This window comes from Camarhynchus parvulus, chromosome 1 (assembly GCF_901933205.1).
Source record: "Camarhynchus parvulus chromosome 1, STF_HiC, whole genome shotgun sequence".
Lineage (NCBI taxonomy): Eukaryota > Metazoa > Chordata > Aves > Passeriformes > Thraupidae > Camarhynchus > Camarhynchus parvulus.
In genome coordinates this window covers 92,957,390-93,029,270 of record NC_044571.1, presented here as the reverse complement: position 1 = coordinate 93,029,270, position 71,881 = coordinate 92,957,390, and the positions used below count along the sequence as shown (strand labels likewise).

At 44.6% G+C, this 71,881-nt stretch overlaps 1 protein-coding gene across 1 annotated transcript; it reads left to right on the top strand.

Moving 5' to 3' along the window:
• Positions 1–11,724: 11,724 nt before the first annotated feature.
• GAP43 (growth associated protein 43) lies at positions 11,725–69,950 on the top strand. Its single transcript, XM_030944724.1, has 3 exons — positions 11,725–12,016; positions 42,033–42,660; positions 63,992–69,950. The coding sequence occupies exons 1-3, from the start codon at positions 11,987–11,989 to the stop codon at positions 64,078–64,080; spliced, it is 747 nt and encodes a 248-aa protein (XP_030800584.1). The 5' UTR covers positions 11,725–11,986; the 3' UTR covers positions 64,081–69,950.
• Positions 69,951–71,881: the final 1,931 nt, after the last annotated feature.

The window sequence follows — 71,881 nt, the reverse complement described above, 5'->3', positions numbered from 1 at the left end:
GTTTGCTGCTGGAGAGGGCACTGACGAATCAGTTAGCTGCCCTTTATAATAAGCACAACTGCTTCCCAGACTGCTCTTTTCTACTGCCTTGTCTGCCAGTCATCTCTGTGCCACATGCTCCTTATTCAAAGGGCACCTGTTGAATAACCATGAAGCAAAGTGACAGAGCAAGGGCAATAAAAAAGGTGAAGCACAAATGCACAGTGCAGTTTTAACCACTATATTTCTATGGTCTTGCTGTAGGGACGTAGGGATTCTGCTGAATGACTGTGCTGATGCTTGAATGAGGAATGATAAGCCTATAATTTACTTGCATGGCTGTGTGACTGCTTCCTGCTGAGTAGGAAAGCCTAAATGGGTGTTTTGAGCCCTAACAGTGCTGCAGCTCAGAGCAGTTCTTTGCTACCACAGGCATCACACACATCCTTGTCTGAATGAGCCCTACACCACAGGTTTGGCTTAAATATTGCTGCCCAGCAACAGCTGGGAAGTCCAGAAATTGCAGAAGGAATATGTTTGCAGACAGCTCCTGTGGGAGTAGCTTCTGGTGGGTCTGAAATGCTATTCATTGATCTGGAAACCCATCCATGGAGTAACTTATATTAAAAGTGCACTACATTAGCAAAGAAACCTACCAACATACTGGTGATTCTGCTGACTCAGAATGTCAGTCTGTCCCTGTCATGAGGAAACTTCAACTCACTATCTCATCCCACCCATGTCTGACAACAAGACAGCAGTCACAAAGATAGCTCACCCTCCAAGAGTTTCATAAATATCATCTCTGGGTAGATGGCAGAGAAAGATTCAAATTAGTGAAGGAGAGGCAGGGAAAATCAAGTATTACTCACTCTCTTTAGTAGCTTGAGAATGACCATGTTTGAGTGGACCAAAGGTCTGTCTAGTTCACTTTATTCAGGAGCCAAAATTAGGGACCGAGAGAAGCAATAAAATAAACAGCAAAGATGCTTCTCCCAGACACTCTTCCAGCCTGTAAGAGTTTTCAGCTCTGATACTTTCTGAGGTAGAGAATGTCTGAAGAACCATAGCAAGTTCTGTTTCTTCCCTTATGGATAGGCCAAAATAAGTTATTCAGGGTCATAGGAGTCAAATGAGGGAACCATAGAGGTGATGGCTGTGTCAGGAAGAGTTTATGAAAAGTACAGTAGAGGGGAAATATTAAGAACATGGGGTAGATTGGGGGATACTGTGTACCATGGGGTCACAGAATAAGAGTTTTTCCACATATGACTTCAAAAGAATCTGATTTCAGATATTTCAAAAAGTGTCTTCATCACATGCAGTAATGTTAATTACCTTAACTGTGGATATGTTTGGCAGACCAATAACAAAGATGAACTATGATGTATTTCAAAGGAACCTAAAGATCAGTGAGGATTTTGTTTCTTCCTTTAGGAATGTGGTAATTGAGAAACTGAAGTAAACTTATCAAGGTCCAAAGCATGTTAGGAGCAGTAAATACATTGCTGCTTTGAAAAACAGATATGGAACGATTTGAAATTGTAAAAGAAAGGAGTGCTTTGTAAACACTGCAGTGAAAGTATATAGCTTTTAAATAATATGAACTCAGGGCTAAGCCTTAGAAAAATAGATAATGCTGTTGCCAGAGCATAAAGGCGCATACATTGAGAAAAAGATGTTGTTCCTCAGCTTTATGCATGTTCCTGTTAAATAATTCTTTCCTGAAGTCTATGAAAATATCTATTTGTTTCAGGAGATAATGTTGATTTACTTTAAGCTTTACTTAAGAGCAATTGAACACCAGGACCAGGGGAAAACAGCAGAGTCTATCAGGTCTTTGACTGGAGTGACTGAGGAGAGAACAAGGTGTGACTGAAGTCAGTGATAGTGTAACTGAGTTGGGTTCATTTGGAAGTTGCAAAAAATTTGAAAAACTGAAAGTAAGTGGTTCTGCATCCAAATTTTAAATCCACTTATAAACTAATATTTATCAAGGCATATTTTGGACAGTCTGAGGACTTCTAACTTTGATACTTCTATGGATTTACCTCCTAGGAAGAAGGATCTTAGAACAACAGAATTCATAGCAGATCCAAAAATTTCCAATGAATCAAAACAAGCAAACAAAAGACCCAAACCACGGCAAGCAAAAAAACACACAATAAAGCAAACAAAACCCCCATGGGTTTATGATTGGAATGCTTGAATAGACTTTTCAGAAACGCATGATTGCATTGGGTATAATAAAGAATTTTAAATCTTCAGTATCATTAATGAATTTTGCTTTTGAGGGTTGAAAAGCAGAGTGTGACTACCAAGCAGAATTTCTGTCCACTTAATAGCATTTCAGGAGAGGGTAAACAGATTTATCATCTCTTATGCCTTTTAATAATGTCTTTGTAGAAACTGTCTTGAAATTCTCAGTATTAGGTGAAATTACATGTCCAGCACAAACAACTTTGATATGTAGATTATCTCACTGCTACAAGAAAGACAGAAAGTATTGTACAATAGAATGTTGGAGTAAGTGACAGTAAGATAGGATTTAAGATCAGTTTTAAGTCAATGAAGATAAAACAAATGCTTCCTAAATTTGTTGTGTGAAGAGGAATAGGGCTTTAATGCTGTCCATGACATAATTTTTCAAAGTACAGAATCATCCTTTAGTTTTCCTGGGGTGTGACGTCTGTGTACTTACACAGACAGGATCTGTTGATGTCCTGGGAAATAACGAGACTAATTTTGGGCCAGTGAGGTTGCACTGCGTGTGAAGAAGATCTAATAGGAGCCTGCAGGAGTTTGACAAAATGATAAAAAGGGAGATCCAGCAAAGTCCCATTTTCAGTGGGCACAGTATGATCAAAATTAAGTCAGACAGAGTAGCTCAGCATCCTTTGGGAGGCCGTTTTGACTTCTTGGATGACTAAACATACAAAGGAGGCAGGTTTTGCCAAAGATCTAAGAATTAATAACCTTCACTGGCTTTCAAGCAACAATACTAAATGAGCTCTGTGTTTCAGCAGCTTTCCTCTCCCTGTTGGGCTGTTTTAGCCTATTAGTTCCCAAGGGTTACAGGAAATGCTGGAAGACCTTGAGGGCATCACCATGCCTCAAGCCATGACTTGGTAACCACTGAGCTTAATGCAAGAATGAAAATGGCCGTGCTGTGCTGCCACTTTAACATTTTAACATTCCTTGTTAATCGCTGACAGCTAAGCAGGGAAGGGCCTGGCCTGTGTCATGTGCAACATGGAGATTATCTGACACTGTGAGGTTGTTACATTTTTGTGTTTCATGTTGCCTGAGGACTGAGTGTTTTGTTTTCTCTGATTTATTTTGCTTTTAAGCTTTTAGCCTTAAGAAGGAAATTAATGACATATAAAGTTTTAGGCAGAACTCAGTGCTGTTCTTGAAAAGAATCATAGAATGGTTTCCAGAAGGGATCTTAAAGGTCATCTACTTCCAAATCGCTGACATGGGCAGAGACATCTTCTACTAGACCAGGTTGCTCCAAGCTCCATCCAACCTGGCATTCCAGGGATGGGGCATCCACCAGTTCTTCGGCCAGTGTCTTCCAGTGCCTCATCAGCCACACATTAAGAATTTCTTCTTAGTACCCAATGTAAACCTACTCACAGTTTGAAGCCATTCCCACTTGTCCTGTCATTACATGCCCTTGTTAAAAGTCCCTCTCCATCTTTCTTGCAGGCTCCCTTCTGGTACTGGAAGGCCACAACTATGTCACCATGAAGCCCTCTCTTCTCCTGGCTGAACAATCCCAATTCTCTCAGCCTGCCTTTTAGGAGAGGTGCTCCATCCCTCCAGCCATCTTGGTGACCCTCTCTGGGCTCATTCCAACAGGTCAATGTCCCTCCTGTGCTGCGGACCTCAGAGCTGGGTGCAGTACTGCAGGCGGGATCTCACAGAGCAGAGTAGAGGGGCAGAATCCCCTTCCTTGCCCTCCTGTCCATGCTCCTTTTGATGTAGCCCAGGCAATGGCAGTGTTATTTTTGAACTGTGACTAATTTTAAGAAAGTTGGACATATATAATTTGCTTTTCTAACCTTAGAAAGACCTAACACAGATCCTTGACTTGAAAAGAACTCTAAAATGAGAAAGCTCAGAATTACACTTCCTGCAGCAGATAAAATTGTATTCTCTTGTAGGTATTCTTAACAATAGAACCTTTCAATATATGATGATATGATACAGATAAGATTGTCAAACTCTCCATCATTTACTAAGGAACATTGTTCATATTTGAGCTTAGCTTTCATAACAAACAGAGAATGAACTTCTTTTTCCTCCTCTCTAGCTGAATAAATTAGGGCAACATGGAAGTATTACCCTCCAAATTTTATAGCATATGTTATTAAAGTAAGTTCAAACTTGACCCCACTGAGATGAACACACATGAGAAGACCATCTAGGTCAGCATGCTTGTCCTCTCTGATGTAGGTGGTAAACTAATGCCTTTTTCCTCCTTTCTCCCTCGAGCTGAAGGAGATCTTTCCCCCTCCACTGAGCCCTGCATCTGCTGTGTCATTACCAGAGCAGGCATAAAGGTCTCTCTGTGCTTGACTGTGAGTCCTCATCACCTCCCTTGCTGCTTCCTGCTGCCTTCTGCAGGCTCAGAAACCCTCTCTGGCCTCTACTTGGGTCACGTTGTGCCAGCTACTGGACAGAGGGGACAGACAGCTCTGGGTGGCAACTACACCAGAGACAACCTGAGTGAATTGTGCATGCAGGTTGTAGGGCACAGAAAGGGGTGCAGCAGGTGGGAACCAAGACTGGCAGCCTGTCACATGCTTCTCTAGTATGTCACAGTGCCAGGCATGCAGGGGATATGGCACTTTGTTATATAGAACAGTTATGTCTCTTAGCGAGTGGGACTGCTTTGAGAAATTAGGCTGCCCCTCTCCAGAAAGTTTTGTTTTCTCCTTGCCACCAGAATTGATTGGGGAGGAAGCTAATCCCCCAGACTTACACAGAAAATCCACCATTATGCTTGGAGCAACTCCTAAACCTCCAGAAAATCCCAGTCCAGAAACAGAGTTTGGTATCCTGTAGAGCTGAGCTAAAATAGGCCCCTTTGCTGTAATGTAGTTTCCATGGATGGGGCAGCAGATTTGGATTCCTGCCTGCACAGACCTGGACTCTTAATAAAATTCCATCTGTGTTTCCTGCCCTCTGGGGTGAGTTCCTTTGGCTAACAGTGAGGTCTTGGAAAAGAAATAATAATTGCTCTACCAGGGCACTCTTAAGAAGATGATTGGGTATGGTGTGGATCTGATAATGTGGAACTCTTTCAATTGTAACAAAATTTTAGCTGTGGTGAGACTGAACTATGACCCATTCTCTGTCCATGCCCTGTGCTCTGTGTTTTAGACTGGGGAGCTCTTCCACTTCAATCAGATGCAGTGAGTTTTGTGCTGAGGATCCTACTGCAAGGGAACAATCCTCTGCATATACCATGTCTGCCTGGCAGACTGAGGGATCTGGACTTTCCTCTTTCCTCTCAGTGGGTATCCTGTGACTTAAGTAAATGAAGTCAAGGCAAGGAGACAGCCTTTTTAGGTCCTTAAAAGCAAGGGGATGTTGACAGTTTTCCTGCTCTTTTAATTCTTGGAAGATCTTTGCTGTTCTAACTCCCCCATGTACAGCTGTGGGTAAGTGAAAGGGTCCTGTCAGCTTAGTCCATTACTTCTTCAATACAAATACTTCTACATCCATTAACGGTCTGTGTTTTGGTGTTTGCTTTTATCTTCTATCATCAGTCCTGATCAATGTGTGGCCTGGTCACCACGTGTCTGTGAGTGAAGCATGACCATGGTTAGAAATGTTTAATCCCTTGCCTGAAAGGCAGTTTTGGCCTGTTGGGTGTCCTTCATCTCTGGAAACTTCACTCCACAGCTGACACTGAAGTGCCAGTTAAGACCATAGGAAGGTCTTCAGTTGTTTTCCCTCTCCTTCATTTCCTGTCCGCGTCCAGGGTACCCCATGTACCTTCCCTCATGCAGGCCGTTTCAGCTCAAGTCAGCTGAAGTCTGGAGAGAAGAAGGAGTCTGGTCAGATGAGGGGACAGCACAAAAGGAGGACGGACCTGTCTCTGCCCATTCTTCCTCCCAGTGCTGAAGCATCCAGGTCATCATCCCCATCCTGGCATCAATGAGGGACATTGTGAGCATGAGCAGAGCAGGACCAGGTGGTGCAAAGCAGGCTCAGGAAATTGTGCCTCACACCACAGTACTGTCAGGTCATCATACTGGTATCACTGGGCAGCTCCCCTGTTCAGCATTGCAGCGCCAGGGGAATGGCATTAGAGGAAGAGGAGAGAAGAGGAAGCCAGGAGGGGTATAGAACAGACCTGAGGGTGGACTTTCCTTCTCCAATCATGTGCAGTCAGTGTGTGGGTCTCACACCTCAGCCCCACCACTCTCTGCAGCATGGAACAGCACAGCCATCCCCATTGGCACCGTGAGGTGTGAGCCTGGGTACTGACAGCCACTTGTCATGGCACTGCAGGACAGAGTGAAGGGTGGGGCCAGCCTGAGAAGCAGGGTAAATTGGCCCATGCCGAGCTCCTGCTTGACACTGATTCTTGTTCAAAGCTTACTTTTCAGAGCCCGTGCTACAGCAGGAGAGACTGTGTACAACACAGCACATACTGAAGGGTCCCTGGAGAATAAGAAAGGGACTTCCCGGGTCATCCTGTCTCACATTTGGTTTGGCTTGTAAAGTATCACATTCCCCCATGGCAAACTACAGCTACACTGAGAATAATAGCTGATAGCTTGACTGCTTTCTGTGATGACATTTTTCTTTTTGACAGACAAGCAGATTAGACTTCATTTTATTGAAGAGTTACAGTTTCAGCACTAAGCTGTGCGGGGAGTTAACTGTTATGTTTGAATTTTTGATGATTCTGAAGCTCAATAATAATTAACATTGACCCAGGGGTTGTTCAGATCATTCTTTGTGCATGTTAAAATTATTCTCCCCTTGGTTTTACCCAGGTATTCGAGTTTGTATACACCACACAATTTATAGAAAACATTTTTTTTCTAAAATGCTGAAAACAGGGAAATTATTGAGCCCATTTCTTATTATGTGGGATATTGTAAAGTCAGGTGTCTTCAGTGCTGTGAGCCCAGCTGTGCAGGCATGGGAAGAAAAATGGAAATCACAGGGAATAAAGGCAGAGCACCTGTGCACATCCCTGTGACTAGCTTGATGGCAACAGGTGCTCATGTCACGTGAGCTCAGTATCGTCCAGGATAAGTAACCCAGCAGTCATTAAAGACACTGCATGAATTAGAGCATTCCTGGCATTTTCTGAAGCCTTTCCTGCAAGAGTAAGTGGCATTGTGGCTTTGAAAATCATGGCTTTAAAACCTCTTATTTCGGTCTTAGGTCAAAATAAACTAGACTCTCCTTTTGAATATTAATAGTTCAGGATTAAGTGAAATCCAAGGTAAATTGACATAAGTGATCCTTGTACTGAAAAATGGGTACTCCTCCAAGGAGATTCATGACTATGTCTAAATCATTTAGAAAAGGAGTTTGGTTGTAGTGTTGCACTGCACTGGTTTTTGTCACTAAGACATAGATGACTGCAAGTGAGGACAAATGAGACCAGACCTGCAAAGCTACTGAGGAGACTGAAATTACAAGTGGTCCCAGAGTGGGATTTTCAGGAATGCCTATTCAAATGAGGATACAAAAAAATCTTTATGAAATTGGCTTTTTTCCCGCCAGCATGAAAGTTGGCTAACAAAAGGCAAGGCTACCACTATATGTGGAAGATATGAATAGAGAGAAAACCCAGTCTATCTCCCAATGAAAGCAAGTCGCTCACTTCAGAGCTGTTTTTACTGAAGCTTTAAATATCCCTAGTAACGGGACTTTCACAGTACTTCTCTCAAAGAGACGCCTCTTCAGTTTAGTATGGTTACCACTGGGACAGCTCTTATAGGCAAACTGTTTTCTTCTTGGTTTCATATTTAGTTTTGTTTGGCCAGGGAATTAACCTGATTACAGTCCCAGGAGCAGGTTGGAACTATGCGCTTCTTCAAAATGAAACTGAATCTGATGTCTTGCTATTGAACCAAAATTAGTGGCTGGACAGAAGATCCTTTTCTTTCAATCTATATGGACCTCAAGCTCCTGGGATAACCTTGCAGCAGAACTGATCAGGCACTGAACAGGCTTTAAAAGCACAGTTTTATGTTTCTTACTCGACCCACCTTATTTTGTAATAACCACTAATATGTCTTGCTGCTTTGAAATGATCTTTACCCTTTTAAATTAAAGATATGACTTTGAATTAAAGGAGTCATCATAATAATTACTTTATATGAGCCACACGCCCCTTCATGGTGAAGCAACATGCAGCATACACCAAACAGTGGACTATATATCACTCCAAATGATTCCCTTCTAGAGGCTTGTAACTTTTGAAAATATCACACTTCTCCACCTCCTTAGCTGTCATTCAGTGAAGTGTCACAGATGAAGCTTTTAAAATCTACGGTCGTTGTTCACCCCCTTCTTCTAGCTGACTTCCCTGGGCCCCCATTCATGTTATTCTTTGGAACTGCTCTTCATTTTAGTTGTGTAGATTCAAAAGCCAAGGTCAAAGGGGCCTTTCAGGGCACATCCACACTGCGTGATGCAGTGTTATCCTGGACTCTGAAGGAGTGGTGAATGAGCCAGAGCTGGCAGTGCCCTGAAGAGACAAAGGTGTCATTTGGATGAAAGCATCCCATCTTCAACTGGGCACTTAAAGAGATGGAGATTCACCTGTTCTTCTTCCCTTAATTTTTGCTTCTGATTTTCATTAACTCCCTGGCTGAAGTTTGTGCCTTTATTTCCCCCTCATTCTCTTTGGCCTTTTCATTGCTGTGGACTTGTCCTCTCTTCCAGCTGTGTTATAAGATAATTTGCTTTACAGTTTGAAGTGAAAACAGCCAAAATGGCAGGGCAATGGATATCCATGGCTGGGATATGATTGTCAGAACCATATGATTTGCTGAAGAATTTCAGGTCCAACTTTTAAATCTACTTAAAGGGTTCTGATTTGAAAGACAGTGGTGTTAGGAACTGACATGCCCTGAAAATTCAGGTTTCAATGTATTGCTTTTCTCTGTAATGAGATTAATTCAGAGGAAACATGGATATAAGCCTATAGAGGACTGGCTACTCACCACTAAGTCTGTATGTTTGGGGAACACATTGAAGAGGTTTTGTCTGTGTGCCAAAAGTTACTTGTGATAAACTGGAGCATACAGTGCTTGTGGGGCTGGGCATGAAGAGAGCTGGCTCTGCCTTTGGCTGTGACTGATGGGGGTGAGCACAGGAAAATGGCCTGACCCTCCCTGACTGCACCAGCGCAGTTCTGCTGCCAGCCTGCTCCCCCTCGAGGTGGGTGTCTGAGAAAGGTGGGGGCTGGGAAGGCTTTCCTCGTCAGGGCTCCCTAGCACAGGGAGGTTCCCTAAAAAGGCCTTGTCAGTGGGAAGAAAATGAAGCTTCTACAACACTTCTGAAGCGTGATTTGTCTGACCTAGTTTAGGCTCCTGCTTTAGGATGGTCTGAGTCACACCCTCAAAGTTCCCGTTTCTCTTCATTGTCACTGAAGGAAGACCCGGCTGAAGCTCTCAGACACGTTTGACCAGGGGATTCCCATCTCCAAAGGGCATGGGGAACAGCCATGTGGGTTGGCAAATGCGCACAAGGTCATGACACCCTCTCTTCGTCATGGAGATGAGCCCCCAGCAACTCCAGGGGCCGAGGCAGAGGCTCCTAAGTCCCCCAGGTGTAATTCAAAATGCCATTGAACTGCTTCTCAGTGCCTTGGCATGGTATCATCAGCTGAGATGTACGTCACAGAGATCTCTTCCTCAAATATGTCCACTGCTTTCTACTACTCCACTTCTTACCTCTCTTCTTTTATGATTGCACAGTTTGCCTTCTTTTTCTCTGCATTTTCTGAAGCTGAATCTGATTTTCGTTACTTAATCCTTTGGTCTACTTCTGTGTCAGCTGGTACTTGCAACTCTTCCCAGTTTAGTATCTTCTCTGAATATCATTACCATATCATTATTTTCTTTTTCTAGTCTGTAACCCAGGACTAATGCTGATACCTTCTTGACCCCAAAATACACTTTCTTAAATTGCATACAGATGTAGATAGCTAGTTAGATTTTCTTTGAAATGCTGTTTGCTTTTCTTAAAATAAATGGTGTACTGGGAACTGCAATGATATCATAGCAACAGGATATGATTATGTAGGAGTCTGTACTGAGGGGTATTCCAGAAACTATATCTATATACGTATGCATTTATTTGTATAGGCATGCACACATGCATGAATATTTGCATTAATAATGTATTTAGATGTAATTAAAGAGCAAAGACCTTAGTAATAACCTAAGACAATTTTCTTCTCTTTTGCAGGCAGTTTTATATTAAAAGTAAATTAGAAGTAACTCCATGCTGTGGCAGAGGAGCTGATGTAGTGACATTAGTGCTAAATAGAGAATAGCATCTGACAGTGCCTCCCAGACTAAGTAAGTGAAATAACTAAAATATGAATTTTGGTCTATGAAATCCTAAAAATCCAGCAATTAAAAAAAATATTATTTGACATGCCCAACATTGTCACACTTTGGTTTAACTGTTGTCTGGGATATTTTTTCCCCAATGACAGATACAGCTATCCAGCTCATGTATATTCTGAGAAAACACGGCACTATAACTTTCCAGACGTGCTTGGGAGCGAGTGCATGTGCGCATTAATGTTTGCTGGGGCTCCTGCATCGCCATGATCTCCTGTGCATGCAGACCCATGCACTCCTGCTGCCACACGTGCATGGGGGGTGCCTCCGTGTGTGAACACGCACAGCTGCCTCGCAATAGTTCACAGCAATTTGCAGGCAGAGATCAATAGGTGTAGAAATTACTTCAGCATGGAAATTAATTGAGATCTATACGGAAGGAAAAGGGATGATTTCTGTGGGTTTGGAAGCTATTCTGTTTGGGGGAAAAAAATAAATGTATTGCAGGAGTATCGTTTTCTGTGCCTGTGGAAGGTCTGTGGGTTGGAGTGAGGGAACAGGGAGAAAGTTGTCCCATTCAGTGGTGCAGGACATCACTATTCAGGGTTTGTGCCTGCACACAGGGAGAAGGCAGCACGTGCATATATGTTTGCGAGTGTGCTGGAGAGAGGGATTTTTAACAGCCATTTTAACATATTTACCAGCTCCCGTTTAGCTCGCAGCTCCCACCTACGGTACGGTACATCACCTGTGCACGGCACATACTGCCTGCCGTGGCAGTACCTCCATTCCCTCTTCTCCCCTCCGTGCCCATCCCACGCCACCCCACCCAAGCAAAGATTTATGCTTTCTTCACTCATAAATCCCCTTCCTGGCCGTGGCCAGGGGGCTTCGGCTGCTGCGGTGGGAGTAGGGCAGGGGGCTCCGCAGCCGCCCGGTGCCCTGCTCGCCCGGTGCCTCCCAGACACACCCAGCCCACCCCACCCCTGCGCAGCCCGCAGTGTCCCCTCTCCCCTGTCGCCTCTGTACAGTGGGAAAGTCGTTGGGTAATTGGGTCCAGATTGAAGATTTTAATTATTCATGAGGCTGGCGAGGGACTTGGGGGGGTGGGGGTGGCTGCCGGGGTGGGGGTGGGGTGGGGAGGTGACGAGTCAGGGAGAGCTGGCGAACAATTCTGGGAAGGGTAGGGAGGGAGGCAGGGAGAGGCAGCGTGTGCATGTGTGATGAGCAGTAGCTGTGGACCTTCCAGTTGCTGCTAACTGCCCTGGTGTGTGTGTGCGCGCGTGTGCTCGTGTGTGTATGTGTGTGTGAGCGAGAGAGAGAGGGAGAGAGAGAGGGAGGGAGGGAGGGAGGGAGTGGAGAGGGTGGGGGGGAGAGATAAGAGAGAGAAGAGGAAAAGGAGAGAGGAGAAGGAAGGAAGAAGAAGGAAGGAAGGGGACAATACGATCATGCTGTGCTGTATGAGAAGAACAAAACAGGTAGAGCTTAAGATTTTTATGTTTCTTTCTGTTGAGAAGCCTCCCAGGCTGCTGGATGTCCGTATGTCCGCGGGGTGCGTGTCTGCCTGAGTGTGTGAGGGGCTGGGGTAGGGGTTGGGGTAAGGGGGGAGGAAATTTCAGCTGCTTTCAGCAGACGTCTATTTTGCAATTCTTTAGCATCTTGCGACTGAAGGTTCTTTTCACACCCTGCAACGTGACTGTTTTGCCTTTCCGGGGCTGGTGATGTGGGGAAGGGGGGTGGCCTACATCCACATTTAGGGGAGCTACCAGAATCCCCCCTCTATTATTTTTTTTTTTCTTTAATAGGGGCAGTTATATTGCCTAGGGTTTTCTGTCTGTGGTTCTGAGGGTGTGGATGGGGGGGGGGGGAAGTGGAGGGGAGTGTTGCGGCTGGCAGGAAACGTGATGAGATCTGGCTCTACCTTGGAGATAAAGGAAGCAATTCTTCATCTTATGCCAAAAAGGAACGGATGCCCAGTGAGCCTTGATCCCTGGTCAGAACGCTCTCAATTGCTCCTGTTTCTGATGAATTGGAGATGCTTTATGTGCCTGTGCTGTGAAGTGGCGCGGAGGACAGGTGTATTCATTTTTTTGTGTTGCAACAATCTGAGCAAGAATTAACCTGAAGGAATTTTTTTTTAGCCTATGCTACAGTGAAAAATCCAATTAAATAATAACAAAAGCATTAGCCTAAGGATGGGGAGAGTCACCCTCTTTGCAATACCCTTCATAGTACAACCAGTTAGACAACTGTGCACCAGCCGGGAAAGACACAGAGGACCACGCCTCTGTTAGCTCTGAACTCGGGTGGGATAAGAGAAGCTTACGGTGTGAACCTGTTGGAAACCCACTCATTTTCTGTCCTGGTACCACCTGGCTTTTCCTATAAGGGAATTGAGATGATGAGAAGGTTTGGGTGGTGGCTTGTTTCAGTGTCAAAATTGTTGTGTCCAAAATGATAATGAAATTAGGAAAAAAAAGCTACTTAGATCATTTCCCCGTCACCCTTCCCCCTTTTCTTTTGTGTGAAAGCCCAAACCTGCTCCTGATTAAGAAATCCTTCTTGGCTGAACCTCTTAGACTTCCTCGGGAGGATGCTGGATTTATGCAGTTGGAACTTTGAGGCAGGAACTGACCCTAGATATCTTTGCAAGGCATTTTAGAAACTTCCAAGAATTACGGATTTGTAGGTAGCGACAAGGAGCTTTAGTCCTTGTTCTGAGCACAAAACTCAACTCAGACACAGCACCATACTGGTTTCTTTCTTTATATATGCGTAAATTTCAGCGTCTTTTACAGCATAGCACTGCAATATTCTGTTCACACGCTGATGTGAGTAACTACAGTTCCTGTGAACAGCACAGTGTTGCAAGAAGATTCAGGTTAAAGTGTGTTTCTGAATGGAGATGTGTGTTAGCAAACGAGGGAGAAATTTGTAGAATAATGGGGAGGGGCAAGTGATTGGGATAGAAAGAGACCCTGCGTCATCCTGTGTTTTTTCCTCATGCAGGTTTTTCAATGCTCTGAAATTAATTATATGCTCACTAAAATCTGGGAGGAGGGGGTGAAGGCTGGGGAGGGGGAACACGTTGCAGTCAGCCAGCAGAGCACGTTCTGACGGCAAATACGGGATGAAAAGAGCAGAGGAGGAGAAGGAAGGCAGACAGGGAGGCAAAGTGACAGAGCAGTGGGCGGAGGTGCACGGCAAATTTTAAAATAAAGTAGGAGCCCTGGGGTTCCTTGGAGTCAGAAGAGAGCTACGGGGGAATAGGGATCATTCTGCCCGTACCATCGCAGGTTGGGCATTGAAGCTCCCGAATGACGTTCCGATGTATCTGTTCTTTACACCTCTCCGGGCTTACTCGTGTCTTTTTGTGTTCCGTGGCGCTCGGGAATGCGCGGCATGCAGGTGGCCCCTGGCACGCAGCCCTCGGTGCCCGCTCCCGCCCGGACGCACCGCGGGCACACTCCCCTGCCTGTGCGCGTGCCCGCGACGCTCGGCCCCGCTGGGCGAGCGCTCCCCGCGCTCCGGGCACACGCGCGGGCTCGCCGTGCGCTCCGTCCCCACGCTCCAGGCCCCAGCCTCCCCCCGCAGCCACGCCGCCCCACCGCGCCTGCCCGAGCCCGTTCGTGGGTAGGGGTGGGCTCCCAGCCCAGCTGCTGCTCCTCTACCTGAACGCACACCGCAATTGCCAAACTGGCAATACAGCGGCTCGCTCGGGAAAGCTGATGATGCACGAGAGAAAGCTCTGATTGGGAGGAGAAAAAGACCTCGGTTTTCAGCATGTGCTCTTCCTCTGTCCCCACCCAGACCTTTCACTGAGAGAAAAAGATGGAATGGGTTCTTCAGCACTGGCAGGAGTTTCCTTCCCAAAATAAAGGCAGCTCTCCTCAAATTATTTTTCAGGGGAAGTCCCTGGTGTCCCGCCTTTTTGGCAGCTAAGGAGCAAAATGTTGAAATTACAGGCTTGGGCGTGGAAGAAATCTCTTCACATTTGTGTCTAGGTGTGCCTGTATGTGTCTGTCCTCCCACCCCTCAGAGACAAATATATTCACACGCTCATACCTTGCAGATTATTCTTTCTTGTGGGTGTGATGCCAGTGTGAAGAGTGAAGTATTTGACTGACTGACTGCCTGTGCCCGCCCATGAGAGATGTAGATATCTAAGTGTTGTCATTTCTGCTTACAGTTGACTGTACCTCTGAATCTGAGCCCACAAAATTATCAGCTGAGAGGTAGCATAACTGAAAATCTGGGTTGAGCTGTGTCTGAAAACCTGAATTCAACCTTTCCTGCCAGCAAGAGATGCAGTCAGTAACACACAGGGCTGGGCAGTGAGATAGGTGGCTAGAAATGCAAGTGTTGCATGCGCTGCGTAGTAGAACAGATGGACATTATTGGGGGTATGTGCTCACTATTGCATTGCATGAGTGATTAAACAATAACCCGCAAGCAGGTTTCCCACTTGTGGGTGAGATGAGTCCCATTCATCACCAGCCATAGACGACGGCTTCCCTCCTGTTCCATCCTCTCCTCCTCACCCCAGCGCCGGAGAGCCAGCGGCTGCAAAGGTTTAAACCTGCCACACCCATCAAATCAAAGGAGGGAGAGGGGAGAAGAGGCAGTCTGCATTTCTTCCCCCTTCCACACGAGCAGCATGAATAAACAGGGCTGTACCTCTAAAGATGCAGTTTAATGCCATTGTAGAAGGGAAAAGCATTAGGGAACAGTTCCAGCAATTACAGCCAGCCGGTGAGGTGGCTTGTCATTCCAGGAACTGCAGAGGTGTACAAGAAGGAGGAAATGGAGAAAAAGAGAGAGGAAGATGCCTGCAGAGTGAAGGTTTTCTTGCTTCAGGGTATTAAAATGTCTCAGGCTTCATTTAGGGTAACTTAATTATACTGCACGATCCAGATGCTTCAATACTTGCAAGGCGTGGTCTTACCTTAAAACACCACTGTGGACAGTGGAAAATGGGTATTTTAAAGGAAAGGTGTTTATCCACACCCCTCCTCCCATCGCTTGCCTCCCACCACTTGTGGTGTAAATCACCACAGAATGCTGACTTCAGGGCAGAGGCACTTCATCTGCACCTAGGGAGAGTCTAGCCAATGCCTCTGCCTTTCTGAGAGACACTGAGCAGCTTCTGTGCTTCTTCCAGTAAACAGTTGTTCCATGGAAGTTTAATTACTGTCCTCACTATTTCTTTTCCTGGGGCAATACCTCTGGGATTTCTACTGAGAAGGGTGTCTCCAGAGAAACAGCCCTCCCATCACCCTCTCCTCCTCTGCCTTTGCTGACTATTAGAGACATTGATTTCTCCTAGATCATATAATGTAACTGTTCTTAATGGCACAGACAAGGCCCCTTCTAGGGAACTAATTGCAGGCAGAGATTCCAGTGGGAGAAGGACAGCGATAGTGCTTAGTGGGAAAGAAATCAGTCTGTGGATCCAAATTGTCTTTGGCCACTTGCTCCTGAATTGAAGGCCCAGCAAAAACCAGTCAGGCAGGACCTGTTGGTATGCAGAGGCATCCTTGCCTAGAGAGCTGCGCTGAATCTTCTTGTGACCATGCCAGGCTGGGGACACGTGTGCAGCTCAAGGAACCAACATGTATTATCTGAGGACTTGTCCTGGCCTAATGCTGAGGCTGCCTGAATGATCTCAGAGCTGCTCCTGCCGTCGGATAAGGAATTGAGCTGTAGCTCCAGGCTCTGTCCATGCTATGCTGAAAGGATGGGCACTGCTTGGGGATGGAGATGAGAGGGACTTCTCCTTTGGTCATGTGGCTTTGACTGACTAGAAGGAGAAAGTGCAAAGAGTTTTCACCTCAAATCCACTCTCCTTGCAGGCCAGCTGTACTGGACCCTGAGATTACCTCAGCTGGTTAGAGCATGGTGCTATTAACACCAAGGTTGTGGAATCAATACCTGAGTGGGATATTCACTTAAGTGCTGGACTTGATGATCCTTGTGGATCCCTTTGAACTCAGAATATTATCTGATTTGGATTTTGTGATGCCACCCCAGGATCCTCCTGCACAGATGTTATATTTCCCTCTCCCCATTTCCCAGAGAGCAGGAATTTCTCACTGCGAGGAGCTGCCAAGTGGCAATGCCTTCTGTGCTGGTGGGAAGGAGAATGAGGCCCACTGGCTTTTGAAAGATGAAAGTAGGCTGATAGTCTTGCATGATGCAAATGAAGGATGTGTATTCCTGCTTGGATTTGCTATGCTTGTGCTGTGAGGCATGTGGTCCTCATAGTGACTCATGTGCTTCATGTGCTGTCCGTGGCAGAGGACATGGGGCAGAACTGGGTTCTGCCTAATCTCTACCAAGCAGACAGGTATCTGCTGAGGGATTGGTCTATTACCAGGTAAAACAGCAGCTATAGCCTGAAGGTTGCTTTTGCTTTTGGCTGAGATAATTTGAAGCAAAACCACCAGAATCACAGAATATTCTGAGTTGGAAGGGACCCACAAAGATCACTGAGTCCAGCTTTTAAGTGAAGGGTCCATATGGGATGAAACCCACAGCCGTGGTGTTATAGCACCATGCTCTATAAGCTGAGATCTCTGCATGGTTGTGGAAGGCTGGTGGTGCATTGCTGACTGCCATTTGCTCAGTGCATGCACTGCTGGCCCATGCATCCTTCCTTCTGTACAACCTCCCGTTGTCCTCTTCCTGAACGTAAATGACTTGTGATTCCTTTCTTGCTTTGGGCTTCCTCCTTACACTGGTATGGGTCTTTTTGAATTTGAGAACGAACAAAAGCTCTGATGACAGTGCTCTAAAGACACCTGAGGATGAGAAACCTTTTGATGGCAGCTCTGTTTTGATGCCCTTTGGAAGTCACTGTTTGATGCCCCTGTTTGCTGTGAGTCTCACAGGTCTCAGGGTAGATTTGGCAGCAGTCCTTACCTGTCTGCATCTAAGTTTTGAAATCCCAGTGTTTAGTGTTGTAAAGAAACAACCATAGCCCAGTAGCTCTACACAGAGGGATATTGGGCTGATAAGAGGAGGTTGGTCATCCAGAAAGGTATGGTGGAGGGTGCAAATGTTTGCTGGTAGAATATCTTGCTGTGTGAGTACCAGAGCAGGTACCCTGATGAAACAACTTTCAACAGCTGAAGTCCAAAATCAAAGTCAGGAATCCATCCACACTCATTTAATCTATAATTCCAAGATCCTCCTGAGCACACCAGGAGGTGACATGTAACCTCAGAGCTCTGATGGCCTCAAGTGGAGAAGGTGTTTATGTTTCCTTTGGGCTCTTTCTATCACCTGCTGAGTGCATGTGTAAAACTCAATGGCTTTTCATGGTTGTGAGCACCACAGGGCAGTATAGAGGAATTGGTTTAGGGAGAGCTGGCTTCTCTTTCTGGCAGTGCTATTAACCTGCTTTCTGACTGATCTAAGCATACATTCTCTGACTATTATGGCCATCCCTGCAAGATGCTTCTTTAATTGGGAAACTAAACAATTAGAGTGGAAAAAAGAAAAAAAAAAAAAAAAAAAAAAAAAGGGAAGCCCTGAACTGAGAGATGCTTTAGATAGGCAAATATCTCCTTTATCCATCCTCAGTCACTCCTGGAGTGCTAGGATGTTTATTAGCCTCTTGAGCTCCTTCAACACAAACCATTGATTTTCTTCTCAGACCAAGGCTTTATTACAATGGACCAGAGCCTGAGAGCAGGGCTAAAAACTTAGTTTTCTCCCTGCTATTCACCAGAGTGGTAGCTCCTCCCCAAACACCCCAGTAATCCAGCCCACAATATGTGTATGGGGTGAAGGAATAGTGTAATGAAAATAGTGATTTGTTTTTAATACAGCAAAAGGAATTTGTGCTTTTGGAGTTACACTGCTCCTGCTGTCTCCGCCTGTTACTCATTCTGTCTCCTCTCCCCATCTGTTCTGCTCCTTGCCTTCCCCCTGCTCCCTTGACCACACAGTACTCCTGCTGGCAGCATCAGCCATTACCACCAGGGTCTGGCTCCCTTCACCTTTCCTGGCACTGGTATTTGAAGGAGAACTGGGTTCCTTCTCTGTGCTCCAGTTGCTTTTGTATCTGCTCCAGTTCTCCACGTGGGCAGAGTTGCAGCTGACACAAATGAGCATCCCTAGACAGAGACAGCAAGTGGTGCATCTTCGCTTCTCACCTTCCTCTTGGCTCAGGTAAAAGGTTGCCCAGCCACAGCAGCAGCTGGGAAGGGTGTGGCTGCAACAGGAGCAATGCATGCAGTACAAACTGGTGTCAGCATTCCTGTTTTCCTGATGGTTCATGCTCCTTCCAGGCTTGTCCCTTGGCTTCTAATGCCACTGTTGGGTGGCAGGCTGTGCTACAGCTGTCTTGTTGGCCCAAGACAGGATGTCCTGAACCTGCCAACCAGGGACGGTTGGCATTTATGCCTCAAAAGGGGAGCCAGGATGTACTTACAGTCTCTTAAATTATGGCCAATAAATGTCAGTCCCGTTCATTACTCATCTTGCAGCTGAAGTTTCTTGAATTAATTCCAGCCATAATCACAGTATATCTCTATTTATAGAAGCTGGGACATCTCACAATATTTAGGCATTCTCTCTGGAGGATACACCTTTCTGTAAGAGCCGGTAATTAGTAAAGCTAAAGGGCTCCAAAAGAATATCACTTACTTGGTTTGAATGCCCCTAAAATTCAGGGGTGCAGGGGAGTGTGTTTTGATCTGAACCCCACTCTAAAGCTAGTTTTATTCCACCCTTCCCATAATTGCCTAGAAGTGCTACTGTGCTTTCAGGAACTTCAGGTTTTTTATGAATTGGCCTGATTGCTAATAATTGGTAATGTACAGAATAATATACAGCTCCGATCATTCTTATAACTGTTAAGACTTATCAATTAGCATTCAGTTCATCAGACTATTGAGTGGAGTCTAATCCATTTATTTTATTAAGAGCATCCAATGACCTTATAAATCTGCAATGTTAAGTACTCTAGGGTGTGCATGTTGGGCACCATGGTACTATGCTATGCTCTTTTGCAGAAGAGGCCAGTCATTTGTATTAATTCAGATTGAAACCAGCAGGATGCAAACCACAATGGTTTTGAGCTGACCATTGTTCACATTGTGTCATTTCACCTTCTGTCTGCCCATAGCTTTAGGAGTAAAGCATTCAGTGGTGGATTTATAAATAATTTAACAAAAAGTCATCTAGGTTCGGAAGGATAGACATAAAGAAACAGGTGTCAGTTGCTGATTTGCTGACAGTAAAATTGCAGCCCTTTGGTTTCAAGTAAGAGTGAAATCTACTGCTGGAAATCACCCACTGAGCAAGGAGGGCATCACCTGCTTGGCTGTGCCTGAGACGAGTGGTGAAGCTGGGAGGCAGTACTGGAATGATGGGGAACTGAGGCAGAGGGGCTTTTAGAAGCTGGACCAAAAGTTTACCCCCTGCAGGAACACTTCACTGTGTTCCTTAGAACTGTGAACTTTCACTTCACCTAGTCCTAACATTTTAATTCTTAGCTTGATATGTTCGAGAAGTCAGACTGGCAGCTTGCAACAACCTGGATTGCACAGGTTGAGATGATTCTGTCAGAATGGAGACTTTGCCTGATAAAAGATGTAATGCTGTGGTTTTAACCCTTCCTATTTACATTTCCTGTGGAAAACCCAAGAGAATTTCAAGTCCTAGATAGAATTCTTAGGACGGACAACTGCAGCAGAAAATTGATGCTTAATGTTGACTATTAAAATTGATAGGTATGCAACCAGTCCTGCCTAAAGCACAGCACTGGCAAATGGCCTTTCCCTTGTCTCCTAAATTCCACTCAGAATACCAGCTAGAAGAGATGAAACCCTAAGGAAAGGACAAATGGAGCAAGGAAAGAAAATATCTCCTTCCAAAATAATGGAAGAACTGAAGCCAGCTGAAATCTCCATGAAGTAAACAGAAGTTGGATAAGTTCCAGAGAAAAGTTAGCAAAGTTAAGATGTGAAACAATACTTGAAGCTGACTATTATATGGTAAAACTGGATATGCAGCAAAAAGAACCCTCCATTATGATCCCAGTGTACAAGATTTTTTAGATGAAGGAAAAAAAAGATGACAAATTAGTGAAAAACGACCCGAATGGCTCATAGGAACTCTTACAATTAGTTCTTCCTTATATTCATTGTGTTCTTGCTTTGAGTGGTATGATTCCACAAATCAGGAAGAGATACCATGAGACAATGCCTTATCTTGTAGAATTTAATTACTTTTTAATCAGGGTGTGACTGCCAAGAGGAGTCTGAAATGCCTCACAGTATTTTACCATTGTTCTGAACTGAGAAATAACGGATTGTTCTAAACTGAAGTACATTCTTAGAGGTGTCTGTCACAGGCTGTAGAACTTCAGAGCTTCCTTCCTTTCTAAATGTGGAGGTGTCTAAAGCTCTCACACAATTATACTTAAAACTGTAAAGTCCCCATAACATTCATAAGCTGTTTACTGGCATGCCTAGATGATCCTTTTATAACCCATAATCAACTCAATACACAGACAAAATAATAATTGAGCCAGAGCAAGAGGGTGAAATAATATCATCCTGACTCTCTCTGTTTATGGTGCTCTTGGAGAGGAGAGGAGAGCTGTGATTGAAGCTTTACATCCAGCATTGTCAATAAGGCCAAAGCATTTTATGCTAATTTTGCATATCTTCAGTAATGTGATCAGCTGCAAGTTGATGGCTAGAAGAGGTAACAGGAGCCACAAAGGAGGAAGATCAGGATCTAGGAAAAGGGCAGAACAAATCAGGATTTACTGATGTAAGATGGCTCTTTCAAGTCATCCTAGCTTATTTACAAAGGTGAGGGAAGCAATCTCTGAACCATAAGCTTTGAATGCTTTGAAGACTCATGAGGCCTGGATGAGATGTCAGAAGGCTGAAAACAAGCAGAAGATAAGAAATTGCAGAGTACCCAGTTTAACTTCATTCCTGGAGAAAAAAAAATGGTGGAAATAATCAAATAAAGGAGATTATTAGGAGCCAGCACAGATCTGTCAAGAACAGATCATGTCAAACTAATTTAGCTTTCTTCTGTAACAAGCCTTGTGGATACAGAGGAAGTAGTTGTCATACCTTGTCATTTGTAAGGATTTTGACATTATCTCGCAGTCTTTTATCATAAATGAAGCAAAGAAACATGTTCCAAAGGAAAGCATTACAGCAGGGATGCAGAACTGGTGTAGATAATTTTGGTCAATGAGCAATTCTCACTGATTTCCTGTTGAAACGGAAGACTATTGAGCAGGTTGCCACAAGCTTGTGGCCTGCTAGTACTTCATATTTTCATTAACCAACATTGTACTTTATAGTATAATTTTAACCTGGGTAACTGTCTAGAGGAAGTGTTTTATAAAATCTGCAGATGGCATAAACCAGCTGTGGTGAGCTGGGGGAAACCACTGTAATTCAAGAACAGCTTGTCAGACCAGGGACCTGGTTTGAACATCAGAGTGAATTTGAAGCACTCTCCATGGGAATGATTAATAAATTGCAGTCAGTTCTACATGAGAGACCACAGGGAGGCAGACGGGGTCTCTAGAGGACCACAAGTTCAGTGTTAGGCTAGAACGTCGTCCTGTTCCCAGGAAGGGGAACACCATCTTACCAGGCTGTGCAAGTGGGAGCACAGGCCATCAGACACATCTCATAAGCCTCCAGCTCTTATGGACACATGTAGGACTCAGCTGAAATGTCCTTGCCTTAGTTTTGTACTGCACTCTGAGGAAGTGTGGTCCAGTGAGAGGATATGGACTGGGATAGTGAGAATTGCTTGAGGTAAAAGGAGAAAAGACTGAAATAATTAGGGTTGCTTAACCTAAAAGAAGTAAGGCCAAGAGTGATCCAGATGCTAGTCTGGCAAGTGAAAGAAAACAGGAGTAATCTGTTCCCACTGCCCATGATGTATAAAAATAGAAGTAATAGTCTTTATTGAGGTGTCCAAAAAGACTGTGATGCACTGTGATATATTGAATAAATTATGGCAGCTTCAATCACTGAAGGGCTGCAGGAAGTACCTCTGGACAAGGGGATGGACTAAATGTTCCCTTGTGCTCCTTCAACACTATTTCATATGCTTATTATCAAATATTCACTGAAGCAGAACCTGGACCCAGTCTCTCCTCTTGCAGGACTGTGTTTAACCAGTAGGCTATGAAGTGATATTTACTTTTGTATGCTCTCTGTCTCTGGCCTGATGATTATTTAATTCTTTCATAGAAAAAGCCAAGGAGCTTATGCAGGAAAAGCTAGGAGAAGCTTGCTCTAAGCAGTCTTTTGTAGGAGGGAGGTAAGACTTGAGATCATTCCAGGTACAGTAGAAACTGGATCAGCATCTTCCATAATTTAGGGAAGCTAGTATGTCCACTGAGATACTGAATAAATAGTTATTTACTACAGGCTGTCAGAGAGGAACTAGAATAGCTCTTTTCAGTGCAGGGGTTCAGGGCTTGGATCCAAACCAGAAGATACCTCCCCAATAACCAGAGCAAGATGCCTAAACCCAGACGGTTTAGATGTCACTCTGTCTTCAGCATTTGTTATAGCCAGGTTCTAAAGGCATTCACTTGGTGTATTATGGTACTGACGTGCCCAGTTCTACCCGTATTTTCTAGTGGACTTAAGGCTGTGGTTTCAGCAAGACATCTGAACTTCTTCCTAGACTTAGCTCCAACATCCATCTCCTGAACACAAACATCTGCTGGAACTCCACACCGAGGTGCCCTGTTCATCATCTTCACGGGAGAATTATTACAAGGGATTTAGCAATTGGTGGCTTCTTCTACCTGCCTGACATGAATTGTCTCAAAGCATTTGTATGGCAGTCACTCAGAAATTCCCAACCAGAGTGCTGTACTCCTGCTAGAAGTCACCTTCAGTGCTTAATCCCCTCTGCTGCCATTAGAGCTATTGTTGCGTGGAAATATAGAAGAGCTAAAGCTGATCTGTGGTATCTTCCAGTATCTCATGCTAAATCTGTATAACTCTTAGGAAGATATCCTTTGTTTATTCCTGAGTCTTTTCACAACACAAGAGGGGGAACAAGACACCCTGCCTATAGTCAGGATTACCCAGCTTTGGGGAGATGAGATAAATTGCAATAGTCAAAGACAATCTTTTAATCTACATCAAACTTTGCTGGGCTTTTCCTGTTTGGACAAGAATTTTCTTGGTAGGGGTCTTCTTCAAATAGACACTGTGGCTTTTTAATTTATTTGTCTGATGAGATTAGAGGAATAAAGCTTTGAAAGTGCAAAGAATTTTGCAACCATTTAATAGGTAACAGTTGCACCTTTATAATACAAAGGAGAAGAATGTTATGATTTCAAATGATAAAATTTCCTCTTTTCTCCCTTTTTAGTTTACATTTAAAAGAAAAGATTAAACACCTTTATTAAGCATATATTTAGTTTTCAAAGTCAAACACTTAGTATACAGAAAATTAATTAAAAGGGTTGCCTATCCATCTTTAATTTGTCTTCTCTCATGAATAGACATAAAAATGTGGTTCTTAATTATAAGATCAAACACTGGTACCTTTTTTTTCAATAGGACCCCAGTCTCATTCAGTGCACAGAATGGAATACACTTAGGGACTCAATGAGTTTTGCCATAAACAAAGCTGATTTCTACAGGTCTCCCGTTTCATTTACTGCCAGTGATGAAGGTTATAGATTGAATTGGGCAGGAGGCTGTTCAAAAACAGAAGAATGGTCTCGTATTTTGGCAATTGAATACTGCCCTGAAGAATTAGGCTTTTTCCTGCCTCTTGTCACAAGTTCCTATGTGATATGAAAAGACCACGAAAATGAGGTTTTCCATGGGTGGCCACTAATTGGTGTGTTCTCGTTTCCTGGATTCTCAGTTTGAGACACCTGGGGTCTGACTTGCAGAAGAGCAGAGCTGGTATTGTATGGAGGTTTGCTGTCAACACACACAGAGCTGGGGAAATACTAATCTGAGGCATCACCAATTGGGGACCCAAAATGTGTCATTGTTCTGGCCATTTTGACCTTAGCCTCTTTTTGTTTGATTTTAGTGTCTGTAAAATAGAGATAACAACCCCACCTGTCTCCCTGGCAGAATATCCATTAAGGCCCATGAAGCAATGAGATATTATGGCAAAATAGCAACACAGAAAAAGACCATGAAGAAATCAGTATTCTGAATTCAGTGATGGGTTTGAATGGTGTATGGCAAATAAGGCACTTTGCTGTGCTTGAAATTAGGATAACAGGAAAATACTGAATTGCTCACTCTGTGAGCTCTTTCCTTTGTAGTAGCTGAGGTGAGGGACAATTTCAAGGAAAAAAAAAAGATACAATAAAAACTATTAAAAGGCATCTGCCGGAGGAAGTCAAAGTGAGGTTTCAGAGGCAGTCTCCATTTTACATTTTCTGCTTCCACCTATAACATGTGCCCAGAAAGATGCTTGTAAGACAGCTTTTTATGTAATACATAAGTCCCATTACTTTTGACTTGTGCCTGTGAATGATAGGTTGCAAAATAATTGGGAAAAAGTGGGCCAAGGCTGTTATCACTGAAACTAGTACTACACTTTTCATTGATATTTGAGGTAAGATCCTTAAAAAGTCATTCCTGGAACACTCTTGTTATTACTTTATTTGCATGTGAGGAAACCAAGACACAGAAGAAAGTGGAATAATCTGCTGCAGTAATTCTGCCTGTTTTCTCTTTATATAACCAATAGCTTTTAAACTAGCATTCACACTCCTGAATGAATTAATCTAGAAAGGACAGAAAAAGGATAGGTTTGTTCCTCTCTTCTTCCACTCCCTTCTTCTCACCTGGAATAAATTGAGTGATAAAAATAATCTGTTTGCTTTATTTGCCAGTCTTTTTGTTTGTTTGCTTGGTTGGTTTGGTTTTTTTGTGTCTGTAGGGTGGAACATGTGTCTGCCTATGGGACACTCTGGGAGGGTCTCATAAGGAAGAACTGACCCTGAAGTAGTGGAAGCAAGCAGGTCCGTGTTGTCATAGGTCCTGTATTCTGAGCTTGTGCTGTGCTTATTAAGTTGTGGGTTGTTGCCCTGGAGGATCTCCAGGTGGGGAGGTTGTGCTCACAACATGGTCTGGATCATAAGCTCCACACCAGGATGCACCTAAGAAAGAGATCAGAGCCCTCAAACTGCACTTAACAGGGAGCCTGAGAAGAGGCAAGAACCTTGGTGGTACACTGTCATACACTTTTATTGATGAGAGCCTTCTCCAAATCTGAATATGGTGTTGCTGTTGTCGAGACCATGAATACTTGTATTGCCTCTCTCAGATCTCTGGTTTGTAAGATGAGACACAATTTTCTGGTCAGGCATAGGCGGGGATTTTTTCCTACCATGCCTACATATGCTAGCTGCTGCTGAGCTGTTGTGTTGCCTCCTAAGCCTCTGTGTCCGTGAATTATCTCCAGAAGAAAGTTACTTCTCCAAGGGGTGCACAAAGCACTGGTGCAGAGCTGACAGTCAAGACAGAGTGATCAGAAGAGAGATTTCACGGAGGCAGTGTAGGTGGCCAAAAGAGAAGGTCTTGTTCGCAGGTCTGGAGGACACTGTTCCCCTACCACTTAAGAATGGAACTGGAGAGGCTGTTGGTGTAGGGAAGAAATAGACCACGTTGCCAAGTGTAAATGTGGTTGTCTCTCTGCACCAAACCTGGTGCATATTTGCCAGGAAGGCAGTGGAAATGTAGATCTTGTGTTAGCTTTTGTGAGATGGTGGGGATTTTATAGTCCCTACTGTTCCCAAAGCGCACAGGATTGTAGGCTAACCTTGCTGTAATGCTTGTGGAAATGTGCACTGCTACAGCACACAAATGGAGGGGGTGGCAGAAAAGGCATTGGACTACATCAGAAGACATTTATTGGAAGTATCTGTGATCATGGGACTTCGCTGGCTTCTTATCCCTCTAGAAAGAGAAGCACTGAGCACAGCAGATAATACTGTAACTTGTAAGCTCCTGCCCTGGAACTGAAGGGGCCTTACCAAACTAAGGTCAGCCTTCCCATCTCACAAAGTGCAGTAAGTGGCCCCACTGTCAGGGCTTGCTTGCTTCTCTTCCATGGTTCTGAACTGTCCCTGCAGAGGGCAAAATGTGCTTCTTGTTGCTCTGCCTCATTATATCCACCCAGTTCCATCTTTCACATATGATTCATTCTCTCTTAACTTCATGCAGTATGATATCATCGATGCTGATATCCCCAACCTGTAATTTTTCAACTTCTCTGAGATACTTGCCTCCAAACTCTTGCTGTCAGGTGCAGCAGACAGTAGAGGATGCTGAGTACCTCTGAGGGGTACCATACCAAGCAGTTCTGCTGTTTGGAAATCCATTTGTGAAAGCTGAGCAGCACAGAAATGCCTGGAGAAGTTAATCAGAATTGGAGATAGGCACAGTTTTTTTAAAAACCACAAGCTTCAAGTGCTGTGGTGTAAACAGGAGGTCATTTTACTGCCAGTGGCAGTGAAATAGTGCTCAATTATACAGAGCATGGAAAGTGCTAAACAGGATTTCTGCCTTTCCTTTGCTCCACTTCTATCAACGCCCTGTGCTTCTGCCCTGCAGCAACCCTGCTATTCCAGCTCTGATGTTCCAGGGTAGCTACAGAGCTGACAAAAACTAGGCAAGGGTATAGCTGATCCTTTGAACAAAGTAATTCTCTGTTCAGTAGCTTTTTTGTACATATTAAATGATTAAATCTTTAGGGGACTTTTCCCTGATGCAGTAATTGTGCATTCATTAAATTGCCAGATAAGATGTACTTTCTATTAATTCATTTTTTGCTAAGAAAAAACCTTCATTTTTCACTGATAATCCTGCTTCACCTAATTCAAGGATGGACAACTTGTGGCTTTCGACCCAGAGGCAGATACTGAGTGATTGACATGTAACTCCCACAATGGAATCACAGAATCATTTAGGTTGGAAAGGACCTTTAAGATTGTGGAGTCCAACCTTTGTCTGATCAGCACCTTGTCAACTAAACCATGGCACTGAGTGCCACATCCAGTCACTTCTTGATCACCTCCAGGGTTGGTGACTCCACCACCTCTCTGGACAGCCCATTCCAATGCATGGCATCCCTTTCTGTGAAGAAATTTCTCCTCCTGTCAAACCTGAACCTCCTCTGGTGCAGCTTGAGGTTATGAAGATATGTTGTAATCTTGCTAGCACACTGGTGATGTTACAAGTTCTTTTTTATCCATATCTCCATGTGGGAGGAAGCCCCCAGTGGCTTCTGAGGCCACCAGCTTCCTACCAGCTCTGGGACTCAGCTGGGCACCCAGCCTCATCCCACCCCACACTAGATGCTGGCACCCTGGGGGGCCACTGCTTGTTTCTGCCTGGCTGCTGCTTGCTGAAAAATCCCACACCTTGCCTTAAGGGTTCTGGTTAGGCGCTTGACACCTCTTGGACATTTAAAGTTGTTTTGGGTTTTTTTGTGTTTATTGTAAGATGTTGATGAAACCAAGAGGTTTGAACTCCCATGATGTAGTTAATTACATTTTAGAAAGTGAAATCTGGGTAAAAGCTGAATCATACCTCATTACAGGGAGTGGAAATAGATTTTGACTTCAGCTGTAGTATGAGCTAATATATGTGCGATAAAGATAATGGAGAAACTATGTTAGAAGAAGGTTATTAAAGATGCTAAGGCAAATATAAAAAAACCAAGCCAACACTGGGAATGTAATTGACTGTGCAACCTCAGTATGGTCTTCTCTTGTAAATACATTTCAGTACACTTCTAATGAGAGGAACACATTTTTCTTTTCTGGGATTCTGACCATATTCAGGTCACAGAATGGACAGTGCTCATTCAATTATTCAATATTTTGAATAATTGAATGAGCAGTTATTCAATATTTTGAATTCTCAAATAAGTCAGTGTGTGACTCCCACAACTTTGCTTAATATTATTCAAACCTTGCTCTGAAATCAGAAATACTAATTTTCTCCTGAGCTGTCTTGTGATTCTGAGCACATCCCTGATATCACTTAGTAAATCTTTGCAACACCCATGTGAGATAACTCTGTTTTTGCAGGTGGACAGCTGAGGCATGAAGAGTTTGGTCAGCAGGATGCCCTAGTTTTATGTCCAGAATTTCAGAAACAGAGGGCCTGACCTTTATTCATAGTTTTTGTTTTCAGTTGCACATATCTGAAAACATCTCCCATTACTGTCAGCTGCAGCTCTGAGTGCTCGGCACTGCTGCAAATCAGACTCAAGGTGTCTGAAGTCAGCTACTCAGAGATGCAGAACTTGTCACTTGGAATGACCCCATGAAAATCACAGGCCAGGATAACAGAGGAATCAGGAGCAAAGGTGGGGCAGAGTGTAGGACAGCCATCTGTTAGCTGCCCTAACCCTGGGATCCTCTGTTTTGCTTTAACAAACTTCTCCCTCCTGTGTTTTAACTTTCAACTTCCAACTGCAAAAACTAGGACCAAGATTTTAGTGTAATCCCTTTATACCCTCAAGTTTCCTAAGCTCCAAATATCCAGATTTCCTACTAAGGCTTTAAGTCTTCTTTAAGCTACTTTGTTTTACTTTTCAATCTCACAGCAGATATTTACAAGCCTTTTTCCAAACAGTGGCAGGGTGGTATTAGGTAATTTACAGAACTGCCCTAACAAATAAGATTTATATAGGCAGGAGCCTAGCAGGATTTTCAGAGAGCCTTGGTGCCTAATTTGCACTGGTTTCAAAAGGATTAAGGCAATGAGGCATTTGTTAAAATCCCACCATTCATTCCTTAAAACCTGGCCCTTTAATTCTTCTTTGAATCAAATTTATAGGGAACCATTAGAGCTAAAGCATAGGAATGTATACTAAAATGTTAATAATTTGTGGTAAAGTTCTGTGAGAGTACAATCTGTAAAGCAGGCATCTTGGGGGAATGTGTTATATTTTCTTCAGGCTTCAAAATAATTGCTTCTTCCACCAAAGGAAATTACATATAGAAACTTTTTTCTCTACTTTGCACTGAAATCAAAGTGTTAGTCACCTGAAAGCCCCAGCAGGTGCAATCCTACATGAGTATCCTCAGATATTCTAAGGATCCGGCAGATTCCAAAAACTTAATGGCTGGTTTGAGAGAGTACAGCAAGTGTTTGTACATTCATAACTCATTCTTTCTGGAAAGGATCAAATGAGTCTTGTTGAATTTAATCTGTTTGAAAGTATTCTTTATTTGGGATTAATTTCTGATTTAATTTCAGTAGGATTTAATGAATTCATTATGCAGACTGACTTCAGGCAGTGTATTCGTTGCAATTTGCTCACTTACTCCACTATGTTTATACATATGTGTATGTTTGTGACATGCAGTTGGTGATAGTTGTACCATATAATTTCCTCGCCCTGACTGGGAAGGAGGGAAAAGAAAGAATTACCAAAAAAGAAAAGAAAAAAAAAAAAAAAAAAAAAAAGAAACCACTACTACACTCCTGGGCTAAAATTTTAGATAATCATTCACTGTGATGGAATTTGCATGATTTTTGCATTGTTTCTATTTTCCCGACAGAGGGACTGGTTAATATGAAAAGTACAGTACAAGAAGTGACATCACCTGGCTGTGTAATATAGACATTTGCATGATATAATGTGGGTTGTTTGAGCAGATCTATGAGTTGCTTGACTCCAAAGATGTGTCTTATGAACAATTTGGTATTTTTATTGTGAAAGGGTCAATAAGTTGATCTGGCAAGAACCAACCTTATTCTGTGACTTCTTGAAGAAGAAGAATAATGACTTTCTACCAAAAAATAACACTATATTTAGGTGGTGCTAGGGGAAAACAAGCTGGCTGCTGTAATATCTGAGTTGGTTTTCCTCTGTAAACCAGTGAGCTCCCTATGCCCTTTCAACATCCTCCCATTGTCTTGTCTCCCATTGCTTGTTTTATTACTTCCTTTCCAATACCATAAGGGATAGCCACCCCAAGGATGTGGAAATAGTAATGGTTGTCAGTGTTATAAATCCTTATACATTTGGTTTTTCTTAGAGTGGGCACCACTTCCTTTATCTGCAAGGAAGAATGATAGGAGCTCTGATGGAAACTCTTGGACAACCACTGATGAGAGTTTGATATTCTTCTGTTTCCTCTTACTTTTCTTGGCTGCTCCAGCTGCTTCACATCCTTAGAAAACTCCTAAATGTGCTGAATAGTATTTGAAGGGAACTGACAGGAAACGGAGCAGTCAGACTCAGGACAGTGTTAGCAATCCAACCTGTGTGGATTGCTAATTATCTATAGGGCACAGCCATTCATAAGTTCCTTTAGGCTTTTTTTTCCATTTCTTTTTCCCCAAGTGCTTAGCTATTTTCAGCTCCACCTATTTTAATGGCTGCAGCTTTTCCTTCTGCCTTTGGGAGTCTGATCCACACATTGATTTATTTTGAGCTATATTGCTAATTACTATTTTTGTAAGTGTAGTGTTTCATTATTCATTAAAGCTGGGGAGACATTTTAGTAATTTCTAAGTAGAACAAATGTAAATTCAGTAATCAATCAAGTAAGATCTCTGGTTAGGGTTTAAGAGGGCTAGGAGGTGTGATCTGACAAGGGAGCTGGTATGACAACTGAGAGCTATTGATATATGAAGGAGGGTTACTAAGAAAGCAGAAACAAACTAATGTTGGCATGGACAAGATGCAGGGGCCGGCTGAAACGCTGGAAGGAATTCTTTAGTTCACCAAAAGAATAAACTGCCATAGGAACCCAGAGAGTCGTTTTCTGGGGCAAATGTCCAAAGACTGGTAAAAACCACACCCTCCTGCAGGGTGGATGAACAAAATCAGCCCTGCTGCATTGTACAGGAGGGTCTACAGGACCCTGGAGATTTTCAGTTGTTTCCTCTTTAGTGTGTGACAAAGCCACTCAGTGTGAACTGGCCCTTACTGAGAGAAGAGGAAGCACTGTCCATTTTCTGACGTTAGATCAACTGTTCAAGCTTCCTAGTGCTTTCTGTCTGGCTTTGCATGGGTTCCTGAGAGAAGAAGGTTCCTATTCCAGAAACCCATAAGTCCTTCCCGGGATGGAAACTCTCTTTCCGTATCCCACCTGCATCAGAGCAGAAAGATGTGGAAGTAGCTCTGTGCACTCTGTCTGCCCAGCCATCCTAGGAGTCCTTACCAGGGTCCCCTTTCCCTCAGCTTCTCTGCCAGGGGGCCTCAGTGTAAAGGCCCCCACAGGTTGGGCTCCAGGGGTTTCTGGATATAGAGTTCTGCTACAGATGCACCAGTTGCAGAGTTATCTGAACTGTGTGCCTGGGGAAAAGACATCATGATATGCCGTTCTTTGAGGCTACTGACATGCTTCCTGACTGAAGGATGAAAAAAAACTAGGAGACCTTTTTGGCCAGATACTAAATACTCATTGAAGCCCCTTTTTAATAACAACTTTAAAATGGGAAGCCCAGGCAGTGAAAAAATTGAAATAAATAAGAGTTGTCTTGCAGCAGGAAGACTAGAAGATCTGGATGACTATTTAAATGTGCCTGTGATATACTAGCCCTTATAAGTGGTGGATCTAAAGACTTTTTCCAAGGGCTTTTTCCCTAGCACATCTATTCAACATGTTCCCTTTGGCCGGGGGGCTTTATAGCATTAAAATAGCAGGGTCCACAAAGGGGTTTTTGGAGCAGGCACTGCAGGCTTGCCTCCCCCTCCCTCCTTTTCAATAGGGCTGAATACAGTAAAGGAGCAAAGGAGGAAACAAAATGGCTCAAAGCCACATGAGCATTTCCCATAGCTCAGTGCCAGGGTCTAGAAGAAGTGACTAAGCCCTGGGGTTGCTGAATCTTGCATTCAGGATCTCCCCAGTCAAAACCATGCCTGTACTCTGGAGACAACCCACCTGAAGAGGGGAGAGAGGAGAGGGGTGTGGCACAACATTATGCCCTTGGGACTCTGCCACTCAAGAGTGACAGCTGCAACCACAGGCCTGATTGATCAGTTTTACAGACCTTGGGAAGCACTGGAGTTGCACAAACTGGGCATGGTCTCAGGCAGTGAAGCCCAGATGCTTGTGTGAAAGAAGCTGTGTCATACACATCCCCTCTGGAGACCTTTTCAGGTTCTGGCAGACCTGAAAAGCCCTCCTTAAGGATGTTCTCATCCTGCACTGACAGGAGAAAGTAGATAAGAGCATGGCTTAAATATTGTACAATGCTTTACTGAGCTACACATCATCCATTTGAGGTTCTTGCAGCACTAAAAATACTAATTTAATTATGTTCAGAGTCCTTCTGGAACTTAACAATGTCTCCATTTGTAAGTTGTTTGGAGCAGTGGACCACAGAGATCTTGTAAAAATTATCCCTAGCAAAATGTCTCTGGAATCAATGAAATGAAACTCCACTTTCATCATCTGACATTGCTTTTGGCACTGGACTTCAAATAAGATTACCATACAACTGTTGATCAGTTAATAAGTTGGAATAGAAGAATAGAAAAAGATGGTCTGGGTCTTCTCACACTTTTCTGTGAGTCAGCAGTGGGACCAGTGACCTGCCTCCTGTATTTGGCACCTTAAAAGTAGGTCTAACTCTTCCTTTTCTCACCTGCAGTATTGCCTAAGCAGGGAGGAGATATGGATGTCTCACCTTCTCTGCTTCTACTTTAAACATGTATGAGAAATGAACAGTAAATGTAGGCCAAGGATAATTTCACATAAGGTTTTCTGAAAGGTCCCTGGCATCCAAGACCTAGAGTTGCTGTGAAGAAGTCAGATCCATGACAGGTGCATGTCTTACCCACTGCTTGTGGTGAACTCATACACACACGTGTATGAATTCAACGACACACGTGTCATTGTCACAACAGTCATATCAGAAACCTTGTAGCAAATATCAACACCAGTGCCACTGAAGTAAAGGTGGGTGGCGACAAAGGCCAGGGCAAGCCAGGGGATGCATAAGGGCAGTCTCTGGGTCAGTCAAGTCCCAGTGGGCATGAAGGTCCACAACACAAATCAATAAATGGAACTTCCATGAAGATCAGATCCAGACTCCACACCCTCATTCTCTGCCTTCTAGCAGTTAGGCTGATATCCTGTCCTAGTGAAACTGAGGCTGGTGTTAACAGGGTCAGGAAATCCCATGGAGGAAGGAGCAGAGCCAGTAGGGCTACTCCTGGCTGGTTGAGGAGAGGCCATGCCAGTGAGATCTGTTGAATCCATCAGAACCAGAAGCTGATAAAAAGCCAGCTGCCCCAGTGAGGAGATAGAGTCTTACTGATAGGTAGAAGCCTTCACAATGGATTGCTGCACCTTGGGGATACAATGTCAGGATACATGTGGAGCTCAGCTCTGCAGCGGGGTTGTGGGATTGGTCTATTTAGAACTAAAGCTGAAGAGGCTATAGGAGAGGAACTCTGTTTTAAAGCCAGTTTATCAAATTGTGTAGATCTACAACTCTGGGTTTTTTTGGGTTTGCTAAGAGCAACTCCGATGATTTGAAAGATTGTATGGTGCTCCTCAGGGAATGGGGAAGCTGTTGGCTAAAGGTGATGCTTGGGGCTCTCTCTTTCAAGAGAGCTGGAAAAACAAAAGGCAAAGGTCTGACCAAGAGGTTAAGGCAACAGTAAGAAAAGCAGTACTTTACTGGCCTTGCTAGATCTCAATCAAAAATCCTGTTTGATTGAGATCCTGTTTTCTTCAACTCACCCTGTAATTTCAGCTGGGATACACACCTTTGTCCCTCCTGAAGTTTAATTGCTGTATGTGACTGAAGGCACAGGTGGCAGCCATAGGTTTTCACTCCAGCTATAGCTGCAGTTCAGGAGAAGAAACACCTTTTCTTCTTTGTGCAGGTGCTCAGTATAAAGCAGTGGTGGTGTCACAAAGGGCAAGTCCCACCTGACTAACCTAGTGGTTTTCTGTGATGGAGTGACTACTCCAGTGAGCAGGGGAAGGGCTATGGATGTCACCATTTGGACTTCTGCAAGGCCTTTAACATGGTCCTGAATGACATCCTTCTCTCTAAACTGGAGAGATTGATTTGATGGGAGGACTCTTCGGTGGGTGAGGAATTGGTTGGACAGTTACCTGCAGAGGGTAGCGGTCAACAGCTTGAAGCCCCTGTAGACACTGATGACAAATGGTGACCTTTAGGGGTCTAGATGGGGACCAGTGCTATTTAATGTCTTCCTCAGTGACAGAGACAGTGGGATCAAGTGCACCATCAGCATATTTGCAAACAACACCAAGCTGAGTGCTGTCGACAGGCCTGAAGGATGGGATGCCCTGTGTTGCCATGGAGGGAATGGGGTAGGAGCAGGACATAAGCTTCTGCTTCCTGTGGAGGTTGTTCTGGAGACCTTGCATAAGCCTGGACTCTGGGGAATCTCAGCAGCTGTCTGCCCAAGATCTCAGGGGAGCAAGTCTGAGCAGGAAATTAGCCTCTGTGCCCTGTGCGCAGCTCGATCAGAAGCAAATGTGTCCAGCTCTCATAGCGGCAAGCACTCTGAGCCACCAGAGGCTATATAACAATTCCCTAAAAAATTTTGTGGAGTCCAAAACTAAAAAAAGGGGAAAAAAGAGACTGGGAGACAAAAGGTAGAGAGGGAGAGACATTGATAATTCTGTGTTTCATTACCTGCTCATGGTCAGCAGACTTATGGATTCAGAATCTGAAGGTGCTACTTCAAAATAGTCCACATAGCAGCAACCATCCTTGTGCAAACTGCCCCAAACCCAACCAAGCAAACCACATAGTCTGAGCTTAAAAAGGTAAAATTTCTCTTTAGTCCAGGGACATGCAAGCTTCATTTCTATCTAAGCACATCTGCATCAAAAATAATCTGTTCTTTGAATGGACTTTTCTAATAAAATCATAGTTCAAGAGAAATTTATTGCCTGGTCCTTCTGCTGAATTTCTTCAATCTACTATTTTGGTAGTAGATTTACACTGTCAGCTTGGATATCTTCCTGCTTCCTTTCTAGGCTTTGATCCCTTGATTTGAATGCTTGCTGACTGGTTCCTTCTGGACTGACACAAGTATTTCCCTCCAGAAAGGGGACTAGACAAAACTGACAGTACAGTATACACCAGGATCCAACCTCAAGCGAGAGCACAGATGTTGATTGTGCCAAACACTCAAGACCTTTGACACAGTACCACAGACCTTGTGCCCTGGAGTGCCCTCATACACTTAGGCCACACCCCAGGGTATACACACACCCTTGGCATGAACTATAAAACATCACCTTCTCAAGTTCCAGCCCAGTCCTGTCTCTGAGACTCTGGGTACTTTAAATTGAAGGATGAGTGAGGGCAGCCTGTGCCCTGCAACCACCATAGAGCCCAGACCAGACCCAAGGCAAGTGTTTTCCCCTGTGAGCTTCTCTGCTCCAGAACCATGAACATCATCCTGAACATCATCCACTTTGTGTCCCCTTCAGGGGCAAGGTCTGCTTTCTTTCATCTGACCTGCAAAGGTAACATAAGCAGTAGTGAGTGCCTTTTTCCATTTAGCTGCTGGAGCTGTTGGAGCTTCAGGGTGGTAGAAGACACTGTGGTTGACCACCAGCGTAATAGAAACAGGGTGACAAACAGAAGGAAGAGTCACAAAACAGGTGAGGAGAGTATGGGTTTATTGAGAAGGATCACTAAAAATATCTAAATAGGTCTAGCTTAGGTTGTCTTCTACCTCTCTTTGCAGCCACTGTACACGAGTGAATAACATCCGTCCATCTGCCTGCCTGTCATCTCATTTTAATCTAGGCACCACAAAACAGAGGGGAATTTTCCTACATATGGGAGGATCTTGTAGAGGAAAGGGTGGAAACCCTATTGTTAGAGGATTTGAAACTGGAGAGCTGAAACCCTGCTAGTTATACCCTGGGGAGCAATCCTACATAGGCCTTCAGAGGGATGAATTAACCTTTTCTTTCTCAAGGGTGTTTTACCCACCATCACCATAGTCATCCTGGGAGAATAAAGGATCTCTGTTTGTTTCCTCGCCTTGAAGACAGGTTGTGCTGACAGGTGCCATCCTCTAGCCAGGTGTCTTCACACCATTTAACTGGGTTTAAAAAAGCTGTTCTGTGTGCTAAATTGTTTCCTCACTTCCCAAAGCGTGAAAGCCTTTTCTCTCTTTCACGTGTCCACGCTTCGCTCCTTCTGGGGAGACAGCTGGTCGTTTTTTTTTAATACATTCTGCTCCTTAAATGCCGTCTCTGAGACAAATCAGGTCATGGGGAGCCAGGCCCATGAAAAACTCTGAGGTGACTCAGACCTGGGAAATCACTGGGAGTTGGATCCCTAAATTTCTTAGTGAGTCTAGGCCTAAGTGGCCTTGAGTAAGAGCATACATTGTGTTCTAGTCAAGAACAGAGCATGGGCTGAGATGCATCTTAACTCCACAAGTAAGTCAGATGCTTTTGTGATTCAGCACTAGTTCACGTAAATAACTGAAAGAAAGGTTTCCACACGTACTTTAGCACAGGTGTCATGAGAAAATAATGACTTTGGGCCCTTACTCCTTTGCATGGAGAACACAGTTGTTTGTTTTGTTGGGTTTTTTTTTTCCCAATAATAATCAGATATGGTATTTCCCTTGGGTAAAATGGGTGAAGTGTGTTATTGATAAGTGCCAGTGGTCCTATGGATGTCCAGGCTCTGGCCAGTATTGATGCCTTGTCTGGTGAAAGGTGTGTAAGTCCTAAATCTGGGCTCCCAGCACATTATTTTCAAAATACTGGGAGATGGCCACATGTATCAAAGGGCTCTGGGATTTGGTGTCACGTTGAAGAGGAGTTTCTAACTAAGGAAAGAAATAAGCAGGATACCAGGCTAAGCATATAGCATAGCTATAGCATAAAGCAACCTGATGCTAGGATGCATGTTAAGGAGGTTGATACATGCTATATATTGGAGGGCAGTGAAACACCAGGAAAAGGAGAGCTAGAGAGAGAAGCAGAGGAAGCTGTGTAATATTCAAACACCTTTCAGTGAAACAGTAAGTTCTTTCTTGGCCTCTTCACCCCAGCAATGTGACAACACGAAGCAATGTGATTATTTTTTCCAAGGAAAGGCAATGAGGTACACCATGAGAGACAAGTGGACTAACAGCAAGCAAGGACCAAAGCACTCAGTCCTCTCATTTCTTTGCCTGTATGTGGCTGCAAACACGTGGAACATCTAGAAAATATCTAGGTTCTCCATTTCTCCTTTCCTGAAATACCAGCACAGGAGACGTTTAAAAGGGTCTGGAGGTAATAGTAATACTTCCTTAATTCTTTGCTATAATTTGACACTGCCCCCCCAATAAGCTGTGAGTTTGGAGATGGAAGGTGTAAAAGCAGCCAGAGATTAGAAATCTTGTTGTCATGGCTCCAGAAAATGTATACATTCCTGGTACCTGAGAACTAACCTCTGCCCTATCTGTGATTTAACATTAATTTCTTATCTCCTACTCTCTCACGTACATGATAGCAAGGAAATTCTCACTTACAGGAACAGTCTGCATGGGAAGGGATGTCCTAGAAACCTGGAGGTGTGGCAGACAAGCAGATGGGGATGGTGAGAGGATCATCCCTCTACGACTGGAAAGATGCTGTGGGCTGTGTAGATAGAGACATAAATGTGCGTTTCATAAAGGCAGAGCTTTGCACACTGGCTTCATTGGGTATGTGAGGATGGTCTAAATGAAAAAAATGGACATGTTTGACTATGTCCTTTTATAGATCTGTTTAGCTCTTCATCCACCTGCCTCAGTGATACCATTTTGCCATTACAGGATCTATGATTTATTTAAAACTAAATGAAACAGAGGACAGTTGCTCTGTGTAAAATGGCAATACATTGCATGTACCCTAACAGTATCATGAATATGTCAGTATTAAGTATTAGTATGAGTTTACTTTACAAATAGATGTGTAAATGAAGGGGAGGGAGGTGATGGAATACTAGATCTGAAACCTATCCCTACCAGACCTGATTCCTGGCTGAGAACTCTAGATTCCATGCAAACGCTAGTAATAAGAGTCACTTTATTCTAGCCACAATACTACAGACAAGATGTCATGAATGCTTGGGAGATAGATAAGACAGACAGATTTCTTGTTTTCCACTGAGATGGTTTTCAATGCATCCTGGCAGGGCTGACTCACCCTTTTAGCTTTCCAAGGAAGACAAATTGCTTTCCAGATGCTTCTGCTGTATACAGGTTATTTTTGAGCACTTCCTTAATTAAGGTTTATCTGCTGTGCACATAATCCACAGATGAAAACACCCTTGGGCCTTTTTTTTTGTGAACAGAAGTTTCCCCCTGAACAACCTGTTTCTCACCCAACCCATTGTTACACAACATGACACACATACTTTATGGATACCATGTCCTACCCTAGAAGTAGCTGCAGGGCAGTAGCCTGAAAAAAAAGTAATTTCAAATGCCTGGGATGCTTTACTGGGGGAGGACTGAATAGAAACAAGATTCCTGAGGGCCACAGTTGGCAAAGACAAACTATTAGTACATTTCTTTCATCCAGCATCTTGAACTCCACCTCTTCCCCAGTCTCATGTTTCTTATCTTTTGTATCTGAAATTATGCTGAAAGCACCCTACTGGAAATACGTTTTGCAGTTGCACAACTTGGGACCTGGCAAGGACTCAAGTGGATGTCATCCCAACTGGAAGAAGAGGACAATGATGTCACTGGAATAGCAAAGGAGCCTTTTAGCTCTGCTATGCTGCAGGTGCAGGTGGGAGGTTTGGTCTGACATCCCTGGAGAGAAGTGCTCTCCCATCCCCTGCCAGGTCAGGGGCTGACAGGGATACAGGGCCACCACTGTGCCTCACTGTGCCCTGGGCCCTAGCTAGCAGGGGAGGGAGATAAACCTTTACAGGGCTGCATAGCCTAGGTAACAGGGCAGCTCCTCTGGAGTCAGAAAGCTAGGCATGCAGTAGTCTACGACCTGTAATAGCTGTCTTGGTTGGTGTAGGAAGTATGTGGGATATGAGAGCAACAAGGCCAGTGGCAAGAGAGATCTCCCTTCAGTCAATGTTTTTGTTGTTTGTCCAGGGATAAACAATTCTGCCACATTCACTAACGGTTTCACAGGAATCATGCGTGGGGACTGGAACCTAAAGGCCTCGTAGCTGTGTCTAAATTGTCGCTCCAGTCTCCCAGTCTTGCTGCTGTTTGAGACTAGCCTCAGTCCTTGGGGAGAAGGAGTCAAAGCTACAGCATTTAAGTGTCCTACGGTTCTCTGAAGGAGTACCAGTCTATTTTCATGTTGCTGTGGCTACGGTATAATGCTGGCATATCCAAGATCTCCTTAAACCAGCTAGTTCAGGTATTAGCAGTTAGGTTGCCACAGCAACACAGGATTTACTGCGAGATGCAAAACTTGTCTAAGGAACAGGATGGATGAGCCTGTGTGGAGCTCTGCACTATCTGGCTAGTTTAAACATACTTCCAATTTGGTTCCACCTCCTTGTGCTGAAGTAGGCTGAAAAGCTTACCCAGATGCTGAATAACGGTGTTGAGCTAGCTATGCAAGACACACAAATGGCTGCAGCCTGCTGGTGCCTGTATTGTCTTTGCATGTAACCATCACCTGCTCTCTGACAAGCTGAGATAAACATGAAAAGCCCACTTTCCATACTGTGTCATTTAATGCACTTGAGGAAGTGTAGACATAATGCTCACCCTTGTGATTGGTGCAACGACCATTTTCTCCCTGGATGTGGTCAGGAGCAGAAAAACTCCTTGAGCAGAATTCTGTGTATTAATCCCATTTACATATTCATTCACAGCCTTTTTCACCCCCTCCATAAGCATCCTGTGCCCCTTCCATCTCACTTCCTGCTGTGTACAGACCCATCCACATCCCTGCACAGCTGTGTAGGGTGGCTCTTTTCCTAGATGATTTGGGGCTGCATACTCCTTGACCACCCTACCCACTTAAGGAATGATGGGCACCAATGCTAGGGTGAGGGATCTGTGCTCACTGGGGACCCAGGGGGACATAGTGGGTACCACCTCTGGCATGGCAGTGGACACCAGATTTTTCCCTGGCTGAGCATCACTCCCACGTGTGCTTGGCCCTGTCTTGTGCTGTGGAAGTGATCACTTCCAGTCTGTTTCCCAGGAATTGCTGCTGCTGTGGCCACTCTTCTTTCCCCCTCTCCATAGTCATGATGTTTCCAGTGACACACTTGCAGTGGCTTCTTTTCCCTTCTTCCTGCCATTCTTTTACTGAACATGTTTGTAGGTTGTCCCCTCTTTTCTAGTCTGGAGCCTTTCCCCAGATGGCACATCCCAGTTGCAATGGCCAAAGGAGTAATTCCCACTTCCCACGCAGGAGTAAATGCTTCTGTCTTTCCCAGTCAGCTTGTTTTCTTTGTTTTGTGACCTGAGCCAGTGATGGAAACCAGGTGCAGAAAGCAGAGGCCAGCGGCTCTGCTTCCAAGTAGGTCTTTTGAATGCTTCCCAATGGGACTATTAATAGAATAGTGTCCTTTCATCAATATGCTGCTGAGCTGTTACTTGCCCAAGGCCTGCTAAATTATTGGGGGGAAGCATGGTCTGTCCTGTAGATTCAGTGAAGGTTTATAAGCTGAGCATTATCTCTCTGCAGCAGACCAGCGTGAGGCACAGGCTCTGTTTTGGTCCCATTTAAGACTTTAATGCACAATTTAAGTCTAAAAACACAGGGAATGCCTGTTCTTTGTTATAAGGCTGAATTCCCCCCAATAGTCAGAGAAATAATAATAGTCAGCTGAAATTGGAAAGAGTGATAATAATCTGCCCATTAATCCTTCAGTGAAACCATGAGTGGAGAGCAAAGGCAGAGCGCTTGGAGCGCTTGCAGGCAGGGCGTTAGTGAGGAGTACACGCTGTGAATATCCCTGTGTGTCTGACAGCACGGAACTGCGGCGGGGCGAGCAGCAATCCCATTCTCTGCTGGCAATCCCAGCCAAAAAGCTATAAAAGACAAAGCACTTGGTGTCATTAGAGTCACACACCTGCGAAACAAGGTGTCATTAAAAAGAAACACTGTCTTAAAAGCAGAGGTGGATTTGGAAGGACTGTGAAAATCTCCCTCAGGAGAGTTTTTTGAAAATGAGTAGGGGAAAAAATTGGTATATTTCAAAATGAATGGGAAAATAAATCATGGGAATAGAGACAAGCCAGCTGGTGAAAGCCTTTCCACACAGCCAAGATGGTCTCAGCATTGCTGACAGAGATGATGAGGTGCTTTAAATTTCTATTACAAACCTCTGGCTGGAGGTTTGGCTGGAGACCTATGTCTGTCCAGCCTTTGGATGAAATTAGGGCCCCCTGGCTCCAAACCCATACCAAATGGAAAGGCTGTTTTGAAACATTTCACTGGTTAGCAGGAGAGGAAAGAATAAAATTAGAGCATCTGCTGCACCTGAAGAAATCCTAACTTATCTTCCTCTTTTCTCCTCTGCCCTCCTCCCTTGTTCTTCTTCAAAGGTTGAAAAAAATGAGGACGGAGACCAAAAGATTGAGCAAGATGGCATCAAACCAGAAGATAAAGCTCATAAGGCAGCCACCAAAATCCAGGCCAGCTTCCGCGGACACATAACGAGGAAAAAGCTCAAGGGGGAGAAGAAGGGAGATGCCCCAGCATCTGAGACTGATGCCGCCGACAAGAAGGAGGAAGGCCCTGCTGGCGGAGCGGCCGAGAACAAAGAAAGCGAGGCTCCTGCTGCCACAGAAGCAGGCGCCGCTGACAGTGCCCAGCAGGAGGAGGGCAGCAAAGACAGCAGCGCGCCAGCGGAGGAGAAAAAAGGAGACGGAGCCGCCGACACGGGCTCAGAGCAGCCAGCCCCACAGGCTGCCACTCCCGCTGCCTCCTCAGAGGAAAAGACCGCTGCTGCCGCTGCCCCCGAAAGGGAAAGTGCCACTAAAGCTTCCACTGATAACTCGCCGTCCTTGAAGGCTGACGAAGCCCAAGACAAAGAGGAGCCTAAACAAGCCGACGTGCCTGCTGCTGACACCACTGCCACCACCACCCCTGCCGCAGAGGATGCTACTGCCAAGGCAACAGCGCAACCCCAAATGGAGACAGTGGAGAGCAGCCAAACCGAAGAGAAGACAGGTGAGTGGGGCCTCGCTAGGGATGGGCCTCTCCAGAAATGGATACCTCCCTCGGTCTCCTCGGAGCAAGAGCTGGTATGGGGACTAGATAGGAGTTAACGAGGGAATCCCCTTGCTATTTTTTGGGGGTGGGGGAGATGAATTTCTTGCTTAACACCCTCTTTCTTGCTTCCAATCAGCTTTTGGAAATACTGCAGCTCCTACTGAAGTTCCTGTTTCTCTAGATGGAGGTGCCATCAGCCCTTTTTTGCGTGGTGGCAGGAGAGTCTCTGCCAGCTGGGAGACTTGGAGGGAGAGCTCCCCAAGCTCTGCATGTGCTAAAGATAGTGATTAACCTTTTCAGTCACACTAGCACGGACAGCTCCAGTGGGGCAACTTGGCCAGGTCATTGGAGGCTTCCAACTTTAGCTGAAAACCTCACAAGACAAAAGCTCTCTCATACTCCAGGAGCTGGTGGGATGGTCATGGAGTCAAAAGGGTCTTTTTCCATCTGCTAGTATATGGATGAGATTCTTAGTACAACCACATCCTAGTCAGAAACATCTTATTATCAGCAGTGCTCATGATTTCATCCACACCCATACTTGTAGGGTTTCTACTGCATTCTACTTGGAGTACCCCATGCCAGGCAAACTTGCATGAAGCTTTTAGACGTGTCTGCTAATTCAGACAGAGGTAGCAAGAGAATCAGATAGGGAAAGGAAAGATTAAGGGCCCTGACAGCTCAGTAAGTGAGGGCAGAAGAGAGGAAGAGGTCTCCTAGGAGGTGAAGAAGTCCTCTAGAGAGGAGAAGTCACTCTAGGTGATGTTTGCAATTCCTCACTGTTGACCAAGTGCAAGTCTGCTTAACCAGTTTCCCTGGGAAGGGGTGAAGATTTTGAGAGGCAAAAGTGGACATTTTTTGACAAACCTATAACACTTAAAAGCCATAAAGAAGAATTTATTATAAATTGTAATACTGAGCTGAGTAGAAAATGAATCAAAGATCTGAGGATATTTTCCTCTCTTGTTCTTGACCTTTCTTATTTTATCAATGAAATAGAACATAAACAAAAAAAGAAAAGATAACATTGGAGGTAGGCTCTGTGTGAAACTCAGTTAAGAGTCAATACCAAGCAAAACTGGCCTCCACATTTACGAACCACTCTGTTGTAGAGGGCAGCCTGCATTCATTAGCTTGTTGGGGACAAATGTTGCGTATCACCTTGATGGTCATTAACAGCCTGATGTAAATTCTAGAGAGCCTCAGCACCCAGTCTTGTCCTTACAGATGCTTCTCCATAATTTCATTTGGCCCACTACTCTTCCACAAATTGCACCTCCCACTCTCCAGTTAGACTTCCAAGCTTCGTAGCTAACCTGGGGCTTCAGGCAAGTCTATTCGTACTCAAAAGTGGACAGATAGGGAAGAACAGATATACAAAAGGACAAATTAAATACTGGGAAAGGAACTAATGCAGGACATTTGTGATTTAAGGGATGGGCAAGGGGAGAAGCTTTCAAGAGTGTGAATCTGAACTGATTGCACATAACTACAAAGAGTTGCTGGTTTTACTTCTCCTTATTTAGAAGTTTCTAGAAATAAGCCTTGAAATTGAATTGTCTAGGTTTGCTTTTTGTTGTCCAAGTCTGTCACCCTGGTTTTTTAAGATTTTCTAAGTTTTCTGATGTTGACATTCTTGTAGTGAACTTTCTCACACATTTTCTGTAAATAACTCATTGTTTTGCATTCCTTTATGGAGGAAGAGAAAGTTGATAGACTGTTGAGGTAACCAGTGTCATTACAGAGGTGGCACTGTCACCCTCCAATCCGCTGTCACTTTTAAAAAACTATAAATATTGGAGTCAGAAAATAAACTTCCCTTTTTTTCTTCACCTTGAGAACAGCGGTGTGAGCTTGTGTTCTTTCATGTCCTATAGCAACACAAGTCTCTAGTCCTTTGTTCTTATTTTATATGATGAGTTAGCTGGCAACATAAATGTGATTAGTGATTAGTGAAATGTAAGTTGCTGTACTTGTGTTGGTTTTATACTTGGGCAAAGGTATAAACATCAATGGCAAGAATAGGGCAGTGTGAATCAGTGTTTTGGGGTCCTCTGTACACAGGACAATGAATGCTGATTCCCTGTTATTTAATACCTGGGATGCCTTATTCCTAAGCGATAATGATTCTGCTTTGAATTGACATTCCATTTTTATTTAGATTAATCTTCTCTAATGGAGGGAGGTAGGACATTTATAGTAGCAAGCTATTTGATTTTAATTTTCATTTATTTTACCTGTTTTGAGTTGTCACTCATGGAAAAATAGTTTCTTTCCACACAATATTCTGAATAATTTTCAGATATCCTCCTCATGCTCTTGTTGGTCTTAACATCATTTAAAGTGGCCAACCATTCATAGACACATCATTTGAAGTGGCCATTTAAAATGCACAATTTAATATGCATTTGCACATGATACTATCACTTATGTAAACATCTAGCCAACAGAGGAAGCTAGAAAATCTACAATCAAATATATATTTTAAAATGAGTTTTCAGTGATCGAGTTCAAGACCAGTATGTGCATCCATTTATACTTATTCAGTATGCATGCAGTAACACTCAAGCTTAGCAATGTTTGCAGAAAGCAAACATGGAAGGTGCGTGGCCAGAGTCAAGCTGATAGCCTCTTTAAAATGTTAATGAATATAGATTTTTCTTGAATTCCTATTCCAGTATGATATCAGCCTTCCAGTCACAAACCTGAACAGCTGGCTAAGTGACCCCAGAGTCATCCAAGAAAGAAATGCAAAAAAGATTAAATAGGTCTCCTTGTACATCTCTCTGAGGATTCCAGGCTGTGCTCTGCAATACAGAATATTCCTCTGAAGAGCATCATCACAGGACAAAAGTCTCCATAGACAGGAAATATTTCCCGACAGAAAGCCTGTGTTTTCTTTTTACCATCTTCCTCCTATTAGTCTCTCATATCTTTAAAGCTCTCTGTCTCTCTTGTTATTTACTCTTTCCATAGACTTAAACACATTTGCCAGGTCTCAACCTTTCTCCCAGTCTTTCCGCAGCCAACACAGTACTGGTGGTTGCTGGTGTCACTGTGATGGTCATTCATGAAAGAGGGGACATCTGCCACTTCGGTGCTCCTCCAGCCCAGGGACAGATCCTCTTTCAGCTTCATCTGTCCCCTTGGCCTTCAAAGGTCACCTCTTATCGTTTCTGTGATCGAAGACTGGCACAGAAGTGTGCAGTGTCAGGCTGCCAAAAATAAATCAAATTGGCTCCTGGCCAGTGTCACCAGTTGGCTGGTTGCCATGGCATGCTTGGCTGCTACTACCCTGAGGCGTGCTGACCGTGCTGCCTTGGGGTGGTGATGCTCATCTGCTTGAATTTTACTACAATGGCTGTATCATGCTATCTGTTGATACCTTCCCTAGTGCAAGCACAAGCAAAAGGCAAGGACATTTAATTCATACCCAGGAGGGATTTTTGCCTTTATCTAAGGGCAGGGCAGAAAAAGGGTGTGTGGGGAAAGCAATACCTAACCTGATAAAGAGAAGTGCACAGTTTTTAATGCTTAATATTTCTGGAGTGGGGAGTGGTTTTTTGTACCAGTCAGTAGTTCCCCTGACAACCCTCACCTCTCCTCTTGTTACTCAATTCTACATGCTCTGTCTTTTGGTAATGGCCTAGAAAATGGCTTCAGACAACTGTCCTGTATCCAGTGGTGGTTGGTCTGGGACCCAGGCATTCCCAGTCATACAGTAGGGCAGTTCCTAAGCTGTCCTCAGTGTATGTAAAAGTAAAAATGGGATGGATTCCAGCATGGGTAAGGCATGAAAGGAGTCAGTGGGCTTTGTTCAGTGGCATTGAAGGATTGATGTAAGAAGGATGATCTCTCAAACCTCCTCATGTCTTTTGGTGGATGGCAGGAATGCCAACAAGTTGTCTTGTCATCTGAGCATCCTTGTCAAGACTTAGATTTATAGGTTTTCTTCTTATGATCCAGCTTTTAGCTCTTTGGTGTTGGTATTATGCTTAGATAGGCTCCCTTAGATGCCAACCTACTCAACAGGACAAAATCCAAAAGTGATGGGGGGAATTTATACATTACATGTGGATGAGGAAGTGAGACTTGTTCTAGTCGTGGTTGCATTGGCTTAAATCCAGAGCGTCTCCGTGAAGGTTACTGGAAAGAGTCTGGTAGTGCAGCTGTGAAATGAGATCAGCATCCAGCACAGCAGACTATGGAAGAAGAGGAGCTATGATGTCCTCCCGGGGAGGAGAGGAGGTGGATGTCACACAGTGTTAGATTCCATTTGTACTTTTCACAAGTTTTCAAGTCTCACCTCCAAATTGGGTTGGCTCTCACATCAAAGCACTCTCAGATTGTCAGGTAAGAATACAAAGCCCAGAAATGTGAAAGAGTAAATTGTGCCTAAGGAAACAAACGGATCTTCTTTTGTTGGGAAATGAAGAATGCTTTTCCTGCTTCATGAAATAGCTTTACAATGGAGCAGCTTCACAGCTGAAATGAAAAATCAGCCAGGTGACAAGCGCTTTGCATGTAAGCGGGCTTGCAGCTCCCCCAGGGCCCTGCATCCTGCAAGCAAGGAGCACTGGGAGGCACCATCTTCCCTTCACTTCCTCAGAGGGAGCAAGTCCCTGTGGATCCTTTTTCATGGTTCACAGTTGAATCAGTTCTTTGTTTTCAGTTCAATCCCCACATTGATGGAAGGACAATACTTGCTGCACTTTGGGAGCGCTGGCTGTATAAAGATTTGGAAAGGGAGTCTGTCTCTTGTCTTGTAGCAGCCAGAACGTGCAATCTGCACTATGCGAGAGGATTGCAGTTGTGTGGCTTGGAATCTCAGCCTTGGCTCATGAGTAGCTGGCATGAGGCAGGACAACCTCACAGCCGTTCCTGTGCAAGGCAGCTTATCTCTGCTGCTACACCTGGTAGCCAAGGAAAGCAATGCAAATACAATAGTCTTCCCTGACTGCCCCAGAGGGAACAACTCTAAGCAACGATGGCAGCATTTTTTTGTGTGTGTAGTGCTATTCCAGCAACAAAGTAAAGACTATATAAATGCAGTTTAGGTTGCCTGACACACGCTGAAGTATGAAGTCTGTGTCTAGTTCCTAGTTCCTCTGAAATTTTATTCTTTGCATTGTGTCTATATGGGTATAAACATCACCTCTTTCATAGCTGGGTTTGCATTGGTGCAAACATCCATGTGAGGGCCAGGTTGGATGTCACAATTTTCTTACACACAACCTGACACAGGTGCAGAATTTCCTCCTCTATTGCAGTGCAATACTGTCTCTTGTCCCATGTATGCCTCAGGTCTGCTATTCCTAATGAGGGGCAGTTTGCCCTGTAGAGGTGGGAACTGTACTAGTGGGCCAATGGTAAAGCAGTACTTGATCTTTTTTAATGAAATCATAGGTGACATTAAGCATATTTACTGATGAAAAGGTGTGAGCCAAGTCTGGAAAAGGCCCCTTGAGGAGAGCAGGGTTACCACTCATCCATACCTAAGAGGTATCAGTTTTTCTGGAACCTCGGTAAGGACTGCATGGACACTCAGGGCTGGTTACTGGAGTCACTGCTTATTTTGTGAAGGCTGCAAATTACAGGAAAGGTGACAGCAATCTTTTACCCCTTCTGGTTGGCAGCTACAGCTGTTGCTCTTCCAAACCACACATACAGGTGACATTGTTTAGGGCAGTGCCTGCCAGTGTCACAGTGTGTGCCATGTTGTACAGTAGTCACTCATGCTAACACATGGCTTTCTACAGCCAAGAGCAGTGGTCAAACTCCACCTAGATTTTGGTCTAAATCACTCTCAGTATGATGTTTTCCACAGTGGCTCACTGCATCTGCATTCAGATCACCTTCAGAAAATGCTCCGTGGGAAGAAGGCTTTCTGTCATAAATTATAAACAGAATTTCTGCTGAGAAGGGCTCAAATAGCAGACCTGTGGACAGTCTGGACAGAGAGACAATGAAATTTAAGTGATGGCTGTTAGCTGTAGATGCCAGAAGTGCTCTGCACTGCTGCCAGTGTCATCTCTTTACACTAGGATCAAGTAGGCTGGATTTTTCAGACACATATGAGCTTGCAGAATATCAGCTGGGATTTACAGCTCCAGGGAGCTGAAACTCAAAAGTAGAAATACTGACTCTGTGGTACAGATGACTGCCACATTCAGAGGAAAAGGATTTGTAAAGTTCACCAGGTCAGCACAGTCAGATTAGTTAGACATTCCTCAAGAGCTATTTAATAGGTGCATTAACACTGGATTATCAATGTCAGTGCAGTGATCACTTCCAATCTCTGTGGAAATTTCATGGACTCTGGCAAGGTGAAGTTGCACTTACAAGGATCCATGCAAATAACTGGTAGAGAAACACAGAAATTGCCAGTCTAGGTCAGAGCTAACATCCATTTCTTGTACTGCCCTCTGTGGCTAGCACAAAGCACTGCTATGGGCAGATCCAAGGTAAACTGCTTCTCTGCTGTTGGGACTCATCCCTGTCTTCTACTGTCTAAGACCTAGTTTAACAGGTAAAGCATGATGTATTCTCTCTTGATACTAATAAAACTGTGATGTTGTATGGCATATATGTGTGTGTGTATGCACACAAAATATCTGATTAAGTATCAACAGCTTTCCCAACTCCAACCAACTGTACAATGGCCATAAAATTCAGTGAAATTGGCCACCATTGCCTTAAATATCTTTCTGCACTCGTGCTATGTCACAGAAACAGCAAAATCTTGTGATACTTACTTCATGCTTTTGATTATGGTATACAGCATCATACAGTATGCATTTATGCACAGAGGGCATAGTCTCATAGCCCTTGCTGTTCATCTCCTTCCTGAAGAAAACACAAGCAGTCGTTTCAACTGCTTTTTATATTACATTATTCCCATGCTTTTTAGGAGCTCTGTTGCTTTTCTCTGCACTCCCTTCAAATCTGCAAATCTATTTTATGAGATGGAATGACAGATAGTCTTCACATTAGTCCAAAAAAAGCTGTAACTTTTTACACATTTCCAAAGGGCATTATTTCTTCCGTTTTGTTCCTTATCCCAGTCCTTGCATACACCAGTCTCTTTCCTTTTTGCAGACAGCTACTGTATGAGCATAGATGACTGCAATGACTCTTTTTGTAAAGACACTACTAAAATATTTTATTTAGCCATATGATGTTCTGTGAGACTGGGCAGTGGCCAAGAGAACCAAGGAAAATGTAAGCAGTGACAGAAGGCTTACAAGTCGAGCCACTGGCATCAGCTCTGTGGGACAGTTTCTACCTCCAGTTCTGGACCTCCAATAGACCTGTGAAAGACCATATTACACAGGCTCAATTTGAACAGGTTTCTAGACACAGTATTTCTCAAGACTACATTCATGCTGCAAGCTTGATTTAAAGAAGGGCTTCCTCATTTCCTAGCTTTCCTCTCTGGATGTCTTTCAGGCAGAAAATAGACGAGATATTAAAAAATAATGTATGTGGGAAATCCAAATGCTGGAGAGTACTGCTATTGTGTGCTTTGCTGTTCTTTGAAGAAGAGTCCAGTCTCGTTTTGCAGGTTACTAGAGCTGTGACTTCTTTCCTACTTCTGTGTTCCCTGCCAAAGGCTCCCTTTACAGATCCTTTAGCTCTAATGGCCTGTACCATTTAAGAGCCTTGGTTATGTAATCACCAAATGTGAATTGGTGAAATGTTTCTTTTTTCTTGCTATGTCCTTAACTATATCAGTGTCAGCATGGGACATTGGAACAGAGTGGAAAATCTCAGCTGAAGTCCTGGCAGTCAGGAATCCACCTTGGACACCTGCCCTTCGCCAGGCTGCAGTGTAGTCAGGAAAAGAGCTGTGGAAAGCTGGACAGGGTCCAGGGATGTAAAGGAAAACGCTGTTCCCCTAATGACCAGAAAAGTGAGACTCAGTGCTTCATGCAAATAAGTCTTAGATAAAGGTCATAAGGTCCCAATTAGCCGGTGTTCAAAGAATGACAGACTTCCCAGCTGTACCCTGAGGCAATAGCAAATGAGTCCTCCTTTCATTGTGAAAGAAAGCAGAAGGTGGAAGACAGTATTCAGCCTCTCCATCTTCCTTCAGCAAAACACAGTAATTGGTAATGCTAACTAATGATAACTGGACATTACCTGTAACCTCCAGGGCTTAATGAAGAAGAAAATCTCTCTGACATTTGGAAGAGCATCCAAATCCCAACGCTGAAGTGGGTGCAGTGGTACAGAACCATATCTGATAATGCATTGCAGTACAGGGAAGAGCATAGGAGAGCAGGAACAAGAGCTGTGACCATTACGCAGGAGCATTCCTTGCTACTGACTTTGACAGAACTGTCTTTGCAGCTGTGAAAAATATTTCAAAGACTTTGCTTGATAACCACTTGAAGAGATGGAAGATAGAATACAGTAAAAGTAAAAGTAATTTAAAGTTGGGGTGGTAGCAAGTACTTGTAAAAACCTCTTTGATGTTCTTAAAAGCTTGAGGCACACATTGATTTGTAAATGACACAAGTCTCTAAGAGGGAGGTGTAAATGCAAGCTTGTGTGGACCAAGTCCATAATGGTCTAGTTTTCAAATTAATATGGGACTCCATTCCCTCACTGGGTGTGGGTTTAGGAAAAAAAAAAGAGTAGTTTAGACATCCTGTGTTACCTATTCTGCTTATGCAAGGCTAGGATTTCACCCATTACTTCAGCCTCAGTGTCACAGGCAGTTCAGAATAACCTGTGGTCATTGGTGCTGAAGCAAGGAGTATGTCACAGGAGACCAAACCCTCAGATTGGGTTTGCCCCATTCAGAAATATTTGTGAGTTGAAGGAATCTGTCTTAATCTTAGATCTGCTCACAAATGGTCTCTATGTTTGTCCTCCTGGAAGGCACTCAGTGCAATCTTGCAACATTGGTCCTCTGGTGTCCCTTCCTGTCAGAAGGGACGGAAATCCCCCGCATTCATGGGATCTGATCAGAGGGCTGCTGTGAGTTTATCTTCGGAAGGGCACTACAGTTCATAGGAGCAGCAATTCTGTCCGGCCCTTTGTCTGCATTCACAGTCCATTACTCAGCAGGTACACAGGGATCCAGGTGGTGAAAGGGCGTGACTTCTTTATTGCCAAACAGTGAGGAGGCATGAGTGTCACCTTGATCTTGCAACTCTGTTCAAACACTGCAAACAGGTTTGGCACTTGCCTTTAAGCCTGTCTTTGGGGTTGCAGATATGTTTCCACAAAGGCATCCCAGCACTGTTGCCAAGCCTTTGTTGGGAGACGTAGCAGTGTGGCCAAGCATGGTGCCTGTTTGGACTAAGCTTGACCTCTTGTCCATGAGACATCCCCCCCAAACACAGCTGAGGCCCACCAGGAAGGCACAGGGAGGAAATGCACAGCACTGCTGCTGAGCAGCAGACTTTGGTCTCCAGAGACACCAACCCAGCACTGTTCACTGCACTCAATAAAGAGACAGAAATTGAGAAAGAAAATGGTTTTTTGTGCCTCAAGATAGAAACCTTTTACATTGCTGAAGCCAAATGACTACGAGAAAGATGGATGGAGTCACTGATTTTTACATCAGGGAAGAAGAAGAAAATTTCAGATGCTTCTAACTGATGTAACATGCAACTACTTCTTGGCCTCATTTCTAGCAAAACACACTGACATGGTTCTGCCAAACAGAAGAGATAAGCCTGATCACAGTTCAAACCACAACTGTGAAGAGCTTCTGAGTCCTGATATAGATTGGCATTTTTCTGTGATAATCTTTTTTTTCATTAAAGTACCCTTTAATTATTCGAACCCAAACATATTATATACCTTACCAGGAATTATGGGATTTTTAGAATGAAGTAGTAAGAAAATCTTTGCCTGCTCTTAGAGTAGCTAGCGTAGGAGGGTCAAGTCCTCCCTGAATGGGACAGAAGCCTTATGCTAGGAAGCTGAAATCCACTGAGCTTTGCAAGAGAGCCATTGGGCTGCTGGACACATTTTCCCCTGCTCCCTCCTGCTGGAGCTTCTCCACTTTGTATAAATTATTTATTGTTTGCTGGAGCCAGGATGTGGCATTTGGTCTCCCCTATTCCAGATGAGTGCCCTCACCACTGGTCTACAGAGTCAATGTTTTCCTCTGGCCCAATAAATATTTAATGGTTTATGGAAGTGGAACAGCTCCAGCAGGAGAGGAAGAGTAAGAGAGACGTGTTCATTCACATGGATACCTCACAACATTGCTCTGTGACCAGCAGGCAAGACCCGAGCCAAGGACTTTTACAGCAAATAAAATCAGCAGGAGGAGACAATAAGAGCACAAAATGGTGGGGGGCCACTTCCTGTGCCTCAGTGCAATTTCAGAGCAATGTCAGAGCAGCTCAGGCCTGATGAGTTCATGCCTCATATCAGGCCCTCTCCTTGTGACCACTGTTGTCAAAATTACGGTCCTCAAGCCAAAATTATGGGCTGCTCCACCCTGGCCAAAAACGTGCAAACTCTGCACGTGGAAGCTGTGGTAACTAGCAGCTTCCATGGATCTGTGCAGATCCAGGCTTCATGGCAGACTTTAGCTGCACACGAGATGGTGGAGGAGCAGCTAGTGCTTGGTCCCACAGCTGAGTCAGGGCCAAGGAAACTCTCCTTTGATGAGGAAAAGAAGCCTTGTTACTGCAGACTAGCTCAGCAAAGGGATGTCTTAGCTCCCTGTTTTTTTCCACCATAGTGGACAGTACTGAGGAGCTGTTGACAACCCAGACATTCCTGCTGCTCCAGAGAGGTGGTGCATCTTGGCTATGGCACAGCTGGCTGTGCACAGGGCATGGGGCTGCCTGGCTGTGCCCCTAGGTGGTCTCCCCAGCATTTGCAGCTGTCCCACCGAGCGGCCTCATGTCATGGCCGAATTCATTATCTGCCTGATGGAATTGTTATTGTGAAAAGCCAATTAAACCGAGATGGCTACTGTGGGACAGCTGCATCGGTTCGCTTGGCTCAGCACTCAGAGAGTTCAGAGACTCAATAGTCCCTCTCCAACTGGGAGAAACAGCTCTCAAAACTGGTCAAAAAATAAAATAAAACAAAATGGAGCTTGCCAAATTTGAATTAAAATCAGAGTTACTGATGCAAACTGCTGCCACCTTCACAGAGAAGACTGGTGCTGGCAATAGGAGCACTCATGAGCTCCTTCCTTCCTTCCTGCTATACAGCTTGGCTCTTTGAAAATGGCCAGTGCCAGGCTCAGGGCTGCCCTACACTTCCTTTTCTGTGGAGCTGACCACTTACTGGGGCAAGCATCACACACCTGTGGTCACAGATTTCTTGGGGCAGAAGCGATGACTACACAGCCCAACCCCTCACCTTAGGTCAAACCAGGAGGATCTGCCCTTTATATAATCTGGGGAAAGTGCCAGCTGCCTACCCAGTTTTGCAGGACAGGCACTGAGAATTCTGATCTTTCCATCCTCAGGAAAGCAGCTGTTAAGCAGTCCCAGACAAGGGATTTCAAGAAGAGGGGAGAATTGCTCTACACCACAAATACCACTGTAATGTCTCAAAATGGGGTTTTTCCCACAAGTGTTTGCAGTTCAAAATGCCTCTTCCTATGTCTGGGCTCCCAAGCCTCCTCCTGATGAAATGAAAAGCAAAGGCTCCCAGGAGTTTCCCTGGGTAGAGCATGAAGCCTAAACTGCCTTCTGGAGAGCAGTGCCTGTGTATTATCCTGCACAAAACACATTGGGATTCTATGGGTGTGCACCAGCCATGCGTTTGAGAAATACTAGTAATTTCTTTGATGCAAAGAGCTGGTGGTGTTGATGTTGCAGCTGCTGGGGACAGTTATCAAGAAGATGGCTGTGGAAAGCCTGACAACAGGCATTTAATAATTTTAGCATCCAATTTGCAGAGCCTTGGTGTATGATGATGGACGGAAACAAACTAATGATCTCTAAATGAAATTTCTCCTTCATTTAAACTCGAAATGGGAGGATGGCAAAGGGAAGAAAAAGAGACATTTTATATCCTCCCCTTGATTGTAATTCCCTGCCTTCAGCTAGATCAATATCATTTCTGCTGGAGATGGAGGCTGCCTCTGGTTTCCATGGCAATGTGGTTGTTGGAGGCTTGCAGGCCCCATGAATCCCCAATTTATCAGTCTTCTAGGCTTTAATAATGGAGACCAGCAGTCAGGCAGCTTATGAATGGCACATGTCTTTTGGGCTGGGGGAAGGGAGGCAGGAGCATGGTTTGTAGTAAGGGCTGCAGCAATTTGTTTTCCTGCCACCGACAGCTGAAGGGGGAGGAGTATGAGGGGAGGAGCGGCACATTAATTCTGGATGCACTGAAGGAATTTCTAGACCATTTTGCTGCAATTACAGAAGATTTCCTCCTTTAGTTTCTTTTCCCTAGCCAGTTTTGCTGGGGAAGGGGAGGAGAAGAGCTTCACAGTCAGTCCTGTGTGAGGAGGTGGGAGCTGTAGATGGAGAGCCCAAAGGCTCTAACACTCTGCACGTTTCTTTCCTCTTCTTAACCCTCTTTATTTCAGGATCAGCAGTGCATGAATGCCAGCAGTCTGCCACAGTTTCAGGTTCATTTTTATCCCCTCACTGATCCTACCACCATTGCCAGGCTTCTCAGCAGAGCTGTGAGATGGGCAGACCTCTGAGGACCTGATCTGTCTGTCAAACTTCTGTCACTTGCTGTGCATCTGCTTGGCCTCTCCAAATTCAAACCTCCATCCCCAAGGGCTGTGAGCTTCATTCCCTGAATTAATTACTTTGCTAGGAATGTCCTGGCTGTAGAAAAATCTATCTGTCACTTCAATAAAGTTCAATTGGCCTATATCTATTCAGGATATTTCCATTTCTTCTTATCTTTCTTCTGATTTCGCCCCTATAATCTCATAGGGCACTTGTTCTAAAGAAGCTAAAGAGTAAATGGATGTGTCTTAGAAAGATCTTGTTCCTCTGTCCCCTCACATGCCCTCTCTTTCTAAACCATCCTCCAGAACCTAAACCAGCAAGGGAGAAAAGATGGGTGACCCAAAAGAATGCAGTTGCATGAGACAGGGACATCCTGTTTTCCAATACATGTGCCAAGAGCAGCTGTCAACTGTTACATTCCACAGCTGGAAGAAAGTTAAAACCTCTATATTCAAGCTCTTTGAATCATAAGGTATTTAAAGATTTAAAGAGTACCCTTACTGGTCTGCAGGATCTATGGGAGATCAACAGGGGCAGGGGAGAAGAGAAGTAAAGAGCAACTTATGGGTAATTTTTTCTAAGGTTTTCCTCAGGTGAAGTAATGAATGCAGGAGATAGAGGGGATGGTAGCTTGGAAACACTCGTGGAGGGAGCCCTTCTGGTTCATCAGGACAGCTGAGCACCTGATTGTTCATCAGATCAACTCTGATCCCAGCTGATGGCTGGGGACACCCTGCACAAGTCACTTCCCATTTCTCCCCTCAAGCTCCGTGGCTGTGAAGACCATGGAACCTTGGTAGAGATCTGCTGAGGTCACAACACCTCTGAGGTCACAGCACCTTCGATGCTGTTTGGTAGGAGGCCATTCAATGCCAGTATAAAATATCTGCCCTAAGGCATCTCATCCTGAAAGAGCTCTTTTACCTTGCCTTTGGCCACTGTACTACGCAGCCTCCCACCTGCCCACCACTTTCTGGTGCCACAGAGCATCCCCACAGAAGCACTGTGACAAATGACACTGCTGCCAGGTGGGAGCACTCTGTCCTCCCTGCAGCTGCCTTTGCTTGTAGTGTGACAGTGGCCAAGGCACTGGCCTTGCTAAAGGAGATCTTGCTGTCCAAAAACTTAATCACTCTGGTAGGGCTTCTTCCAGTTGTAGCTGGATTGAAATTGCCCAGTTTTGAGTACAGTAGGAAGGGAGTTTGGGACAAAAGTGCTGGTGATAGGCAGCAATAAATGAACAGTCAGCAGTAGGCATGTCGTTTTTCTCAGCTTCCATGTCTGGCTGCATCCATGGATGAGGGAAAGAAACAGCAGTGGAAGAAAGAAAAAGAACTGCTTCTTTCCCGTTCTCCAGGATGGAAGAATATTTGCAAACGTAGCTCTAACAGGGTTAACACCTCACATTCACAAGGAACATCCTCCCTTTTCTCTCCCCACCCTTTTCCTCCATCACTCCCATTTCTCTGGAGACCTCAATGCTCCCTTCCCTCAGCCGAAGTTGGGGAGTTTCCTCGGCAACCCGGCAGCTGGTGTCTAGACACTGTGAAAGATGCTTTGCAATGGAGCTGTGAGCCTGACTCCCCTCCACACCCCCTCCCCACTGCTGCGCACCCTGAGCAGCTCTCCCACCATTCCCTCCCTTTCCCTCTACCGCACACATGGATGCCAGTGCAGGCTTGGATTTCCATGGTGGTGCCAGAGGGAGAAAGGCATGGGGTGGGATGAGAAGGAGTGGAAATCCCTAAGCCACTGGCTCTTCACCCTGACAAAGTGCAAAGGCAGCTGGGGTGACAGAACTGTGTCTGGCTGTCCTCTGAGGATTTAGCAGGATCAGAAAAAGAGCCAGATGTCCAAGTTTGGACCAAAGTTACCAGCTATGGGACTTGCAGAAGTTGTAGTTTTTTGGGTTTTTTTCCTCACTGCTAGGGCAACTGAACAATTCTTACATGGTTCTGGAAAAAGATGAGGTGGTGCAGGAATAAGAGGCCCAAGCTACCATGTATTGGGGCCATATTTGCATTTTTGTTTCAGCCTTAACAGGCTGACTTGCTTGCTGCTTTCCAGTAATTATTAGGTGACCTCCCTGGACCTCCTGCCTGCTACTTGCACTGGGGACATTCCTCCCCACCACCTTGTTGCAGGGTGTGCCAAGGGCTTGCAGATCTCCCAGGTGCCATGTGCTCACCAGGACCCCAGGGCTTGCAGGAATCAGTACCATGGGGCTGTCTCTGCTGAGTGAGGGATTCACCAGGGATTTGGGAGAAATCATATGAGTCAGTACCCTGGACCAGACACAGCCACTTCTGTGATATACCCAATTCCTTCCTTGGTGTTTAGCTGGGGCAGCATAAGTCTACCTGTTTTCAGAGGCAGCAAATCTGGAGGGTGAAGGATTTTACCTCTGCATATGATGCACAATAGGGCTGACTGCAATGGGCTAACATGGATCAGAAAGAGAACTGTGTAAGCAACAGCTCTGAACCTGAAGTGTGTCTTGTTTCAGCAGTCTCAGCCCTACCATCGTCTGCCTGGAATAGACTTCTGGCTGGCTAGAAGGACAGATGGATTGGGACAGATGAATCAAGCTGTGAAGCCTGGATTCAAATCTGGATCCAAATGTCATTAAAACTAGGAGATGCTCAGGGCAGAGATTTTAAATGAGGCTTTCCAGTACTCCTTATCCTCAAAAAAAAAAAAAGAATAAATTAAGTAGAGTCATCTCTGGGTCATGTGAAATCTGCTTGTAACAGGACAGGAAAACCCAGACTAATATTTGGGAGCAGAGTGATGACCGGATGAGGAACAGGTTTTCAGTTCCATCCCTGCCCAAGCTGTAGCTGGCAAAGGACAGAGAAAGGAGGAAGCCTGACAAATGCTAGGGAGAGCAGCGTCTGAAGAGATTTGGGCAGTTCTTCAGTGTGAATGCACAGGAGAGTTCTAGCTGCACAATCAATATCAGCAATAATTATGCAAACACTGAGAAAGCAGGAAAAGCAAAATCTCTGCATCTGTATTAGAATCCCAGAGTGTTGTGCAATTTCTCGTCTCTTGGCATTGGCTGTGGTAATTTAAAGATCTGCAGTGGAATAGAGACAAAAAGGAAAACAAAACCCAAGCCACCAGTCACAAAAGAAATGATCATCAGAGAGGTTGCTGCTGCTGTGGTCATAAGCTGATGTCTGTTCTGATTTAATTAATCTTGGCAAGTCAGACAGGAGCTGGGCAGGTCCCAAGAGACAGTGTTTTACCCGGAATTCCACTCAACCTAATTTCACTAATGTAGGGCAGTGGAGAGACTTGGAGGGGAGCCTGCATGCTCAGCCATTAGAGCAGAGGCAGCTGGAGGCACCACCATCCAGCAGGACTGCTGCCTGCGTGCCTGCCTCAGCTCCACAGCAACCGGGGCTGCACATGTTCCAGGCGTTTGCTCCCCCAGCAGGGCTCGCAGACACAGCTCTCACCCTTTCCAGGAAATAAGTCGAGTGCTGAGGAGCAGAAGCTCTTTAAGACCCTATTGCAGCGAGGCTTTATATCTCACTTCCATGTTGTTGCTCTTCCATGATGTTTCCCGGCAGGTGCCAGTTGGAGCTGTAGGTATAAAGCCTCTCTTTAACACAGGCCCTTCAGCTGGGAAACACACATCAGCCTCTCCCACCGTGCAGCTCTACCCTTAAACAATTCTGCAGTAATGGCTTAAGGTTTGTCCAGGGCTGCCCAAAAGGTTTCTCAACTTGACTGCACCATCCAGAGAGCTAAATGGAAGTGAGAACAGTGGCAGCTCAGCTTACAGATGCCTATCTCTTTGGCAAAATTATCTTAGGCTATAAGATGATCTGGACTGCAGCAAAGATTGAAATAAAAAGGCAAACTAAAATCTTAGAGCTAGAAGGGTGGGACTGCAGGAGTGGAGTAACCACAAAGAGTGCAAGTGATGACTGGTGTGCATTAAAAGAACTGTAAGGGTGGTCATTGCAAGCACAAACTAGGTTTGTTTTGTTGTTAGTTTGAGGTGATTTTTTTTTTTTGCTTTCTGACCTAGCCATTTTTGCTTTTCCCTTCAAGACTGAATTTGGTTTTGCCCCCCAAGTTGGGTTTTTTTTTGCTTTATATTAAAGCTCCCTCTCCCCTCCTCATTCACTCTCTCATTTTCTGAGTTTGGATCTTTCTTTTTGCTTTGTAGCTGGAGTGCTCTAGAACAAATGTGAATGTCTCCACCTTGGCTTGCTGCAGGTGTAGATATTCCCAGGCTGCAATTTGTCCTAAAGTAGGCATCCAAATAAGACAGGTTAAGAGAGTCTTAGAAATGTCCTATTTATTTCCACTAATTAGGAAGGAAGGAGGGGATGAGAAGATCAGCTGCAGATATCTCTCTGTAGGTATCTGGAGTTAGGTGAGATGTCCATCCACTCTCACTTCAGCTTTCTCATTTCATGGTGTCACCCCGTGCACATTGATGCTGCCCCAGTCCAGGCCCACCTGAAGAAAGAGCTCATTGCTTCCTTCCCTTGCAAGTGGACACAGAGGGCTCTGTGCAGGCAGGAGGAGATCTCACAGTGCTGGCATGTTCAGAAGGGAGGCAGCTTTAGACAGGCGGAAGTTTGGCTACCCAGGATGAAATGCTATTGTTCCTCAAGCAGGGGATGGCCTGAATTGTCAACCACTTTTTTGTCACCTTTGCAACAAAGTACAAAGTGAATGAAAAATGTCCAAACTGTGCAGTTCTGGCTGTATAATGGTATTTGTCCTCTGCAAACCCACAGGTATGATATCCCAGAGTTCAAAAAAATGGAAAATCAGGACTAGTATTAGGTAAAAAGCAGTGTAAGAGATAGCCTCTCTGATGTATGGAATCCCCAGGACAGTTATCTGCTAATGTCCCTGGGGATACCCTGCCCTCCTCTGCTGGGACACTGAAAGCAAGGCTGGAGAAAGCCCAGAAAACAGACTGCAGAAATAGCCTGCATCAAGCAAACTGGTGAGTCAGATAAAATGCCTCACCTTTTCTCATGAATCAGAAGCTGCTGTTAACTGGCCCTGATGTCACTGGGGTTGTGGTGCATTATTGCCCCCATTGTGCAGAGCAAATCTTCTTCTTTTTACTGCTGTGGTTTAGCAGCGCTGCTGCTTGACTTTTTTTTTTTGTGCTAAATTCTTTTTTCTTTCATGGTATTGCCTCTTGCTAGAGTTCATTACTACATAATAACACCGGGTTGCTTCCTTTCCCTCATCCCAAAGATCGATGAAGCGCTGGTAAAGCTGCTAGGAAATAAGACATGGCTTAGCAGGGTGTAGCAGTACATAGAGTCTTTCCCCTTAAAGCTTCAATATCATGCAAGAGAAAAAAGGGAGAGTGATTAATTAATTCTTATTAAGTGATTCAGATAATTCTTATTCAAAATTCTTATTCAAAAAGCTAGAGATTTTGTTTATACTTGGAATATGCAAAGTCCAGCATTTTAGTTGTATGATCCCTCTCTGTTGACTTTTATACATGATGAAGTGACCTTAAATTGTTCCTGCTGCTCCATGATCCTTGTTAGTCCAGTCTATTTCATCCATGGCAGAAATCAGTGCAGTCTCTGGCCTTCTTCAGCAGAGAGTCATCAGCCTGCCACTATCTGCTCCCCAGAGAACATTAATGGGGACAGTGAGGCACCTCTGTGCAGTTCCTTTGCCAGCCAGGGATCTCCAGGCACCATGGGTACTCCCTGGAAATTAGATTTGCCACTGTGGTGAGTTAACAGGGAATAGAACATGGCAGAAAATTGTGTTTCAACTTGCCTGCTTATCCTAAGAGCAAGGACAGCATGGGAACACTGGGAGCTAACCAACATCACTGCCAGCTCCTCCACCTTGAGTGTGAGCAGATTTCCTGTCCATCCTTCCTGGAGTGCTGTCAAGAGTCCACCACTGTTGGAGCTGGACCCCATTTTCAGCTGCTGATTAACCAGAGCATCTGTATTACTTGGTAGCACAGCAGATGAGCAGGACTCCCAGTGTCTGTCTGTCCATCCCTGTGCTTGCTGTGTAATGTGCCTGTCTGTTGTGCTGTCCTGAGCGAGCTGTGAGACTGCTGGCTAAAACCTGTGCATATTTTTTGGTAGGAAGACACAAAAATTTTTAAACACAATGAAAAGCAGTGTCAGACTTGGGCTCCTGAAGCCACGTTCTGTCTCTTTGTTGCTCTTTCACTTATCTTCCATTTATGTAAGAAAACCCCAGAAATTCTGCCTTACTAGAATCTGTAAGAGCCATGTAAGAAATCAGACTTTGCTGCTGGCTAACAATAATCTTTTCACTCAAAGTTAGGAGTAGATGGTTGCACACTGGGATTCTACTCTCGGCTTCGTAATTCAATGTGTCTCCTGCTATGAATGCCTTGAAGAGCAGCATTAAAGGGACTCTCCTCCCTCCCAGTGATCAAGTCATTCAAGAAAATTAAAAAAGTAGGCCAAGCTTTGCCTCCCAATGATACTTGTTATGATTCTATTTTAATCAGTAGCCTATTTTGTCTCTGGTCTGTGGTGGTAGCTGTACCAGATATAGATGGAGTCCTTGAATAGCATCGTGCTTAGCTGCTCTGTATCAAGGGAAAGAAAGTCCACAGATGTTTTTGCAGACAGGGGGTTTGCAGATGCAGAGGCTGAGGCCATGGGGATGTTCCCACAGAAATTTTTCCTTCTGGAAAATCAGCAGTCAGAATTTACTAAGATTAAAAGTATTTGAAGGTCCAGAAGCAGAGCCTTTAATGAAGATGATTCAGAATGGAAAGTTGCACACAACTTAAAGGTGATTCATAAGGAAGTGGTGCTTAGGAACATGTTTAAAACCTAGGCTAAAAGAGCTGAGGGGAGGAGGGAAGTAGGAATGTAGCACCTACTGCCAGTATTGGAAGCAAATACAAGTCTGCCATCTGATGGCATCAAATGAACCAGGCCAAAATCATGAATGGTGTCAGTAAGGAAAGTTTCACGTCCCAATTAGCATTCTCCTGAAACATGGGTATGAGGATGCTACTCCTCATAAACTAAACACTGGCAACTGAACATCCTCATTGTTAGGCTGACAGCACCTAACAATGAGGATGTTCAGTTGTGAATTTTTGTGTGGTATGATTTTTGTGTACACCAAGCAGCTTTGCATCAGACAGGTCCCAGACACAGCTACCCTGTTCTGGAGAAGAAGAGAGTTTAGCCATATGGACATAAGCTGGTGGTGCCAGTCGGCCTCAGGGCCAGGGAGCAGCCCCTGGCTCATTTTATTTATGGGTACAATGTAGTTTCATAGCCCATCAGAGATGCCAGGAACTGTGCAGGGAACCTACAGTGCTCTCTGAATGAGATGGGTACAATATGTCATACCAACGGCATGTGGTCAGTCCCACATCACTCCCTCCTCCTTCAGTGCTTGTTTCTTTTCCCTGTTCTTTGTATCCCAAGTGTTTCTTTCCCCTGTTCTTTATCCCAAGTCTGGATTGCTGCTTGCTTGATCTCTCCATGGGCTCTGTATGTGTGGGACTGGGAGCCAGTGAGGAAAAGGGAGAGATGGCAATGGAGCAGACCAGTCACTACAGTGCACTAAGACCCTTGTGCATTATTCTATCATACATCTCTGGATCCACCACCACCTTGTCCTGTAAAAAGCATCCACACAGTACATGCACTGTTTCTGAAAGAGGCTGGGGACATGTTAGTGTACCCTGGTGAGAGCTAGGCATAGAAACTCCAAGACAATTAAATCTGTCCTGCTGCAATGAAGGAGGCATGGGCTAGATGAACCCAGGAGTGAGATCACTCCAGCTTGAGGGACATTCCGTTCATTTGCCTTGTTCCTATTGGCTGCCTCTGCCTTCTCCTGGGTTCTGATCCTCTGTCTAGTTCATTGGGGGACAGCTCCTAGCAGTAGTTTTAACTTCTCATGTGAATGGTGTGCCAGAACAAGGTGTCTGACTGACAGGCAGAGCAAACTCCCAGTTATACTCAGTGCTTCCCCCCAGGGCAGCTTTGCTTTTGAAAGGAGAGACTAGAAAACTGGAGAGATGTGACAACCTCTGGATAAAGGCTCCCATTCTTGGAGGCTATAGACATTTCTCTAGATCTCTGTTCAGTGTGAGAGAAATCTGAGTTACAGGGTATAAATTTTTTCCCTCTTGGTCTTGCAGGCTTCAGGTGTGTATAGAGTTTGCTCTTTGTGACTCTCTTTAAGTCTCATCTGGGAGTATCCATATTGTAATTGCGGGACAGTGACTGGTACAGTCAGTGGGTTCTGTAAAAGGGTGTGTGATCTAGCTGATAAGCCAGAAGTCCAATCAGTGCCCCTAATGAAATGAACAGTAGTTGTCTGGGGCATCAGCAGTGAGCAAGGCAGCTCCTTCCAGTGGCACATGCTTTCTGGCTGAAGGTGTTTTGTGAGAGCTACATATTTGCCTGCTGGGCTGAACCTTGGCATGTTCTTTTCATGCTGCAGAAATTCCAAGGACTTTGAGACCTGGGTGACTTTGGAGAGAGGGAAGCCTGAAGCCATGCAGTCCATCAGGCTGCGTGCACATGCAGGATGCTCTAGATCATGGCTGACTAACGCTGGACCATCTCTTTCCCCACTAGATGCTGTAGAAGAAACCAAACCTACTGAAAGTGCCCAGCAGGAAGAGGTGAAAGAAGAAGAGAGCAAGGCGGACCAAGAAAATGCCTGAACATTAAGAAATGACTCCCCATTGCCCCTCCCTCCCTCCCCCTATCCTCTATCCTTCCTTCCCACCCCAATCTCAATTTTCCCCCTTCCTGCTCACATCTGTGAGCCTGTGTCTGTCCCTCTCCCATTACCACTTAAACCCTTTTTCTCTCTGTGTGGCAAACATTTAAAAAAAAAAAAGCAGGAAAAATCCCAGTCAAACAGTGTGGCTTAAACATTTCTTTGTTTCTTGGTGTTGTTATGGCAAGTTTTTGGTAATGATGATCCAATCATTTTGGGAAAATTCTTGCACTGTATCAGAGTTCTTTGACCTGGCGCGTGCGTGTGTCTGTCTGCCCACTGCGAGCGCCTCTCTCTCTCTCTCTCTCCTCTCTCTCTTCTCCAAGTGTGTGTGTGTGCAATGTTACGTTCATCTGAGGAGTCCAGACTTACCGAGTGAGTTAAAACAAAAGAGGGGGGAAAAAAAGGTTTTTTTCTTCCTTTTTCAATGTGATGGAATGAACGAAAGAAAAAACAAACAAAAGACCAAACACAACAAACAAATGAACAAAAAAGAATACTAAACCCCAGTTTGTTTTCAGAACTAAAATAACAACTAGAAAATGTGCCAATTAGCGTAATGCTTGGCTCCAGGCTCCTTTTTCAAACTGAACAATAATTATAATAAATGAGAATAATTATCATTAATACCACCGTGTCGCATTTCTATGCTGCCATACATCCTGCTGAACTGTGGTCTTTGGTGGGCCACTTCTTGCGTGGCCCAGCTGTGCTCCTTGGCCACAAGTCAGCGACTGACTGCTCTGCTTGGCACTACTGAGGGGATTCTAAGGGGAGCAGGCTTGGATTTTGAACGAGATGTTTGCACTGACTAACATAAATAATGAAAGTAGCAAGATCAGTTTTAGGAAAGGTCATTGAAAGCATCCCTCTAGGAGACCTCTAGGCCCTGATTTGGGGAACTATGGTGACCTTGGAGGTATGAGCCTGTAGAGGGACCAGCTTTGATTTATGTCCAAAGTCTAACCCCTGCCAAGGGGTGTGCCAAGGGCTGTGAGGGGACAGGGCCCTAGGACCTGAGCTTCTCACCACAGTAGGATGACGCTCATCCCATTGGGCTGAAGTTGAAGTCCTTGAGTAGCATAGTGTGACCCCCCAAAAGTGTTCTGTTTGGCAAAATGAATTGGGCCAATTATTATTCAATATTTACTGAATAAATAGGCACACAGGCAGGACAAGGCCTGGTGGCCTAGGAGCCAGTTGGTGGCACTTTGAGAAATACCTCATTCCTGCTCCTGCTGAACCCAGGGTGTTTCACCCAGCTCTAATGAGGGCCAAGGCTTTCAGCTGTCATTTCTGGCTGTGGGCAGAGCCCTACCTCCTAAATCTCCACCACTGCTTCCCACAGGTTGCGGGGCTGTTCCCTGGTGCCACCTGGCCTGTCCCAGTGGAACACTGACAGACACCAAATCCTGAGCTTGTGCAGCCATCTGGGTCTGCTGCTGTCTTTATGAGCTGTGAGAGAAAACAGTTAAAGTACATTTAGTAATACCTGGGCTTTCATAAAAGCTAATTACTGCTCTTTCACTGCCCTGATTTTTTTAATGTGCTTTCCCAGCAGCTCCTGTATGGCTTCCTGTCCTCATTGGCAATGACAGCCAGAGTACCCTGCAGCATAGCTGTGTGATGCTGCAGGACCAGGATTAAATTGTCCTCACAGCAGGAAGACCAAAAGATGGGAATGCTGACAGCTCCAACATCCTTTGGTGGCTGATGTTTCTTAGAGTGGCAGCCCCATGGCCTTCAGAGGGCTGGCTGGCACTCCTTGTCCTACTCCTTTGTTCTCCATCTCTTTGTTGGAAATAGGGAGAAAAGATGAACAGTGTCTCCTCAGAAATGATCATTTTGAACGTAGACTGCTCGCTGGAAGTGCCATCAAAATATGTCAGGATTCATTTCCATGTGCTTCCTGGCATTCTGTAGAAATAAGAGAGAGAGAGATAGGGAGGGTTTGTTTCTAAAGAGAGGGAAAGAGAGAGTGGGAGATAGATTGGACAAAGATTTTTAAAAACAGGGATTAGAGAGATGAGGGGGGAAAAGATTTTTGAGTGGATAGATGGATGATAGGGAGAGAGAGGGGAGTATAGCTAGAGAAAGAAAGATTAGAGTGCAAAAGATGAGAGAGAGACAGGAAGAAATTAGATAATATGGAGCAATAGATGATTGATAGAGATAGTGAAACGTAGATAGCTAAAGTAGATTAGACAGACTAAATAGGTAGAAAGATGGGCTGACTGACAGATAGGTATTGTGTCATACTTCATAAATGATATATATGCTAATATTCCCATGTCATGATGGGTGGTAAACCCTGAGACACCTTCCAGCCTGACCTCAATTCAGCAAATGTAGCGCAGACATCAGGCAGTGCTTGGACCGTATGTCAGGTCTCACCACCCGGCCCGTGCCTGCCGCGGCAGCAGCGGGGTGTGGATGGTGTTGGGAGGGAGAGCTCTGAGGGACACGGGGCTGAGGCACAGGGAGGAGAGGTGTACAGGATGTTTGCTGTTCGTAGCACACAAGGGGCCCAGCCCAGCGCAGATACTGCAGACACCCCGTGTCTCTAGCACCAAGTTGAGAGAACTGAGGTTCAGCTCTCAGGATTTGTGGGAGAGGTGTTTGGGAGGAGGCAGGAAGGAGGGGCCATGTTTTTTGTTTGGCCTTATCTCCTGTCATGACCATTTTAAAAGGTTTTCTGTCTTGCCTGTTTCTGCAAAGACCATGTGGCTTCCCCGCTCTTCTGATTTCAGACCCCAAAGTTTTCATCTTGCCTCCACTTTGCTATTACTATTTTTAACTTTGTAAGGAAAAGAAAACCACTTCTCATGTCTTCCTGGACACAGGCCTTTCTCCCTCCTCAAAAAATGAAACAACTTTCTCTCCCCAGGGACATTTTACCTTTGTATTTCGCGTGTTGCCTCCCCTTTGGCTGATGGTCAGGGCATCATGCGTGTTTTGTCACCGTTTGTAAGAACACACTTTGCCATGTTGCTTAGAGAACAAAGGGTTGGGTTTTGTGTTTTGGTTTTTTTCCCCCCACAAAGAGAATGGGATATGTGGTTACCAACTGCAAACCTAAATAATTTAAATATTAATTCCTCTCCCTTGGTTCCAGTTTAAAATTACTGGCTGTAACCAAGCACTCCCTGTCTTTATTATTGTACCGTGTCCTGATCCTGCCAGAGAGTCAGGGCAAAGAGAGCGTGAGAGAGAGCACAGAGACAAACCCTGCCTTGAGCAGGCAGTGGTTTAATGTGTCATACACAAGATTTGTATAGGAAGCTGGGCTGTCTTGAGGGTACAGGAAGAGAGCAGAGAAAAGCATTTGGATATCCTTGAGTTGCCTCTTCAGCTAGATTTTCAAAGGCTAAAAGGAAACACTATAAAGGATGCAGCATGGGACGGAAACTGGAAAGAGAACAAGGGTATTTGAGAAATGATTTTTCTAGCAAGACATCAAGTCAGCTGAAAGCAGAAGAGGCAGGAGGTCCCAGAAGTAAAGAATGGGGCAAAGAGTCATCAGCAGAGTACTTGAAGCTTTTCTACTACTCCTGCCGTAACAACCTACAGGAATTCCCCAGGGAGTACGTATCTATTTCTCTCTCCCTGGAGAGGATATAGGTTTGCCTGGAGGTGCCTGTGGTTGTTATTTTGTGTAAGAAAAGGGCAGGACATGTCAGAGTGACTCACACTGGGAATATGGTGCCTGACCTCACCATGCAGTGCTGTGGAAATTCAGAGTCCTAGAGGGGCTTTTTCCATGTCCCTGTTGTAAGATACGCTAGTGACCCACAGCTATCCTGAATGCTCCTAACAGCTGTAGCTCTTGACATTTCACTACTACATTTCACTACACTAAGCTTTGAAAAAGTGAAAAAAATTCCAACATAAACTCCCCACTAATGCAGTAGATTGTAAGCATGAATTTGGTCTGCTTTGCAATGCTTGTGCCATTCTGACTGCCTGCACTGATAGCAGATGAAACCCCACAACCCTTGCAATAGTTGCATCAGCCAAGGAGCTTTTCCGTGAGCCACATTCCAAAGGGAGGGGAAGGGCATCCTGCTGAGATCCCTTCAGACCCAGTGTTTTCCAATCCTAAACCCTAATGCAGCCCCATGAGAGGCTTTAGCCAGAAGGAACTTACTTGTGGTGACCACATAAATAGCATTGCTTGGGAAACATGTTACTCTAGATGAAAGAAATAGGATGACTGATGGAGAGGAATTTAGAAAAAAAGGAAAGAAGAAAAAAAGGAAGAGGGAATTCATACCAAACTCCCCACAATAATTATTTCTTTTTTCCTATGGTCTCCAAACAGCAAACTAGCACTTGTGAGTTTTCATACTGAAGGTCTGCTGTTTGTCATAGGTGTCTTAGGAAGGAAATGGAGTGGCTGTGGTTTGCAGAGGTGGAGGGAAGGGTTTGAATGAATGTTTTTGTGGTTCCTCTTGGCTAAGAAGTCTGCATGGTGGTCACCTGCAGCTCAGTGGCACCACAGGTGACATTGGGGGTCCTCTTCCAGGCCTGTGCTCAGATTCCCTGCTTTTCTGCATTGCCACATTAGCACTTTCACTGGATATTTAGAGCACCTCAGGACTGGTTCTCCTCTCGCTCACACTGGGGTAACTCAGGAGTCGCTCCACTGGAAGCAGTGGTGTTAATCTGGTGTGAAAATAATGCGAGAGGAGGATTCAACTCCTCGGGGGGGGGATTTTCCAGGTCCCCGAGGGGGAAAAAAAATCAATGGGAGTTACATGTTTAACTGCCACTTGTGCCTGTGAAAGTCTGCCCCTTATCTACCTATATGTATATAGGGTACAGTTTTCAGAATAACCTAAGTGACATGGGCACTTGAGAGCACACATTTCACTGGCTTTCAAAGAGATGAAAGTTCCTAAGGCCCAGATGCTGAAGGATGTCCAAACTCCTCTCTGCAGCGAATTTGGCGGTCTCAGGCCTGAAATTCTCCAGTCATTTCCCAAAATGGAACTGAAGATCACGAGTCATTTAGGTGGTCCTGAAAGCGCTACCCTCTATCCATTTTTCAGGGTGTTGATCTCAGGTCATGTGTGAGCCTGCATTCTTACCTACAATGCTTTATTACTACATTCTTCTGTTGAGCAATACTTGGAAGAAGAGGTGAAGGTCGAGATTTGCAGAACAGGCTAGTGACCCCAGTGGCTCACATCTGGAGTGCCCAACTTGAGAGACACCTCACTGGGGTCCAAGCCACAGGTCCCCTGTATGCTCTGAACATCAAGATTCATGTATTACACACCCAGAACCACTGGTCACTTCTAAAAAAACAGAAATCCCAGCCTGAGACCTAGACTACTCTCACAAAAGAAAATCCCAGGTGAACTGTTCACCTGATAGCTTGGTTTTTCTGCTCATGCCTGTTCCCAATAAATAAAACAAATCCCTGTGCATCACCTAAGCCCTATTTTGAGGAGTTCCACTGGCATACAGCTGAAGTAACACAGTAATAAATCAGGGCCTGAAGAAGGTGGCTACAGCCTAGAGAGTATCAAGAACTGTGACGTGTCTGGAAGCTAAAAAGAGCAGAACTTGACAATTAGAGCGGCCCATTTCCGATGCTCTTGTGTGAGGATCTGGAAAGAGTCTCTCACTCATTGTACTTGTGCATTATGAATGTGTCCATCTGCAGAGATCTAATGTACACATATGTCCTGAATATTGTCCTAAGGTTGCAAGCTTCAAAAATGAGCAGAAAACATTCCCGAGATGTGAGAATAATACAGATGTCTGTATTTGAAAAATTGGTTCAAATAAAGTCTCTCACTTATAGATTTGTGTAGTTGTGTGCAATTATTTGCTCCTGGAACAGAAATTTCTCCCTTGTGTAGGACTTTGATTTTTTAGAAAAAAATCTCATTTTATTCTTCCTTGACCTTCTCAGTCAAGTCCTACTACTGTGGAAAAAATGCTTTCTACTTATTCTGTCTGGGTAAAAAGCTATGTTACAATGAAATGGTGAAGTAAAAGGCCATACAGGCCAGCATGCTTTTATTGTGCTTAATATCCCTTGAGGTAGAATATCTAACTGGCCTGATGGATGATGTGGTCGCCAAAGTCCTGGGTTTTTATATAACATGACACAGACATCCCCATGGTTGCTCTGACCCGAGAAAGGCCTGTAGCTGTCTGGGCATTGCCTGGAAACTGCCTGGAAAAGGCTAAACTGAGAAACGCTGTGCTTGGGCGCCACAAAGCTGTAAAACGTCCATGGCAGTATCTGGGCCTGGCATGTTGTGAGTCAGGGAATCTGCTTGGATGTAGAAATGGGAAAGGGTGTTACCAACCAGTAATGGTTGGACCTCTGGGGATCATCCAGTCCAGCCCCTCTACCAGGGGTCACCTAGAGCAGGTGGCACAGAAGCCAGAATATCCTCAGATGGAGAGCCACAACCTCCCTGGGCAGCTGTTCCAGTGCTTTGCCACCCTCAATGGAAAGAAGTTAGGCAACTTTGTGCAAGCCTATCTAAAGATGTCAAATTCCTCATTGGATTTAAATCTTCAGTAGCTCACTGGAAAACACCAGAAGTTTTTGAGACAGAAATATATATTTCAGCAGCCACCAGTTATTTCTCTCAGTATCAAGTTTGTGCCAAATGAAATTATATAAGAACAGAGTAGGAATTGCTGCCTGGGCTGTGCTAGGCTTCTGACTTAATCCTGAGCTGTATCTGACAGCAGCTCAAGAGCAGAGCTGAAATCAAGCATTTTTGTCACATCTATTCATCCCAGGAAGCTTTACAACCACTGTTTAGAAATCACTTGCAACTCATCTATGAAATACAGCAGCTGGCTTAGCAAGGGCCCAGAAAATTCCTGATGAGGCTCCAAGGAGCTGCCTGGGAAACAGAGCAGACCTCAGCACCTCACATGGGTTCTGGACAAAGTGCCAATTTACAAATGACACAATTAGATGTCTGTATTCTTGTATATAATCATCAGTTGCCTCATGGCTTCTCCAAAAAAGGCGTGGACTACATCTTGTGTGCAAACAAATATTAAGCATTCAAAATCAAGTGGTTTCAATTAGCCACATCACTAGATTGCAAGGATCAGCCCTGGCAGATTGGCTTTGCTTCTGTGGGGCAAAACACCTCTAAAAGGACACTCAAGGACCTCTCTCCAAGTAAATGGTTGTCTTGAGGTAGCAAGGCTGCCTTGCACTCTTTTATCTGCTGCACAGCGGGGTGGGGGGGTGGGGGGTCAGGAGCTGAACAGTTGGCCCAGGGCATGTGTGTCAGCTGAATGTAAAATTCAGCCTCATATAAATCTCCACCTGAGACTTTCTAACAAGGCACACAAAGTTCGCCCTGCAAGATTTCCAGTCATATTCATGCCACTGCAAGAAGAAATAATCTTTCTGCCTGAATTGTAGAAAAGGGGCCCATGACTCACCTTGGGTGCTCAACCTCCTCCAATTGCCCAGGTGAACTCCCTTTGGATACCTTGCCACATCCATGGACTACAACAGCAAACTCCCTCCAGTTTCTGAATGAGCAAAGTGTTTCCCATTCCTTTGGTGTTCCCCTGGCTTAGCCCACTCCAGGCTGGGGGAGACCTCCTTTCCTTGGGGATATTGCAACAGGAACTTCAGGTTTTCCTGGTTTTTGACAATGCCAACAGCTTCAAAGCACACTTGCCACCTTTATTGCTCTAGTGAGGTCGCAGGCAAAAGACCATTGTTTCTCATAGAATCACTCAGA

Coding starts and splice junctions, on each gene's coding strand:
- GAP43 (XM_030944724.1), top strand. CDS start 11,987: ATGCTGTGCTGTATGAGAAGAACAAAACAG. Junction 12,017..42,032: donor GTATGAGAAGAACAAAACAG/GTAGAGCTTAAG, acceptor TCTTCTTCAAAG/GTTGAAAAAAATGAGGACGG. Junction 42,661..63,991: donor CCAAACCGAAGAGAAGACAG/GTGAGTGGGGCC, acceptor TTTCCCCACTAG/ATGCTGTAGAAGAAACCAAA.